The sequence below is a fragment of the Leuresthes tenuis genome, unplaced genomic scaffold (assembly GCF_036924035.1).
Source record: "Leuresthes tenuis unplaced genomic scaffold, fLeuTen1.0.hap1 SCAF_5, whole genome shotgun sequence".
NCBI classification, from domain to species: Eukaryota; Metazoa; Chordata; class Actinopteri; order Atheriniformes; family Atherinopsidae; genus Leuresthes; species Leuresthes tenuis.
In genome coordinates, this window is record NW_027325359.1 from 25,284,258 (window position 1) to 25,355,850 (window position 71,593).

The 71,593-nt window shown below is 45.5% G+C and overlaps 10 non-coding genes across 10 annotated transcripts; all 10 read right to left on the reverse strand.

The window, feature by feature from the left end:
- Nucleotides 1-5,021: 5,021 nt before the first annotated feature.
- On the reverse strand, nt 5,022-5,135 carry LOC140308319 (U5 spliceosomal RNA). Its single transcript, XR_011916277.1, has one exon. It is a non-coding gene; the product is annotated as a U5 spliceosomal RNA (small nuclear RNA).
- Nucleotides 5,136-5,546: 411 nt separating this feature from the next.
- On the reverse strand, nt 5,547-5,737 carry LOC140307930 (U2 spliceosomal RNA). The gene has a single exon (XR_011915950.1). It is a non-coding gene; the product is annotated as a U2 spliceosomal RNA (small nuclear RNA).
- Nucleotides 5,738-6,045: 308 nt separating this feature from the next.
- On the reverse strand, nt 6,046-6,159 carry LOC140308205 (U5 spliceosomal RNA). Its single transcript, XR_011916172.1, has one exon. It is a non-coding gene; the product is annotated as a U5 spliceosomal RNA (small nuclear RNA).
- A 411-nt stretch (nt 6,160-6,570) lies between these two features.
- LOC140307931 (U2 spliceosomal RNA) lies at nt 6,571-6,761 on the reverse strand. Its single transcript, XR_011915951.1, has one exon. It is a non-coding gene; the product is annotated as a U2 spliceosomal RNA (small nuclear RNA).
- Nucleotides 6,762-7,069: 308 nt separating this feature from the next.
- LOC140308206 (U5 spliceosomal RNA) lies at nt 7,070-7,183 on the reverse strand. The gene has a single exon (XR_011916174.1). It is a non-coding gene; the product is annotated as a U5 spliceosomal RNA (small nuclear RNA).
- A 411-nt stretch (nt 7,184-7,594) lies between these two features.
- LOC140308068 (U2 spliceosomal RNA) lies at nt 7,595-7,785 on the reverse strand. The gene has a single exon (XR_011916054.1). It is a non-coding gene; the product is annotated as a U2 spliceosomal RNA (small nuclear RNA).
- Nucleotides 7,786-8,070: 285 nt separating this feature from the next.
- On the reverse strand, nt 8,071-8,184 carry LOC140308207 (U5 spliceosomal RNA). Its single transcript, XR_011916175.1, has one exon. It is a non-coding gene; the product is annotated as a U5 spliceosomal RNA (small nuclear RNA).
- A 25,238-nt stretch (nt 8,185-33,422) lies between these two features.
- On the reverse strand, nt 33,423-33,536 carry LOC140308320 (U5 spliceosomal RNA). Its single transcript, XR_011916278.1, has one exon. It is a non-coding gene; the product is annotated as a U5 spliceosomal RNA (small nuclear RNA).
- A 411-nt stretch (nt 33,537-33,947) lies between these two features.
- On the reverse strand, nt 33,948-34,138 carry LOC140308080 (U2 spliceosomal RNA). Its single transcript, XR_011916058.1, has one exon. It is a non-coding gene; the product is annotated as a U2 spliceosomal RNA (small nuclear RNA).
- Nucleotides 34,139-34,423: 285 nt separating this feature from the next.
- On the reverse strand, nt 34,424-34,537 carry LOC140308208 (U5 spliceosomal RNA). The gene has a single exon (XR_011916176.1). It is a non-coding gene; the product is annotated as a U5 spliceosomal RNA (small nuclear RNA).
- Nucleotides 34,538-71,593: the final 37,056 nt, after the last annotated feature.

The window sequence follows — 71,593 nt, forward strand, 5'->3', positions numbered from 1 at the left end:
TTGATGGTGTATAGTCGGGCATTCTCACCCTTTCTCATCAGCTTTTTGCAAATCATGATCTGACATCCACACCTACTTGCAGTCGAAGAGTTCTGCTCCCGCTTTTGATTATGTTTGGTTGGATATTCGAACCTTTTCTTAACTGCTTTTTACAAACTTTGGTTGGACGTTCACACCTTCTTGTAGCCGAACACATCCACAGCTGCTTTTGATGATGTATGGTTGGGCATTCGCACCTTTTTTTTACCCATTTTTCAGGAATTATGGGTGGATATTCACACCTTCTTGCAGCGGAACACCTCCTCTCCCACTTATGATCATGTGTGGTTTGATTTTAGAAATTTTTACTTTCATGTTTTCTAGCAATTATTGATGGACATTCAGACCTGCTTGCAGATGAACACCTCCGCTCCCGCTTTTGATCATACATTGTCGGACATTCATACCTTGTCTTACCAGATTTTTACAAACTTTAGTCGAACATTCACACCTTCTTGCAGCTGAACACCTCCGCTCCCGCTTTTGATGGTGTAAAGTCGGGCTTTCGAGCCTTTTCTTACCCGGTTTTTAGAAATTATGGTTGGATATTCAGACCTTGCAGCCGAACACCTCCGCTCCCACTTTTGATCATACATTGTCGGGCATTCGCACCTTGTCTTACCCGCTTTTTACAAACTATAGTCAGACATTCACACGTTGCAGCTGAACCACCTCCGCTCCCTGTTTTGATCATGTATGGAGTGGCAATACTACCTTTTCTTACCCGTTTGTGAGTAATTATGGCTGGACATTCACACCTACTTGCAGTCGAACAGCTCTGCTCCTGCTTTTGATTTTGTTTGGTTGGATATTCGAACCTTTTCTTAACTGCTTTTTACAAACTTTGGTCGGACGTTCACACCTTCTTGCAACCGAACACCTCCGCTTCCGCTTTTGATGGTATATATTCGGGAATTCGAACCTTTTCTTACCCGTTTTTTACAAACCATGGTCGGACTTTCACACCTTCTTGTAGCCGAACAACTCCACTCCCGCTATTGATTGTGTACAGTCGTGTAGTTTAACCTTTTCTTACCCGCTTTTTAACAACTATGGTCGGACATTCACACCGTCTACAGCGGAACACCTCCGCTTCCGCTTTTGATGGTGTATAGTCGGGCATTCGAACCTTTTCTTACCCGCTTTTTACAAACTATGGTCGGACATTCAAACCTTCTTGTAGCCGAAAAGCTCCGCTCCCTCTTTTGATCATACATTGTCGGGCATTTGCACCTTTTCTTACCCGCTTTTTACAAACCATGGTCGGACTGTCACACCTTCTTGTAGCCGAACACATCTGCTCCCGCTATTGATTGTGTACAGTCGGGTTTTTTAACCTTTTCTTACCCGCTTTTTACCAACTCTGGTCGGACATTCACACCTTCTTACAGCGGAACACCTCCGCTCCCTCTTTTGATGGTGTATGTTCGGGCATTCGAACCTTTTCTTACCCGCTTTTTACAAATTATGCTCGGACATTCAAACCTTTTTATAGCCGAACACATCCACTCCTGCTTTTGATGATGAGTGGTTGGGCATTCGAACCTACTTCTTGCCCGCTTTTCATTAATTATGGGTGGACATTCACACCTTGTCGCAGCCAAACACCTCCGCTCCCTGTTTTGATGGTGTATGGTTGGACATTCGCACCTTTTCTCACCCGCTTTTTGCAAACTATGGTCAGCAATTCACAGCTTCCTCTCCACCATACTTGTATGGTGGGATATTCACACCCACTTGCATCCGAAGACCTCCGCCCCCACTTTTGTTGATATTTAGTCGGTCATTCGCACCTTACCCGCTTTTGGCAAACTATGGCCTTCTTGCAGCCAAACACCTCTGATCTCACTTTTGATGATGTAAGGTTGGGCATTCAGACCTTGCTTCACCTGCTTTTCACCAAATATAGTCGGACATTCACACCTTCTTGCAGCCGAACACTTCCGCTCCACCTTTTAGTGTTCTATCACACCTTTTTTTCACCGCATTTTATAGATTATGGTTGGAAATTCTCAACCAATCTATCCGAAGACCTCTCCTCCCGCTTTTGTTAATATATTTGAACTTTAGTCAGACATTCACACCTTCTTGCAGCTGAACCACCTCCGCTCCCTGTTTTGATCATGTATGGTCTGGCAATACTACTTTTTTTTACCCGTTTGTGAGTAATTATGGCTGGACATTCACACCTACTTTCAGCAGAACACCACCTCTCTCGCTTTTGATGATGTATGGACCGGCATTCTTACCTTTTCTAACACATTTTTCAGCAATTATGGTCGGAGATTCACACCTACTCACAGACAAACAACTCCGCTCCCGCATTTGATGGTGTATAGTCGGGCATTCTCACCCTTTCTCATCAGCTTTTTGCAAATTATGATCTGACATTAACACCTGCTTTTGATGATGTATGGTTGGGTATTCGCACCTTTTTTTTACCCATTTTTAAGGAATTATGGGTGGACATTCACACCTTCTTGCAGCTGAACACCTCCTCTCCCACTTATGATCATGTGCGGTTTGATTTTCGAAATTTTTACTTTAATTTTTTCTAGCAATTATTGATGGACATTCAGACCTTCTTGCAGCTGAACATCTCCGCTCCCGCTTTTGATCATACATTGTCGGACATTCATACCTTGTCTTACCAGATTTTTACAAACTTTAGTCGAACATTCACACCTTCTTGCAGCTGAACACCTCCGCTCCCACTTTTGATGGTGTAAAGTCGGGCTTTTGAGCCTTTTCTTACCCGGTTTTTAGAAATTATGGTTAGACATTCAGACCTTGCAGCCGAACACCTCCGCTCCCTCTTTTGATTATACATTGTCGGGCATTCGCACCTTGTCTTACCCGCTTTTTACAAACTATAGTCAGACATTCACACGTTGCAGCTGAACACCTCCGCTCCCGCTTTTGATGGTGTAAAGTCGGGCTTTTGAGCCTTTTCTTACCCGGTTTTTAGAAATTATGGTTGGACATTCAGACCTTGCAGCCGAACACCTCCGCTCCCTCTTTTGATTATACATTGTCGGGCATTCGCACCTTGTCTTACCCGCTTTTTACAAACTATAGTCAGACATTCACACGTTGCAGCTGAACCACCTCCGCTCCCTGTTTTGATCATGTATGGTCTGGCAATACTACCTTTTCTTACCCGTTTGTGAGTAATTATGGCTGGACATTCACACCTACTTTCAGCAGAACACCACCTCTCTCGCTTTTGATGATGTATGGACCGGCATTCTTACCTTTTCTAACACATTTTTCAGCAATTATGGTCGCAGATTCACACCTACTCACAGACAAACAACTCCGCTACCGCATTTGATGGTGTATAGTCGGGCATTCTCACCCTTTCTCATCAGCTTTTTGCAAATCATGATCTGACATTCACACCTACTTGCAGTCGAAAAGCTCTGCTCCCGCTTTTGATTATGTTTGGTTGGATATTCGAACCTTTTCTTAACTGCTTTTTACAAACTTTGTTCGGAGGTTCACGTCTTCTTGAAGCCGAAAACCTCCGCTCCCTCTTTTGATCATACATTGTTGGGCATTCGCACCTTGTCTTACGCGCTTTTTACAAACTTTAGTCAGAAATTCACACCTTGCAGCTGAACCACCTCCGCTCCCTTTTGATCATGTATTGTCTGGCAATACTACCATTTCTTACCCGTTTGTGAGTAATCTTCTAAAAGGTCATACCTGTCATTTTTTCCATTGAAACCATAAATATTTAAGAGGTTAAAGTCTTGCCCCATAAAATTCAAGTGTGCTAAAAGTGCCCGTCCGTCTCGCACCAGAACATGCGGATTTTTAATTAGAATGGCCACACCATCATTTTTAATTTGATTTGAGCCACTCCATATCGATAAATTGGGCCACATTTCCTCCCATTGTCTATGGTTTTTCAAAAAAGGTAGTCCACATTCTTGTATTAAAAACACATCTGATTTTATGGAGTCTAAGAAGGATATAATACTCTGGGCTCTTGTCTTTGATTTCACACTTCTCACATTTAGTGTTGAGAAGGTGAGAACCATTAAAAGGATAAAGGAAAGTAGGTATGTCATTTTCGTTTTTCTAAGTTATCAAAACAAATTACACACTCAGGTTAATTCTTGGGAAACTAGCTCTCCTTTTCGGACTCTCGTGTTGGCCTCTGATGCAATGTTGCATTTAACTTTGAGTCCCTGGGGGTTGATTGCAGAGCTAAAGGGAATCAGAGGACAACTCAGATGCCGTCCTCCTCGGCTGTTGACCTTCGGGGAGGTGAGTACCTTCACTAGACTCACCTGTCTGCTCTTCCTCCTCATTTAGCTTAGCTCCACCCTCTGCCTGTGAATTCTCACAGACTTCAGCACTGAGTGGTGAGGCCTCTACAGGCCCCTCTCCTTTTTGCTCCTCACTTCCAATCCAAGCTTTTAGCGGGAAGTTTGAATTTATTGGGTCAACCTCTTCACTTTGTTCACCAACTGCCACCTCTGGTCCTTCTCTTTGTTGGCTTGACTGTGGCTTTACCGTCTTTAATTTGTTGGCAAAAGATTTAGGGCAATCTCAGAAGAGGTGATTTAATTCTCCACAGAGATTACATTTCCTGCCATTTGGACACTCTCCAAAAGTGTCCCCAATTTCTCTGCACTTCCCACATATCACCTTGGTACAAGCCTCAACCAGGTGCCCATGCTCACCACACTTGCGGCAGAGCTTGGGCTGCCCCTGGTACTGGATGTAACCTCGGTTTTCGAGGTGGCCAGAGTGTCACTTTGCATCTCCGCCCACCCGCTGCACTGAGCACTCTTCAGCCCTTTTAAATGGTATAACTTTGCACTCCCGCACGCTCCAGCGAGCACCATTCAAGCAACAACTTTGCACTCCAGCTTCAAACATCGGCACAGTCGCAACAAGTAAGGCAACTCTACTCAGAGAAGTCACTCTGCACAGTAACAAGATTTCTTTTGCACAGACAGAAAGGGCTTCACCCGCAAAGGTAAAGCCTGCCAAAAATAGCAACAACTCATTAGTGCTGCTCTCCACGGAAGTCTTTAGTAAAAGGCGAAAGACTTGTACATTATGAAGAGAAACCAGAGTACGATTATCTGTCACTGCGGGAGCAGGGCATCAGGCTAGTTGGCATAGCCACCTTCCCCATGGTGAGCTTTGCTTGGTTGAGACGCTTGCTCCCCCTCCTTGCTCCTCGGCTGACCAAGTAGGAAAAATCGGGCCCTATTCGATGGCTGCCTTGTCTTTTACTCTGTGCAAAAGACAAGGCAGCCACAAACACCACGGGAACACCGTATTGAGGCTTTGTTCTGACCGCTCATTCAGTGTCGCGTTTCTTTCAAGCAATTCTCCCGGTTAGCCCGCACTCGGCTCGCCCCCAGAGCTGTGTTAAAGTCTACTTCGCATTCACTCTCTTTTCTCAGCAGACTAAAAGAAAGTTTCATCTTGGGCTCCCTAAAACTTCCATCCTGCACCACTGTTTGCTTTTTCACAAGAGCAGAGAAGAGCGCACCGTTCCCAGCGGCACTGCAGTACCGGGTCGATGCTTGGAGTGAACGGAGCAAGCTCCTTTTTCAACTCCTATTGCTAAAAATCCATTTAATATGTAGTCCTCGTACAAAGGCCATATCAGATATTAAACTGATAAGAACAGGTACTACACTTGATCTTAGCCAAAAGGCCGAGAAGCGATAACTGTCCACTGGTTCACGTCCGAGGGCCCTTCCTGGCACAATGCGCACTTGTAGCGGTGTTCTTTTTATGGCCAGAGGTGGCCAGAGTGTCACTTTGCACCTCCGCCCACCCGCTGCACTGAGCACTCTTCAGCCCTTTTAAATGGTATAACTTTGCACTCCCGCACGCTCCAGCAAGCACCATCCAAGCAACAACGTTGCACTCCAGCTTCAAACATCGGCACAGTCGCAACAAGTAAGGCGACTCTACTCAGAGAAGTCACTCTGCACAGTAACAAGATTTCTTTTGCACAGACGGAAAGGGCTTCACCCGCAAAGGTAAAGCCTGCCAAAAATAGAAACAACTCATTAGTGCTGCTTTCCACGGAAGTCTTTAGTAAAAGGCGAAAGACTTGTACGTTATGAAGAGAAACCAGAGTACGATTATCCGTCACTGCGGGAGCAGGGCATCAGGCTAGTTGGCATAGCCACCTTCCCCATGGTGAGCTTTGCTTGGTTGAGACGCTTGCTCCCCCTCCTTGCTCCTCAGCTGACCAAGTAGGAAAAATCGGGCCCTATTCGATGGCTGCCTTGTCTTTTACTCTGTGCAAAAGACAAGGCAGCCACAAACACCACGGGAACACCGTATTGAGGCTTTGTTCTGACCGCTCATTCAGTGTCGCGTTTCTTTCAAGTAATTCTCCCGGTTAGCCCGCACTCGGCTCGCCCCCAGAGCTGTGTTAAAGTCTACTTCGCATTCACTCTCTTTTCTCAGCAGACTAAAAGAAAGTTTCATCTTGGGCTCCCTGAAACTTCCATCCTGCACCACTGTTTGCTTTTTCACAAGAGCAGAGAAGAGCGCACCGTTCCCAGCGGCACTGCAGTACCGGGTCGATGCTTGGAGTGAACGGAGCAAGCTCCTTTTTCAACTCCTATTGCTAAAAATCCATTTAATATGTAGTCCTCGTACAAAGGCCATATCAGATATTAAACTGATAAGAACAGGTACTACACTTGATCTTAGCCAAAAGGCCGAGAAGCGATAACTGTCCACTGGTTCACGTCCGAGGGCCCTTCCTGGCACAATGCGCACTTGTAGCGGTGTTCTTTTTATGGCCATAGGTGGCCAGAGTGTCACTTTGCACCTCCGCCCACCCGCTGCACTGAGCACTCTTCAGCCCTTTTAAATGGTATAACTTTGCACTCCCGCACGCTCCAGCAAGCACCATCCAAGCAACAACGTTGCACTCCAGCTTCAAACATCGGCACAGTCGCAACAAGTAAGGCGACTCTACTCAGAGAAGTCACTCTGCACAGTAACAAGATTTCTTTTGCACAGACGGAAAGGGCTTCACCCGCAAAGGTAAAGCCTGCCAAAAATAGAAACAACTCATTAGTGCTGCTTTCCACGGAAGTCTTTAGTAAAAGGCGAAAGACTTGTACGTTATGAAGAGAAACCAGAGTACGATTATCCGTCACTGCGGGAGCAGGGCATCAGGCTAGTTGGCATAGCCACCTTCCCCATGGTGAGCTTTGCTTGGTTGAGACGCTTGCTCCCCCTCCATGATCCTCGACTGACCAAGTAGGAAAAATCGGGCCCTATTCGATGGCTGCCTTGTCTTTTACTCTGTGCAAAAGACAAGGCAGCCACAAACACCACGGGAACACTGTATTGAGGCTTTGTTCTGACCGCTCATTCAGTGTCGCGTTTCTTTCAAGTAATTCTCCCGGTTAGCCCGCACTCGGCTTGCCCCCAGAGCTGTGTTAAAGTCTACTTCGCATTCACTCTCTTTTCTCAGCAGACTAAAAGAAAGTTTCATCTTGGGCTCCCTGAAACTTCCATCCTGCACCACTGTTTGCTTTTTCACAAGAGCAGAGAAGAGCGCACCGTTCCCAGCGGCACTGCAGTACCGGGTCGATGCTTGGAGTGAACGGAGCAAGCTCCTTTTTCAACTCCTATTGCTAAAAATCAATTTAATATGTAGTCCTCGTACAAAGGCCATATCAGATATTAAACTGATAAGAACAGGTACTACACTTGATCTTAGCCAAAAGGCCGAGAAGCGATATCTGTCCACTGGTTCACGTCCAAGGGCCCTTCCTGGCACAATGCGCACTTGTAGCGGTGTTCTTTTTATGGCCATAGGTGGCCAGAGTGTCACTTTGCACCTCCGCCCACCCGCTGCACTGAGCACTCTTCAGCCCTTTTAAATGGTATAACTTTGCACTCCCGCACGCTCCAGCAAGCACCATCCAAGCAACATCGGCACAGTTGCAACAAGTAAGGCGACTCTACTCAGAGAAGTCACTCTGCACAGTAACAAGATTTCTTTTGCACAGACGGAAAGGGCTTCACCCGCAAAGGTAAAGCCTGCCAAAAATAGAAACAACTCATTAGTGCTGCTTTCCACGGAAGTCTTTAGTAAAAGGCGAAAGACTTGTACGTTATGAAGAGAAACCAGAGTACGATTATCCATCACTGCGGGAGCAGGGCATCAGGCTAGTTGGCATAGCCACCTTCCCCATGGTGAGCTTTGCTTGGTTGAGACGCTTGCTCCCCCCCTTGCTCCTCGGCTGACCAAGTAGGAACAATCGGGCCCTATTCGATGGCTGCCTTGTCTTTTACTCTGTGCAAAAGACAAGGCAGCAACAAAAACACCACGGGAAAACCGTATTGAGGCTTTGTTCTGACCGCTCATTCGGTGTCGCGTTTCTTTCAAGCAATTCTCCCGGTTAGCCCACACTCGGCTCGCTCCTAGAGCCGTGTTAAAGTCTACTTCTCATTCATTCTTGTTTCTCAGCAGACTCTTGGGATTTTATCTATAAAATGAATTCCTTCACTCAAACTATGTTAAAACTGCTTTGTCCTTCATATTTACCATGTCTAGAAAGATTTAAACAAGAAAAACAACGTTGTACTTTGCAGTAAAAGACAGAGCAAATCTAAAGTTTCATGAATCCGAGAATAAGCTTACTTTCATGAGTTCTTCACGATTTGGGATTTTGCTATAAAATGAATTCCTTCACTCAAACTAAATCGCTAATCTGTTACATGTAAGGCAGATGTCAAATTCACCGAAATAGGATCTAAGGGTATTCGGCCAATCGAGCTGTAGCAGCTTCGGTAAAAGAGTATAAGTTGAAGAGTTTGTGAATAAAGGTGTGCGCACACATAGTGAGCTGTAGGAAAATAGGCAGGGAGCAATGCCGGCTGGGGTATATGTTCTTGTATGTTGTCTGACTGTTTGATTTGAATGTGTTGTGTAAGTGTCCCGTTGAATGTTACATGTTTGGGCTTTGACACGCTTCACTGTGGTTGTTAACTGTGTGGTGTGTCCTGAAATGTTATATGTTTGGGCTGTGTGACATGCTTAATGCTTGTCAGTAGCTACCCACTTATTCATATATAGCAACTGACAACATAAGAAGTCCGGACATACTTTGATAGTAGTTGTAGAAGTATCCTTATTGATAATAGATAAACTAATTCATAGTGATAGAACAGTAGATGAACAGGTGCCTGCACATGTCTCACGAAAATAAAATGGGTGTATGATTGCTGACGGCAGAGCAATACTGCCAAACTTATGAGTTCTTGTGGCAAACTTGATTCAGTGTCTTGACGTGTATACGCTGTTTCGCTGACTTGATTGTCACAAGAAACAAAGTGTGTTTGATAAGATCCGACCATTTTATTACGGGAGGATCAGTATCAGTATTCGGCTGCAAGTAGGTGTGAATGTCCAACCATAATTTGTAAAAAGCGGGTAAGAAAAGGTTCTCATGCCCGACTATACATTAACAAAAGCGGGAGGAGAGGTCTTCGGATGAGAGTGGGTGAGAATTTCCAACCATAATCTATAAAATGCGGTGAAGAAAAAGGTGTGAATGCTACATAGAACACTCAAAAGTGGAGCGGAAGTGTTCGGCTGCAAGAAGGTGTGAATGTCCGACTATATTTGGTGAAAAGTAGGTGAAGCAAGGTCTGAATGCCCAACCTTACATCATCAAAAGCGAGATCAGGTGTTTGGCTGCAAGAAGGCCATAGTTTGCCAAAAGCGGGTAAGGTGCGAATGACCGACTAAATATCAACAAAAGTGGGGGCGGAGGTCTTCGGATGCAAGTGGGTGTGAATATCCCACCATACAAGTATGGTGGAGAGGAAGCTGTGAATGGCCGACCATAGTAAAAAGCGGGTGAGAAAAGGTGCGAATGTCCACCATTATACACCATCAAAACAGGGAGCGGAGGTGTTTGGCTGCGACAAGGTGTGAATGTCCACCCATAATTAATGAAAAGCGGGCAACAAGTAGGTTTGAATGCCCAACCATACATCATCAAAATAAGGAGCGGAGGTGTTCCGTTGTAAGAAGTTATGAATGTCCGACCATAGTTGGTAAAAAGCGGGTAAGAAAAGGTTAAAATACCCGACTGTACACAATCAATAGCGGGAGCGGAGTTGTTCGGCTACTAAAAGGTGTGAAAGTCCGACCAAGTTTTGTAAAAAGCGGGTAAGAAAAGGTTCGAATGCCCGACAATTTATGATCAAAAGAGGGAGCGGAGTTGTTCAGCTGCAAGAAGGTCTGAATGTCCATCAATAATTGCTAGAAAAAATTAAAGTAAAAATTTTGAAAATCAAACCGCACATGATCATAAGTGGGAGAGGAGGTGTTCAGCTGCAAGAAGGTGTGAATGTCCACCCATAATTACTGAAAAATGGGTAAAAAAAAGGTGCGAATACCCAACCATACATCATCAAAAGCAGCTGTGGATGTGTTCGGCTACAAGAGGGTTTGAACGTCCAACCAAAGTTTGTAAAAAGCAGTTAAGAAAAGTTTCGAATATCCAACCAAACATAATCAAAAGCGGGAGCAGAACTGTTCGACTGCAAGTAAGTGTGAATGTCAGATCATAATTTGCAAAACAACAACTATACACCATCAAATGCGGGAGCGGAGTTGTTCGTCTGTTAGTAGGTGTGAATCTCCGACCATAATTGCTGAAAAATGTGTTAGAAAAGGTAAGAATGCCGGTCCATACATCATCAAAAGCGAGAGAGGTGGTGTTCTGCTGAAAGTAGGTGTGAATGTCCAGCCATAATTACTCACAAACGGGTAAGAAAAAGTAGTATTGCCAGACCATACATGATCAAAACAGGGAGCGGAGGTGGTTCAGCTGCAAGAAGGTGTGAATGTCCGACTAAAGTTCAAATATATTCACAAAAGCGGGAGGAGAGGTCTTCGGATGAGAGTGGTTGAGAATTTCCAACCATAATCCATAAAATGCGGTGAAAAAAAGGTGTGATAGAACACTAAAAGGTGGAGCAGACGTGTTCCGCTGTAAGAAGGTGTGAATGTCCGACCATAGTTTGTAAAAAGCGGGTAAGAAAAGGTTAAAATACCCGACTGTACACCACCAATAGCGGGAGCAGGGTTGTTCGGGTACAAGAAGGTGTGAAAGTCCACCCATGGTTTGTAAAAAGCGGGTAACAAAAGGTTCGAATGCCCGAATATATACTATCAAAAGCGGAAGCGGAGGTGTTCGGCTGCAAGAAGGTGTGAACGTCCGACCAAAGTTTGTAAAAAGCAGTTAAGAAAAGGTTCGAATATCCAACCAAACAAAATCAAAAGCGGGAGCAGAGCTGTTCGACTGCAAGTAGGTGTGAATGTCCAGCCATAATTACTCACAACCGGGTAAGAAAAGGTAGTATTGCCAGACCATACATAATCAAAACAGGGAGCAGAGGTGGTTCAGCTGCAACGTGTGAATGTCTGACTATAGTTTGCAAAAAGCGGGTAAGACAAGGTGCGAATAACCGACAATGTATGATCAAAAGAGGGAGTGGAGGTGTTCGGCTGCAAGGTCTGAATGTCCAACCATAATTTCTAAAAACCAGGTAAGAAAAGGCTCGAAAGCCCGACTATACACCATCAAAAGCGGAAGCGGAGGTGTTCGGCTTCAAGAAGACGTGTACCTCCGAACAAAGTTTGTAAAAAGCAGTTAAGAAAAGGTTCGAATATCCAACCAAACATAATCAAAAGCGGGAGCAGAGCTGTTCGACTGCAAGTAGGTGTGAATGTCAGATCATAATTTGCAAAAAGCTGATGAGAAAGGGTGAGAATGCCCGACTATACACCATCAAATGCGGTAGCGGAGTTGTTCGGCTTTGAGTAGGTGTGAATGTCCAGCCAAAATTACTCACAAACGGGTAAGAAAAGGTAGTATTGCCAGACCATACATGATCAAAACAGGGAGCGGAGGTGGTTCAGCTGCAAGAAGGTCTGAATGTCCGACTAAAGTTTGTAAAAAGCGCGTAAGACAAGGTGCGAATGCCAGACAATGTATGATCAAAAGAGGGAGCGGAGGTGTTAGGTTGCAAGAAGGTCTGAATGTCCAACCATAATTTGTAAAAACCGGGAAGAAAAGGCTCGAAAGCCCTACTATACACCATCAAAAGCGCGAGCAGAGGGGTTCAGCTGCAAGAAGGTCTGAATGTCCATCAACAATTTCTTTAAAACATGAAAGAAAATTTTCGAATATCAAACCGCACATGATCATAAGCGGGAGAGGATGTTTTCAGCTGCAAGACGGTGTGAATGTCCACCCATAATTCCTGAAAAATGGGTAAAAAAAGGTGCGAATGCCCAACCATACATTATCAAAAGCAGCTGTGAATATCAGATCATAATTTGCAAAAAGCTGATGAGAAAGAGTGAGAATGCCCGACTATACACCATCAAATGCGGGAACGGAGGTGTTCGGCTCTGAGTAGGTGGGAATGTCCGACCATAATTGCTGAAAAATGTGTTAGAAAAGGTAAGAATGCCGGTCCATACATCATCAAAAGCGAGAGAGGTGGTGTTCTGCTGAAAGTAGGTGTGAATGTCCAGCCATAATTACTCACAAACGGGTAAGAAAAGGTAGTATTGCCAGACCATACATAATCAAAACAGGGAGCGGAGGTGATTCAGCTGCAAGAAGGTCTGAATGTCCGAGCATAGTTTGTAAAAAGCGGGTAAGAAAAGGTTTGAATGCCCGAAAATACACCATCAAAAGAGGGAGCGGACCTTTTCCGCTGTAAGAAGGTGTGAATGTCCGACCAGAGCTGGTAAAAAGCGGGTAAGAAAAGGTTAAAAAACCCAACTGTACACAATCGATAGCGGGAGCAGATGTGTTCGGCTACAAGAAGTTGTGACAGTCCGACCATGGTTTTATAAAAAGCGGGTAAGAAAGGGTGCGAATGCCCGACAATGTATGATCAAAAGAGGCAGCGGAGGCTTTCGGCTACAAGAAGGTTTGAATGTCCGACCATAGTTTGTAAAAAGCGGGTAAGAAAAGGTTCGCATGCCCGACTATACACCATCAAAAGCGGAAGCGGAGGTGTTCCGCTGTAAGACGGTGTGAATGTCCGACCATAGTTGGTAAAAAGCGGGTAAGAAAAGGTTAAACTACCGGACTGTACACAATAAATAGCGGGAGTGGAGTTGTTCGGCTGCAAGAAGGTGTGAACGTCCGACCAAAGTTTGTAAAAAGCAGTTAAGAAAAGGTTCGAATATCCAACCAAACAAAATCAAAAGCGGGAGCAGAGCTGTTCGACTGCAAGTAGGTGTGAATGTCCAGCCATAATTACTCACAACCGGGTAAGAAAAGGTAGTATTGCCAGACCATACATAATCAAAACAGGGAGCAGAGGTGGTTCAGCTGCAACGTGTGAATGTCTGACTATAGTTTGTAAAAAGCGGGTAAGACAAGGTGCGAATAACCGACAATGTATGATCAAAAGAGGGAGCGGAGGTGTTCGGCTGCGAGGTCTGAATGTCCAACCATAATTTCTAAAAACCAGGTAAGAAAAGGCTCGAAAGCCCGACTATACACCATCAAAAGCGGAAGCGGAGGTGTTCGGCTTCAAGAAGACGTGTACCTCCGAACAAAGTTTGTAAAAAGCAGTGAAGAAAAGGTTCGAATATCCAACCAAACATAATCAAAAGCGGGAGCAGAGCTGTTCGACTGCAAGTAGGTGTGAATGTCAGATCATAATTTGCAAAAAGCTGATGAGAAAGGGTGAGAATGCCCAACTATACACCATCAAATGCGGTAGCGGAGTTGTTCGGCTTTGAGTAGGTGTGAATGTCCAGCCAAAATTACTCACAAACGGGTAAGAAAAGGTAGTATTGCCAGACCATACATGATCAAAACAGGGAGCGGAGGTGGTTCAGCTGCAAGAAGGTCTGAATGTCCGACTAAAGTTTGTAAAAAGCGCGTAAGACAAGGTGCGAATGCCAGACAATGTATGATCAAAAGAGGGAGCGGAGGTGTTAGGTTGCAAGAAGGTCTGAATGTCCAACCATAATTTGTAAAAACCGGGAAGAAAAGGCTCGAAAGCCCTACTATACACCATCAAAAGCGCGAGCAGAGGGGTTCAGCTGCAAGAAGGTCTGAATGTCCATCAATAATTTCTTTAAAACATGAAAGAAAATTTTCGAATATCAAACCGCACATGATCATAAGCGGGAGAGGATGTTTTCAGCTGCAAGACGGTGTGAATATCCACCCATAATTCCTGAAAAATGGGTAAAAAAAGGTGCGAATGCCCAACCATACATTATCAAAAGCAGCTGTGAATATCAGATCATAATTTGCAAAAAGCTGATGAGAAAGAGTGAGAATGCCCGACTATACACCATCAAATGCGGGAGCGGAGGTGTTCGGCTCTGAGTAGGTGGGAATGTCCGACCATAATTGCTGAAAAATGTGTTAGAAAAGGTAAGAATGCCGGTCCATACATCATCAAAAGCGAGAGAGGTGGTGTTCTGCTGAAAGTAGGTGTGAATGTCCAGCCATAATTACTCACAAACGGGTAAGAAAAGGTAGTATTGCCAGACCATACATGATCAAAACAGGGAGAGGAGGTGGTTCAGCTGCAAGAAGGTGTGAATGTCCGACTAAAGTTCAAATATATTAACAAAAGCGGGAGGAGAGGTCTTCGGATGACAATGGTTGAGAATTTCCAACCATAATCTATAAAATGCGGTGAAAAAAAGGTGTGATAGAACACTAAAAGGTGGAGCGGAAGTGTTCGGCTGCAAGAAGGTGTGAATGTCCGACTATATTTGGTGAAAAGCAGGTGAAGCAAGGTCTGATTGTCCAACCTTACATCATCAAAAACGAGATCAGTGGTGTTTGGCTGCAAGAAGGCCATAGTTTGCCAAAAGCGGGTAAGGTGCGAATGACCGACTAAATATCAACAAAAGTGGGGGCGGAGGTCTTCGGATGCAAGTGGGTGTGAATCTTCCACCATACAAGTATGGTGGAGAGGAAGCTGTGAATCGCTGACCATAGTTTGCAAAAAGCGGTTGAGAAAAGGTGCGAATGTCCAACCGTACATGATCAAAACAGGGAGCGGAGGTGTTTGGCTGCGACAAGGTGTGAATGTCCACCCATAATTAATGAAAAGCGGGCAAGAAGTAGGTTCGAATGCCCAACCACACATCATCAAAAGCAGGAGTGGATGTGTTCGGCTACAAGAAGGTTTGAATGTCCGAGCATAGTTTGTAAAAAGCGGGTAAGAAAAGGTTCGAATGCCCAAACATACACCATCAAAAGAGGGAGCGGACGTGTTCCGCTTTAAGAAGGTGTGAATGTCCGACCAGAGTTGGTAAGAAGCGGGTAAGAAAACGTTAAAAAACCTGACTGTACACAATCAATAGTGGGAGCGGATGTGTTCAGCTACAAGAAGGTGTGACAGTCCGACCATGGTTTGTAAAAAGCGGGTAAGAAAAGTTGCAAATGCCCGACAATGTATGATCAAAAGAGGGAGCGGAGCTTTTCGGCTACAAGAAGGATTGAATGTCCGACCATAGTTTGTAAAAAGCGGGTAAGAAAATGTTCGAATGCCCGACTATACACCATCAAAAGCGGAAGCGGAGGTGTTCCGCTGTAGGACGGTGTGAATGTCCAACCATAGTTGGTAAAAAGCGGGTAAGAAAAGGTTAAACTACCCGACTGTACACAATCAATAGCGTGAGTGGAGTTGTTCGGCTACAAGAAGGTGTGAAAGTTCGACCATGGTTTGTAAAAAGCGGGTAAGAAAAGGTTCGAATTCCCGAATATATACCATCAAAAGCGGAAGCGGAGGTGTTCGGTTGCAAGAAGGTTTGAACGTCCGACCAAAGTTTGTAAAAAGCAGTTAAGAAAAGCGTCGAATATCCAACCAAACAAAATCAAAAGCGGGAGCAGAGCTGTTCGACTGCAAGTAGGTGTGAATGTCCAGCCATAATTACTCACAAACGGGTAAGAAAAGCTAGTATTGCCAGACCATACATGATCAAAACAGGGAGCGGAGGTGGTTCAGCTGCAACGTGTGAATGTCTGACTATAGTTTGTAACAAGCGGGTAAGACAAGGTGCGAATGCCCAACAATGTATGATCAAAAGAGGGAGCGGAGGTGTTCGGCTACAAGAAGGTGTGAAAGTCCGACTATGGTTTGTAAAAAGCAGGTAAGAAAAGGTTCGAATGCCCGAACATACACCATCAAAAGAGGGAGCGGACGTGTTCCGCTGTAAGAAGGTGTGAATGTCCGACCATAGTTGGTAAAAAGCGGGTAAGAAAAGGTTAAAATACCCGACTGTACACAATCAATAGCGGGAGCAGAGTTGTTCGGCTACAAGAAGGTGTGAAAGTCCACCCATGGTATGTAAAAAGCGGGTAAGAAAAGGTTCGAATGCCCAAATATGTACCATCAAAAGCGGAAGCAGAGGTGTTCGACTGCAAGTAGGTGTGAATATCAGATCATATGCAAAAAGTTGATGAGAAAGGGTGAGAATGCCTGACTAAACACCATCAAATGCGGGAGCGGAAGTGTTTGGCTGTGAGTAGGTGTGAATGTCCGACCATAATTGCTGAAAAATGTGTTAGAAAAGGTAAGAATGCTGGACCATACATCATCAAAAGCGGGAGAGGTGGTGTTCGGCTGCAAGAAGGTGTGAAAGTCCGACCATGGTTTGTAAAAAGCGGGTAAGAAAAGGTTTGAATGCCCGAATATACACCATCAAAAGTGGAAGCGGAATTGTTCGGCTGCAAGAAGGTGTGAACGTCCGACCAGTTTGTAAAAAGCAGTGAAAAGCGAGAAAAAGCTTTTCGTTAGTTTTGCATGATTTGGGATTTTGCTTATAAAATGCATTCCTTCACTCAAACTATGTTAAAACTGATTTGTCCTTCATATTTACCTTGTCTAGAAAGATTTAAACAAAAAAAAACCCCAACGTACTTTGCAGTAAAAGAAAGAGCAAATCTAAGATCTAAAAGTTTCAGGAATCCGAGTATAAGCTTGCTTTCATGAGTTCTTCACGATTTCGGATTTTGCTACAAAATGAATTGCTTTGCTCAAACCAAGTTAAACCTGCTTTGTCCTTCCATATTTATCAATGTCGAGATAGATTTAAACAAAACAAAGAAAACACGTTGTACTTTGCAATATAACAAATAGCAACACTGAAGGATCAGGAATCCGAGAATAAGCTTTTCATGTGTTGTGCATGTTTTGAGATTTTGTTTTAAAATGAATTCCTTCACTCAAACTATGTTAAAACTGCTTTGACATTGATAAATATGAAGACAAAGCAATTTTAACTTGGTTTGAGCAAAGCAATTCATTTTATAGGAAAATCCGAAATCATGCAGAACGTATGAAAATAAGCTTATTCTCGGATTCCTGTTCCTTCAGTGTTGCTCTTTCTTCTACTGCAATATACAATGTTGTTCTTTGTTGAAGTCGATCTAGACATTGATAAATATGAAGTTAAAAGCAGTTTTAACATAGTTTGAGTGAAGGAATTCATTTTATAGCAAAATCCCAAATCATGCAGAACGTATGAAAAGAAGCTTATTCTCGGATTCCTGTTCCTTCAGTGTCTCTCTTTCTTCTACTGCAATATACAATATTGTTCTTTGTTGAAGTCGATCTAGACATTGATAAATATGAAGGACAAAGAAGTTTTCACTTGGTTTGAGTGAAGGAATTCATTTTATACATAAAATCCCAAATCATGCAGAACGTATGAAAGTAAGCTTATTCTCGGATTCCTGTTCCTTCAGTGTTGCTCTTTCTACTCCTGCAATATACAATGTTGTTCTTTGTTGAAGTCGATCTAGACATTGATAAATATGAAGGTAAAAGCAGTTTTAACATAGTTTGAGTGAAGGAATTCATTTTATAGCAAAATCCCAAATCATGCAGAACGTATGAAAATAAGCTTATTCTCGGATTCCTGATCCTTCAGTGTCTCTCTTTCTTCTACTGCAAAATCTAATGTTGTTCTTTGTTGAAGTCGATCTAGACATTGATAAATATGAAGGTAAAAGCCGTTTTACCATAGTTTGATTGAAGGAATGCATTTTATAAGCAAAATCCCAAATCATGCAGAACTCATGAAAAGCTTTTTCTCGGATTTCTGAACCTTTCTTTCTTTTACTGCAAAATACTACGTTGTTTTTTGTTCAAATCTATCTAGACATTTATAAATACCAGCCGAACATCTCTGCTGCCGCTTTTGATAATTTATGGTTTGGTATTCTTACCTTTTCTTACCCGTTTGTGAGTAATTATGGCTGGATATTCACACCTTCTTGCAGCCGAACACCACCTCTCCCGCTTTTGATGATGTATGGGCTGGCATTCTTACCTTTTCTAACACATTTTTCAGCAACTAGGGTGGGACATTCACACCTACTCACAGACAAACACCTCCGCTCTCGCATTTGATGGTGTATAGTAGGGCATTCTCACCCTTTCTCATCAGCTTTTTGCAAATTATGATCTGACATTCACACCTACTGCTTTTTACAAACTATGGTCAGACATTCACACCGTCTTACAGTGCAACACCTCCGCTCCCGCTTTTGATGGTGTATAGTCGGGCATTCAAACCTTTCTTACCCGCTTTTTACAAACTTTGGTCGGACATTCAGACCTTCTTGTAGCCGAAAACCTCCGCTCCCTCTTTTGATCATACATTGTCGGGCATTCGCACCTTTTCTTACCCGCTTTTTACAAACCATGGTGAGACTTTCACACCTTCTTGTAGCCGAACACATCCGCTCCCGCTATTGATTGTGTACAGTCGGATATTTGAACCTTTTCTTACCTTCTTTTTACCAACTATGGTTGGGCATTCACACCTACTTACAGCGGAACACGTCCGGTCTGTCTTTTGATGGTGTATGTTCGGGCATTCGAAGCTTTTCTTACCCGCTTTTTACAAACTATGCTCGGACATTCAAACCTTCTTGTTGCCGAACACATCCACTCCTGCTTTTGATGATGTATGGTTGGGCATTGGAACCTACTTGTTGCCCGCTATTCATTAATTATGGGTGGACATTAAAACCTTGTCGCAGCCAAACACGTCCGCTCCCTGTTTTGATCATGTATGGTTGGACATTCGCACCTTTTCTCACCCGCTTTTTGCAAACAATGGTCAGCAATTCATAGCTTCCTCTCCACCATACTTGTATGGTGGAATATTCACACCCACTTGCATCCGAAGACCTCCGCCCCCACTTTTGTTGATATTTAGTCGGTCATTCGCACCTTACCCGCTTTTGGCAAACTATGGCCTTCTTGCAGCCAAACACCTCTGATCTCGCTTTTGATGATGTAAGGTTGGGCATTCAGACCTTGCTTCACATGCTTTTCACCAAATATAGTCGGACATTCACACCTTCTTGCAGCCGAACACTTCCGCTCCACCTTTTAGTGTTCTATAACACCTTTTTTTCACCGCATTTTATAGATTATGGTTGGAAATTCTCAAACACTCTCATCCGAAGACTTCTCCTCTCGCTTTTGTTAATATATTTGAACTTTAGTCGGACATTCACACCTTCTTGCAGCTGAACCACCTCCGCTCCCTGTTTTGATCATGTATGGTCTGGCAATACTACCTTTTCTTACCCGTTTGTGAGTAATTATGGCTGGACATTCACACCTACTTTCAGCAGAACACCACTTCTCTCGCTTTTGATGATGTATGGACCGGCATTCTTACCTTTTCTAACACATTTTTCAGCAATTATGGTCGGAGATTCACACCTACTCACAGACGAACAACTCCGCTCCCGCATTTGATGGTGTATAGTTGGGCATTCTCACCCTTTCTCATCAGCTTTTTGCAAATTATGATCTGACATCCCTCCCTCCTGAGCTGTCACCTTATCGTGGTGGGGGAGTTTGCGTGCCCCAATGAGTCCGGGAGCTATGTTGCTCGGGGCTTTAAGCCCCTGGTAGGGTCACCCAAGGCAAGCAGATCCTAGATGAGGGACCAGACAAAGAACAGCTCAAAAGACCCCTTATGATGAACAAAAAATTTGGACCTCGTGATCCCTTGCCCGGATATGGGACACCGGGGCCTCCCCCCGGAGCCAGGCCCGGGGGTGGGGCCCGGCAGCGGGCGCCTGGTAGCCGGGTCTGTGCCCATGGGGCTCGGTCGGGCATAGCCCGAAATGATGACGTGGGTCCCCCTTCCGACGGGCTCACCACCCGTGGGAGGGGCCAAGGGGGTCGGGTGCGATGTGAGCTGGGTAGCGGCCGAAGGCAGAGGCCTTGGCGGTCTGATCCTCGGCTACTGAAGCTAGCTCTTGGGACGTGGAATGTCACCTCTCTGTTGGGGAAGGAGCCGGAGCTGGTGCGCGAGGCTGAGCGGTTCCGGCTAGATATAGTCGGACTCACCTCGACGCACGGCTTGGGCTCTGGAACCAGTCCTCTTGAGAGGGGTTGGACTCTCTTCCACTCTGGAGTTGCCCGTGGTGAGAGGCGCAGAGCAGGTGTGGGCATACTTATTGCCCCCCGGCTGTGTGCCAGTACATTGGGGTTTACCCCAGTGAACGAGAGGGTAGCCTCCCTCCGCCTTCGGGTGGGGGGACGAGTCCTGACTGTTGTTTGTGCCTATGCGCCAAACAGCAGTTCAGAGTACCCACCCTTTTTGGAGTCTCTGGGGGAGGCACTGGAGAATGCTCCTACCGGAGACTCCCTCGTTCTGCTGGGGGACTTCAATGCTCACGTGGGCAATGACAGTGAGACCTGGAGGGGTGTGATTGGGAGGAACGGCCCCCCCGATCTGAACCAGAGTGGTGTTATGTTGTTGGACTTCTGTGCTGGTCATGGACTGTCCATAACGAACACCATGTTCAGACATAAGGGTGTCCATATGTGCACTTGGCACCAGGACACCCTTGGCCGCAGTTCGATGATCGACTTTGTGGTTGTATCATCGGACTTGCGGCCGTATGTCCTGGACACTCGGGTGAAGAGAGGGGCGGAGCTGTCAACTGATCACCACCTGGTGGTGAGTTGGCTCCGCTGGTGGGGGAGGATGCCGATCAGACCTGGCAGGCCCAAACGTATTGTGAGGGTCTGCTGGGAGCGTTTGTCAGAATCCCCCGTCAGAAGGAGCTTTAACTCCCACCTCCGGCAGAGCTTCAACCATATCCCGGGGGAGGTGGGGGACATTGAGTCCGAATGGGCCATGTTCCGTGACTCCATTGCCGAGGCAGCTGATCGGAGTTGTGGCCGTAAGGTGGTCGGTGCCTGTCGTGGCGGCAACCCTCGAACCTGCTGGTGGACACCAGTGGTGAGGGAAGCCGTCAAGCTGAAGAAGGAGTCCTATCGGGCCTTTTTGGCCAGTGGGACCCTGGAAGCAGCTGATAGGTACCGACAGGCCAGACGGGCTGCGGCTTCTGCGGTTGCTGAGAAAAAAACTCGGGCCTGGGAGGAGTTCGGTGAGACCATGGAGAACGATTTCCGGACGGCCTCGAAGAGATTCTGGTCCACCATCCGGCGTCTCAGGGGGGGGAAGCGGCTCACAGTCAACACTGTTTACAGTGGGGACGGGGCTTTGCTGACCTCAACTAGGGATGTTGTGAGTCGGTGGGGGGAGTACTTCGAGGAACTCCTCAATCCTACCAACACGTGCTCGGAAGAGGCAGAGTCGGAGAGCTCGGAGACGGGGCCTCCCATTTCTGGGGCTGAGGTTGCCGAGGTGGTCAAAAAGCTCCTCGGTGGCAAGGCCCCGGGGGTGGATGAGGTCCGTCCTGAGTTTCTCAAGGCTCTGGATGTTGTAGGGCTGTCTTGGCTGACACGCCTCTGCAGCATCGCGTGGACATCGGGGACAGTGCCTCTGGACTGGCAGATTGGGGTGGTGGTCCCCCTCTTTAAAAAGGGGGACCGGAGGGTGTGTTCCAACTATAGGGGTATCACACTCCTCAGCCTCCCTGGTAAGGTCTATTCGGGGGTATTGGAGAGGAAGATCCGTCGGATAATCGAGCCTCGGATTCAGGAGATGCAGTGTGGCTTTCGTCCTGGCCGTGGAACAGTGGACCAGCTCTATACCCTCGGCAGGATCCTGGAGGGTGCATGGGAGTTCGCCCAACCAGTCTACATGTGTTTTGTGGACTTGGAGAAAGCGTTCGACCGTGTCCCTCGTGGAGTCCTGTGGGGGGTGCTCCGGGAATATGGAGTGCCGGACCCCTTGATAGGGTCCGTTCGGTCTCTGTATGACCGGTGCCAGAGTTTGGTCCGCATTGCCGGCAGTAAGTCGGATACGTTTCCGGTGAGAGTTGGACTCCGTCAGGGCTGCCCTTTGTCACCGATTCTGTTCCTAACTTTTATGGACAGAATTTCTAGGCGCAGCCAGGGCGTTGAGGGTGTCCGATTTGGCGACCTCAGAATCGGGTCTCTGCTTTTTGCAGATGATGTGGTTCTGTTAGCGTCGTCAGGCCGTGACCTTCAGCTCTCACTGGAGCGATTCGCAGCCGAGTGTGAAGCGGCTGGGATGAGAATCAGCACCTCCAAATCCGAGACTATGGTTCTCAGCCGGAAAAGGGTGGAATGCTCTCTCCGGGTCGGGAATGAGATCCTTCCCCAAGTGGAGGAGTTCAAGTATCTCGGGGTCTTGTTCACGAGTGAGGGACGAATGGAGCGGGAGATTGACGGGCGGATCGGTGCGGCGTCTGCAGTGTTGCGGGCTCTGCACCGACCCGTCGTTGTGAAGAGGGAGCTGAGCCAGAAGGCGAAGCTCTCTACTTACTGGTCAATCTACATTCCCATCCTCACCTATGGTCACGAGTTGTGGGTAGTGACCGAAAGAACAAGATCGCGAATACAAGCGGCCGAAATGGGTTTCCTCCGCAGGGTGTCTGGGCTCTCCCTTAGAGATAGGGTGAGAAGCTCAGTCATCCGGGAGGGGCTCGGAGTAGAACCGCTGCTCCTCCGCATTGAGAGGAGTCAGATGAGGTGGCTCGGGCATCTGGTTAGGATGCCCCCTGGGCGCCTCCCTGGGGAGGTGTTCCGGGCACGTCCCACTGGGAGGAGACCCCGGGGAAGACCCAGGACACGCTGGAGAGACTATGTCTCTCGGCTGGCCTGGGAACGCCTCGGGGTCCCCCCGGAAGAGCTGGAGGAAGTGGCCGGGGACAGAGACGTCTGGGTTTCTCTGCTCAAGCTGCTGCCCCCGCGACCCGACCCCCGGATAAGCGGCAGATGATGGATGGATGGATGGATCTGACATCCACACCTACTTGCAGTCGAACAGTTCTGCTCCCGCTTTTGATTATGTTTGGTTGGATATTCGAACCTTTTCTTAACTGCTTTTTACAAACTTTGGTTGGACGTTCACACCTTCTTGTAGCCGAACACATCTACAGCTGCTTTTGATGATGTATGGTTGGGCATTCGCACCATTTTTTTCCCCTTTTTTCAGGAATTATGGGTGGATATTCACATCTTCTTGCAGCGGAACACCTCCTCTCCCACTTATGATCATGTGCGGTTTGATTTTCGAAATTTTTACTTTCATGTTTTCTAGCAATTATTGATGGACATTCAGACCTTCTTGCAGCTGAACACCTCCGCTCCCGCTTTTGATCATACATTGTTGGGCATTCGCACCTTGTCTTACCAGATTTTTACAAACTTTAGTCGAACATTCACACCTTCTTGCAGCTGAACACCTCCGCTCCCGCTTTTGATGGTGTAAAGTCGGGCTTTCGAGCCTTTTCTTACCCGGTTTTTAGAAATTATGGCTGGACATTCAGACCTTGCAGCCAAACACCTCCGCTCCCTCTTTTGATCATACATGGCAAATGGATTTAATTTTAACAAGTCAGGGGTGAAACTGTTCACCTCCAACATATTTTATTTCCTACGTCATCCATCTGTGCTCGGGGCCAAGGCTGAGATAAACAAGGAGTTATCTCATAGAGAGGAACAAACAAATCCCAGCAGAAACCTTGAGGAGGAACTCCATCTGCCCCCACCCAAGAGGAACTTTGGAAAGGAGAGACATCAGAGGCAAGAAGAGAGGTCTTTATTTGCCCCAAACCCTCTCAACAGCACTAATGACCAGGACCAGGGACCAGGACCAGGACCTTCCCCAGCCCCCCAAACCCCTGACAGGTCATTGTGCTCCTCACCCTCCCTTTCTCCCTCCTCCTCCCCTCACCTGAAATTCACTGAGGAGATGATGGAACGGGTCAATGCTGGGCTTAGATCTACCCCCCAGCCCAATCCCTTTTTATCCCCCATAAACCCCCCACCAAAGCGGCCAAAGGTTCCCCGCCGAGCCCCGCCCCTACTAGAGCAGCCGAAGCGACGGAGCCCAGCCCCACCCCCTTCTGTCCCTTCACGCTGCCACCATGTACTGTCTCCGCAGTCTGATGTGTGATGTGTGAGGGGTCCAGGCTGTGTGAATTCTGACAGTCGTGACTTTTCCCAGGACAAGCTGGGACCCTGTTTATTAGAAGATCTTAACATTTCTGTACTTTTAGGTGACAGAAGGAGAAATGTGACCCAGTCAAAACACAGAGAGTTGCACTCAAAAAGATCTTTAAATAAAGTAAACATACCTTGTGTGCCACAGACTGCACCCAAACACGAGGGGGCAAATAATACCTCTAAAACACTTAAGTTGGCTTTATTAAATGTTAGGTCTTTAGCTGGGAAAACATTCTTAATTGATGATTTTATCACTGAGCACACCCTGGATTTTATGTTTTTAACTGAAACTTGGTTGGAACAAAATAACAGTGCTGCTGTTCTTATTGAGTCAACCCCTCCTGGTTACAGTTTTATCAGCGAGGCCAGAGTGAGCAGGAGAGGAGGAGGGGTCGCAGTCTTATTCAATGAATCCTTTCAATGTAAGCAGTTATCTCCTGGAAGTTTTCAGTCCTTTGAATATATGGCTATACAGGTGAAGGCCTCACCCAGTGTCCTGTTTCTGAATATTTACAGGCCCCCTAAATACTGTTCAGATTTTTCTGAAGACCTCAGTGAACTGCTGTCTATGATCTGTGTTGATTTTGACTGTATAATTATTGTTGGTGATTTTAACATCCATATGGACAATCCTCAGGACAGAGGGACTAAAGACCTGAGTAACACTCTGGACAACTTTGGGCTGACTCAGCATATAACAGAGCATACGCACAATAGGGGGCACACTCTAGACTTAGTGATCTCCAAGGGTCTAAGCATTTCAAAGATTACTGTGTCTGATGTGGGCCTGTCTGACCATTCCTGTGTTTTCTTTGAGAGTACGATTTCAGTGCACACAAATGTCTCAACAGCAGTGATCTCAAAACTGAAAACAGTAGTAAGATCTTTAACCAGGTTTTCTCCTTAGCACCTGCCCTGTCTGGGGGTTCAGTCAGTGAGCTCGTCAGTAGCTTTAATACTAAAATGTTAAATGTTATGGATACTATTGCTCCCATTAAGGTGAAGGTTATCTCTGGAAGGAAGAAGTCTCCATGGCGAAATTCCACACTGGTGAAAAATGGGAAAAGAGTGTGTCGGAAAGCTGAGCGCCGATGGAGAAAAACAAATCTCCAGGTTCATTATGACATCTATAAAGAGAAACTTCACTCTTATAATTTACAACTGAGGAATGCAAGGAAATCCTACTTCCCTGACATCATCACCAAAAACAGTCATAATGCTCGGGCCTTATTTGCTACAGTTGACAGGCTAACAAACCCTCCTGTGTCAGTGGCAAATGAACTCCATTCCACCATGGCCTGCAATGACTTTGCCAAATTCTTCATAGACAAAGTCCAAAATATTAGACAAGCAGTTGGTACATCAGCAGCAGGTTCAGCATATGTACTGTGTCCACCGAAAACCGGTTTAAACACCATGACACTATTTCAACCCATTAACAGTAAAGACCTGGAGGACATCTTACGTCACCTGAAGTCCTCCTCTTGCTGTTTAGACATCCTACCAACAGGTTTTTTCAAAGGGGTCTCAAAGACTTTGGAGTCAGACCTGTTACTGATTGTGAACCTGTCCTTAACGTCAGGTGTGTTTCCAGAGCCACTAAAAACAGCTGTAATTAAACCTCTGCTGAAAAAGGACAATCTTGATAAGACGCAAATGAACAACTACAGGCCCATCTCAAATCTCCCATTTTTAAGTAAGATCATTGAAAAAGCGGTTTTTCAACAGCTTAATTACTTTTTAACACAAAATAACTGCTATGATACCTTCCAGTCAGGCTTTAGACAGCACCACAGCACTGAGACTGCTCTGACCAAAGTGTTTAATGACATATGTCTGAATACAGACAGTGGAAAAATGTCAGTCTTAGTTTTACTGGATCTCAGTGCTGCCTTTGATACAGTTGACCACAATATATTACTCAAACAACTGGAGAACTGGGCTGGTCTTTCCGGAACTGTACTAAACTGGTTCAAAACATACTTAGAGAACAGGAAGTACTTTGTGTCAATAGGTAACTTTACATCTGAGCAGACAAGAATCACAAGTTCCCCAAGGTTCCATCCTGGGACCTCTTCTGTTTAACATCTACATGCTCCCACTGGCACAGATTATAAAAAACAACCAAATAAACTACCATAGCTATGCAGATGACACACAGATGTATATAACAATGTCACCAGGAGACAGAGGGCCTGTACAGGCCCTTGGAAAATGCATTGAGGAGATTAATGACTGGATGTGCCACAACTTCCTCCAGCTAAACAAAAACAAAACTGAGGTAATTGTCTTTGGAGCCAAAGATAAACGATTGAAAGTCACCACAGAGCTTCAATCTATAAATCTAAAAACGACCAACCAGGCCAGAAATCTGGGTGTAGTGATGGACTCAGACCTAAATTTGGACAAACACATTAAGGCATTAACAAAGTCAGCCTACTATCACCTTAAGAATATATCAAGGCTAAAAGATCTGATGTCTCAGCAGGACCTGGAAAAACTAGTCCATGCATTCATCTTTAGTAGGCTTGATTATTGTAATAGCATCTTTACAGGTCTGCCTAAAAAGTCAGTTAGACAACTGCAGCTCATCCAGAACTCAGCTGCTCGAGTCCTCACTAAGACCAAAAAAGTGGAGCACATCACAGTCCAGCTCTCAAGTCTTTACACTGGCTGCCTGTCCATCAGAGGATAGACTTTAAAGTTCTGATGCTGGTCTATAAAGCTCTGAATGGTCAAGGACCAAAATACATCAGTGACCTCCTGACCCACTATGAACCTTCCAGACCCCTCAGGTCATCTGGATCCGGTATTTTATCAGTTCCCAGAGTCAAAACCAGACATGGAGAAGCTGCATTCAGCTTCTATGCTCCACATGTCTGGAACAAAGTCCCAGAAAGCCTCAGATCAGCTGAAACACTCAGTGTATTTAAGTCCAGGTTGAAGACACATCTATTTTCAGCTGCATTTGAATAAGCTTGAGTTTCAAAACGGAATCATGTTTTAACTATTGATTTTATCTTTCATATATATAATTTTTTCTGATTTTATCTATTGTTCTTATTTCCTTCTTTTGTTTAAATTTTAAATCATGCTTTTTATTTCTTCTGTTTTAATGTCTCTGTGAAGCACTTTGAATCACCTTGTTGTTGAATTGTGCTATACAAATATACTTGCCTTGTCTTGCCTTGCCTTACATTGTCGGGCATTCGCACCTTGTCTTACCCGCTTTTTACAAACTATAGTCAGACATCCACACCTTCTTGCAGCTGAACCACCTCCGCTTACTGTTTTGATCATGTATGGTCTGGCAATACTACCTTTTCTTACCCGTTTGTGAGTAATTATGGCTGGACATTCACACCTACTTTCAGCAGAACACCACCTCTCTCGCTTTTGATGATGTATGGACCGGCATTCTTACCTTTTCTAACACATTTTTCAGCAATTATGTTCGGAGATTCACACCTACTCACAGACGAACAACTCCGCTCCCGCATTTGATGGTGTATAGTCGGGCATTCTCACCCTTTCTCATCAGCTTTTTGCAAATTATGATCTGACATCCACACCTACTTGCAGTCGAACAGTTCTGCTCCCGCTTTTGATTATGTTTGGTTGGATATTCGAACCTTTTCTTAACTGCTTTTTACAAACTTTGGTTGGACGTTCACACCTTCTTGTAGCCGAACACATCCACAGCTGCTTTTGATGATGTATGGTTGGGCATTCGCACCTTTTTTTTACCCATTTTTCAGGAATTATGGGTGGATATTCACACCTTCTTGCAGCTGAACACCTCCTCTCCCACTTATGATCATGTGCGGTTTGATTTTAGAAATTTTTACTTTCATGTTTTCTAGCAATTATTGATGGACATTCACACCTTCTTGCAGCTGAACACCTCCTCTCCCACTTATGATCATGCGCGGTTTGATATTAGAAATTTTTACTTTCATGTTTTCTAGCAATTATTGATGGACATTCAGACCTTCTTTGCAGCTGAACACCTCCGCTCCCGCTTTTGATCATACATTGTCGGGCATTCATAACTTGTCTTACCAGATTTTTACAAACTTTAGTCGAACATTCACACCTTCTTGCAGCTGAACACCTCCGCTCCCGCTTTTGATGGTGTAAAGTCGGGCTTTCGAGCCTTTTCTTACCCGGTTTTTAGAAATTATGGTTGGATATTCAGACCTTGCAGCCGAACACCTCCGCTCCCTCTTTTGATCATACATTGTCGGGCATTCGCACCTTGTCTTACCCGCTTTTTACAAACTATAGTCAGACATTCACACGTTGCAGCTGAACCACCTCCGCTCCCTGTTTTGATCATGTATGGAGTGGCAATACTACCTTTTCTTACCCATTTGTGAGTAATTATGGCTGGACATTCACACCTACTTGCAGTCGAACAGCTCTGCTCCTGCTTTTGATTTTGTTTGGTTGGATATTCGAACCTTTTCTTAACTGCTTTTTACAAACTTTGGTCGGACGTTCACACCTTCTTGCAACCGAACACCTCCGCTTCCGCTTTTGATGGTATATATTCGGGAATTCGAACATTATCTTACCCGTTTTTTACAAACCATGGTCGGACTTTCACACCTTCTTGTAGCCGAACAACTCCACTCCCGCTATTGATTGTGTACAGTCGTGTAGTTTAACCTTTTCTTACCCGCTTTTTACCAACTATGGTCGGACATTCACACCGTCTACAGCGGAACACCTCCGCTTCCGCTTTTGATGGTGTATAGTCGGGCATTCGAACCTTTTCTTACCCGCTTTTTACAAACTATGGTCGGACATTCAAACCTTCTTGTAGCCGAAAAGCTCCGCTCCCTCTTTTGATCATACATTGTCGGGCATTTGCACCTTTTCTTACCCGCTTTTTACAAACCATGGTCGGACTGTCACACCTTCTTGTAGCCGAACAGATCTGCTCCCGCTATTGATTGTGTACAGTCGGGTTTTTTTAACCTTTTCTTACCCGCTTTTTACCAACTCTGGTCGGACATTCACACCTTCTTACAGCGGAACACCTCCGCTCCCTCTTTTGATGGTGTATGTTCGGGCATTCGAACCTTTTCTTACCCGCTTTTTACAAACTATGCTCGGACATTCACACCTTCTTGTAGCCGAACAACTCCACTCCCGCTATTGATTGTGTACAGTCGTGTAGTTTAACCTTTTCTTACCCGCTTTTTACAAATTATGCTCGGACATTCAAACCTTTTTATAGCCGAACACATCCACTCCTGCTTTTGATGATGAGTGGTTGGGCATTCGAACCTACTTCTTGCCCGCTTTTCATTAATTATGGGTGGACATTCACACCTTGTCGCAGCCAAACACCTCCGCTCACTGTTTTGATGGTGTATGGTTGGACATTCGCACCTTTTCTCACCCGCTTTTTGCAAACTATGGTCAGCAATTCACAGCTTCCTCTCCACCATACTTGTATGGTGGGATATTCACACCCACTTGCATCCGAAGACCTCCGCCCCCACTTTTGTTGATATTTAGTCGGTCATTCGCACCTTACCCGCTTTTGGCAAACTATGGCCTTCTTTCAGCCAAACACCTCTGATCTCACTTTTGATGATGTAAGGTTGGGCATTCAGACCTTGCTTCACCTGCTTTTCACCAAATATAGTCGGACATTCACACCTTCTTGCAGCGGAACACTTCCGCTCCACCTTTTAGTGTTCTATCACACCTTTTTTTCACCGCATTTTATAGATTATGGTTGGAAATTCTCAACCAATCTATCCGAAGACCTCTCCTCCCGCTTTTGTTAATATATTTGAACTTTAGTCAGACATTCACACCTTCTTGCAGCTGAACCACCTCCGCTCCCTGTTTTGATCATGTATGGTCTGGCAATACTACTTTTTTTTACCCGTTTGTGAGTAATTATGGCTGGACATTCACACCTACTTTCAGCAGAACACCACCTCTCTCGCTTTTGATGATGTATGGACCGGCATTCTTACCTTTTCTAACACATTTTTCAGCAATTATGGTCGGAGATTCACACCTACTCACAGACAAACAACTCCGCTCCCGCATTTGATGGTGTATAGTCGGGCATTCTCACCCTTTCTCATCAGCTTTTTGCAAATTATGATCTGACATTAACACCTGCTTTTGATGATGTATGGTTGGGTATTCGCACCTTTTTTTTACCCATTTTTAAGGAATTATGGGTGGACATTCACACCTTCTTGCAGCTGAACACCTCCTCTCCCACTTATGATCATGTGCGGTTTGATTTTCGAAATTTTTACTTTAATTTTTTCTAGCAATTATTGATGGACATTCAGACCTTCTTGCAGCTGAACATCTCCGCTCCCGCTTTTGATCATACATTGTCGGACATTCATACCTTGTCTTACCAGATTTTTACAAACTTTAGTCGAACATTCACACCTTCTTGCAGCTGAACACCTCAGCTCCCACTTTTGATGGTGTAAAGTCGGGCTTTTGAGCCTTTTCTTACCCGGTTTTTAGAAATTATGGTTGGACATTCAGACCTTGCAGCCGAACACCTCCGCTCCCTCTTTTGATTATACATTGTCGGGCATTCGCACCTTGTCTTACCCGCTTTTTACAAACTATAGTCAGACATTCACACGTTGCAGCTGAACACCTCCGCTCCCGCTTTTGATGGTGTAAAGTCGGGCTTTTGAGCCTTTTCTTACCCGGTTTTTAGAAATTATGGTTGGACATTCAGACCTTGCAGCCGAACACCTCCGCTCCCTCTTTTGATTATACATTGTCGGGCATTCGCACCTTGTCTTACCCGCTTTTTACAAACTATAGTCAGACATTCACACGTTGCAGCTGAACCACCTCCGCTCCCTGTTTTGATCATGTATGGTCTGGCAATACTACCTTTTCTTACCCGTTTGTGAGTAATTATGGCTGGACATTCACACCTACTTTCAGCAGAACACCACCTCTCTCGCTTTTGATGATGTATGGACCGGCATTCTTACCTTTTCTAACACATTTTTCAGCAATTATGGTCGCAGATTCACACCTACTCACAGACAAACAACTCCGCTACCGCATTTGATGGTGTATAGTCGGGCATTCTCACCCTTTCTCATCAGCTTTTTGCAAATCATGATCTGACATTCACACCTACTTGCAGTCGAAAAGCTCTGCTCCCGCTTTTGATTATGTTTGGTTGGATATTCGAACCTTTTCTTAACTGCTTTTTACAAACTTTGTTCGGAGGTTCACGTCTTCTTGAAGCCGAACACCTCCACTTCCGCTTTTGATGGTGTACAGTCGGGCATTTTAACCTTTTCTTACCCGCTTCTTACCAACTATGGTCGGACATTCACACCTTCTTGCAGCTGAACACCTCCGCTCCCGCTTTTGATGGTGTATAGTCGGGCTTTCGAGCCTTTTCTTCCCCGGTTTTTACAAATTATGGTTGGACATTCAGACCTTGCAGCCGAAAACCTCCGCTCCCTCTTTTGATCATACATTGTTGGACATTCGCACCTTGTCTTACGCGCTTTTTACAAACTTTAGTCAGAAATTCACACCTTGCAGCTGAACCACCTCCGCTCCCTGTTTTGATCATGTATTGTCTGGCAATACTACCATTTCTTACCCGTTTGTGAGTAATCTTCTAAAAGGTCATACCTGTCATTTTTTCCATTGAAACCATAAATATTTAAGAGGTTAAAGTCTTGCCCCATAAAATTCAAGTGTGCTAAAAGTGCCCGTCCGTCTCGCACCAGAACATGCGGATTTTTAATTAGAATGGCCACACCATCATTTTTAATTTGATTTGAGCCACTCCATATCGATAAATTGGGCCACATTTCCTCCCATTGTCTATGGTTTTTCAAAAAAGGTAGTCCACATTCTTGTATTAAAAACACATCTGATTTTATGGAGTCTAAGAAGGATATAATACTCTGGGCTCTTGTCTTTGATTTCACACTTCTCACATTTAGTGTTGAGAAGGTGAGAACCATTAAAAGGATAAAGGAAAGTAGGTATGTCATTTTCGTTTTTCTAAGTTATCAAAACAAATTACACACTCAGGTTATTTCTTGGGAAACTAGCTCTCCTTTTCGGACTCTCGTGTTGGCCTCTGATGCAATGTTGCATTTAACTTTGAGTCCCTGGGGGTTGATTGCAGAGCTAAAGGGAATCAGAGGACAACTCAGATGCCGTCCTCCTCGGCTGTTGACCTTCGGGGAGGTGAGTACCTTCACTAGACTCACCTGTCTGCTCTTCCTCCTCATTTAGCTTAGCTCCACCCTCTGCCTGTGAATTCTCACAGACTTCAGCACTGAGTGGTGAGGCCTCTACAGGCCCCTCTCCTTTTTGCTCCTCACTTCCAATCCAAGCTTTTAGCGGGAAGTTTGAATTTATTGGGTCAACCTCTTCACTTTGTTCACCAACTGCCACCTCTGGTCCTTCTCTTTGTTGGCTTGACTGTGGCTTTACCGTCTTTAATTTGTTGGCAAAAGATTTAGGGCAATCTCAGAAGAGGTGATTTAATTCTCCACAGAGATTACATTTCCTGCCATTTGGACACTCTCCAAATGTGTCCCCAATTTCTCTGCACTTCCAACATATCACCTTGGTACAAGCCTCAACCAGGTGCCCATGCTCACCACACTTGCGGCAGAGCTTGGGCTGCCCCTGGTACTGGATGTAACCTCGGTTTTCGAGGTGGCCAGAGTGTCACTTTGCATCTCCGCCCACCCGCTGCACTGAGCACTCTTCAGCCCTTTTAAATGGTATAACTTTGCACTCCCGCACGCTCCAGCGAGCACCATTCAAGCAACAACTTTGCACTCCAGCTTCAAACATCGGCACAGTCGCAACAAGTAAGGCAACTCTACTCAGAGAAGTCACTCTGCACAGTAACAAGATTTCTTTTGCACAGACAGAAAGGGCTTCACCCGCAAAGGTAAAGCCTGCCAAAAATAGCAACAACTCATTAGTGCTGCTCTCCACGGAAGTCTTTAGTAAAAGGCGAAAGACTTGTACATTATGAAGAGAAACCAGAGTACGATTATCTGTCACTGCGGGAGCAGGGCATCAGGCTAGTTGGCATAGCCACCTTCCCCATGGTGAGCTTTGCTTGGTTGAGACGCTTGCTCCCCCTCCTTGCTCCTCGGCTGACCAAGTAGGAAAAATCGGGCCCTATTCGATGGCTGCCTTGTCTTTTACTCTGTGCAAAAGACAAGGCAGCCACAAACACCACGGGAACACCGTATTGAGGCTTTGTTCTGACCGCTCATTCAGTGTCGCGTTTCTTTCAAGCAATTCTCCCGGTTAGCCCGCACTCGGCTCGCCCCCAGAGCTGTGTTAAAGTCTACTTCGCATTCACTCTCTTTTCTCAGCAGACTAAAAGAAAGTTTCATCTTGGGCTCCCTGAAACTTCCATCCTGCACCACTGTTTGCTTTTTCACAAGAGCAGAGAAGAGCGCACCGTTCCCAGCGGCACTGCAGTACCGGGTCGATGCTTGGAGTGAACGGAGCAAGCTCCTTTTTCAACTCCTATTGCTAAAAATCAATTTAATATGTAGTCCTCGTACAAAGGCCATATCAGATATTAAACTGATAAGAACAGGTACTACACTTGATCTTAGCCAAAAGGCCGAGAAGCGATATCTGTCCACTGGTTCACGTCCAAGGGCCCTTCCTGGCACAATGCGCACTTGTAGCGGTGTTCTTTTTATGGCCATAGGTGGCCAGAGTGTCACTTTGCACCTCCGCCCACCCGCTGCACTGAGCACTCTTCAGCCCTTTTAAATGGTATAACTTTGCACTCCCGCACGCTCCAGCAAGCACCATCCAAGCAACATCGGCACAGTTGCAACAAGTAAGGCGACTCTACTCAGAGAAGTCACTCTGCACAGTAACAAGATTTCTTTTGCACAGACGGAAAGGGCTTCACCCGCAAAGGTAAAGCCTGCCAAAAATAGAAACAACTCATTAGTGCTGCTTTCCACGGAAGTCTTTAGTAAAAGGCGAAAGACTTGTACGTTATGAAGAGAAACCAGAGTACGATTATCCATCACTGCGGGAGCAGGGCATCAGGCTAGTTGGCATAGCCACCTTCCCCATGGTGAGCTTTGCTTGGTTGAGACGCTTGCTCCCCCCCTTGCTCCTCGGCTGACCAAGTAGGAACAATCGGGCCCTATTCGATGGCTGCCTTGTCTTTTACTCTGTGCAAAAGACAAGGCAGCAACAAAAACACCACGGGAAAACCGTATTGAGGCTTTGTTCTGACCGCTCATTCGGTGTCGCGTTTCTTTCAAGCAATTCTCCCGGTTAGCCCACACTCGGCTCGCTCCTAGAGCCGTGTTAAAGTCTACTTCGCATTCATTCTTGTTTCTCAGCAGACTCTTGGGATTTTATCTATAAAATGAATTCCTTCACTCAAACTATGTTAAAACTGCTTTGTCCTTCATATTTACCATGTCTAGAAAGATTTAAACAAAAAAAACAACGTTGTACTTTGCAGTAAAAGACAGAGCAAATCTAAAGTTTCATGAATCCGAGAATAAGCTTACTTTCATGAGTTCTTCACGATTTGGGATTTTGCTATAAAATGAATTCCTTCACTCAAACTAAATCGCTAATCTGTTACATGTAAGGCAGATGTCAAATTCACCGAAATAGGATCTAAGGGTATTCGGCCAATCGAGCTGTAGCAGCTTCGGTAAAAGAGTATAAGTTGAAGAGTTTGTGAATAAAGGTGTGCGCACACATAGTGAGCTGTAGGAAAATAGGCAGGGAGCAATGCCGGCTGGGGTATATGTTCTTGTATGTTGTCTGACTGTTTGATTTGAATGTGTTGTGTAAGTGTCCCGTTGAATGTTACATGTTTGGGCTTTGACACGCTTCACTGTGGTTGTTAACTGTGTGGTGTGTCCTGAAATGTTATATGTTTGGGCTGTGTGACATGCTTAATGCTTGTCAGTAGCTACCCACTTATTCATATATAGCAACTGACAACATAAGAAGTCCGGACATACTTTGATAGTAGTTGTAGAAGTATCCTTATTGATAATAGATAAACTAATTCATAGTGATAGAACAGTAGATGAACAGGTGCCTGCACATGTCTCACGAAAATAAAATGGGTGTATGATTGCTGACGGCAGAGCAATACTGCCAAACTTATGAGTTCTTGTGGCAAACTTGATTCAGTGTCTTGACGTGTATACGCTGTTTCGCTGACTTGATTGTCACAAGAAACAAAGTGTGTTTGATAAGATCCGACCATTTTATTACGGGAGGATCAGTATCAGTATTCGGCTGCAAGTAGGTGTGAATGTCCAACCATAATTTGTAAAAAGCGGGTAAGAAAAGGTTCTCATGCCCGACTATACATTAACAAAAGCGGGAGGAGAGGTCTTCGGATGAGAGTGGGTGAGAATTTCCAACCATAATCTATAAAATGCGGTGAAGAAAAAGGTGTGAATGCTACATAGAACACTCAAAAGTGGAGCGGAAGTGTTCGGCTGCAAGAAGGTGTGAATGTCCGACTATATTTGGTGAAAAGTAGGTGAAGCAAGGTCTGAATGCCCAACCTTACATCATCAAAAGCGAGATCAGGTGTTTGGCTGCAAGAAGGCCATAGTTTGCCAAAAGCGGGTAAGGTGCGAATGACCGACTAAATATCAACAAAAGTGGGGGCGGAGGTCTTCGGATGCAAGTGGGTGTGAATATCCCACCATACAAGTATGGTGGAGAGGAAGCTGTGAATGGCCGACCATAGTAAAAAGCGGGTGAGAAAAGGTGCGAATGTCCACCATTATACACCATCAAAACAGGGAGCGGAGGTGTTTGGCTGCGACAAGGTGTGAATGTCCACCCATAATTAATGAAAAGCGGGCAACAAGTAGGTTTGAATGCCCAACCATACATCATCAAAATAAGGAGCGGAGGTGTTTCGTTGTAAGAAGTTATGAATGTCCGACCATAGTTGGTAAAAAGCGGGTAAGAAAAGGTTAAAATACCCGACTGTACACAATCAATAGCGGGAGCGGAGTTGTTCGGCTACTAAAAGGTGTGAAAGTCCGACCAAGTTTTGTAAAAAGCGGGTAAGAAAAGGTTCGAATGCCCGACAATTTATGATCAAAAGAGGGAGCGGAGTTGTTCAGCTGCAAGAAGGTCTGAATGTCCATCAATAATTGCTAGAAAAAATTAAAGTAAAAATTTTGAAAATCAAACCGCACATGATCATAAGTGGGAGAGGAGGTGTTCAGCTGCAAGAAGGTGTGAATGTCCACCCATAATTACTGAAAAATGGGTAAAAAAAAGGTGCGAATACCCAACCATACATCATCAAAAGCAGCTGTGGATGTGTTCGGCTACAAGAGGGTTTGAACGTCCAACCAAAGTTTGTAAAAAGCAGTTAAGAAAAGTTTCGAATATCCAACCAAACATAATCAAAAGCGGGAGCAGAACTGTTCGACTGCAAGTAAGTGTGAATGTCAGATCATAATTTGCAAAACAACAACTATACAACATCAAATGCGGGAGCGGAGTTGTTCGTCTGTTAGTAGGTGTGAATCTCCGACCATAATTGCTGAAAAATGTGTTAGAAAAGGTAAGAATGCCGGTCCATACATCATCAAAAGCGAGAGAGGTGGTGTTCTGCTGAAAGTAGGTGTGAATGTCCAGCCATAATTACTCACAAACAGGTAAGAAAATGTAGTATTGCCAGATCATACATGATCAAAACAGGGAGCGGAGGTGGTTCAGCTGCAAGAAGGTGTGAATGTCCGACTAAAGTTCAAATATATTCACAAAAGCGGGAGGAGAGGTCTTCGGATGAGAGTGGTTGAGAATTTCCAACCATAATCCATAAAATGCGGTGAAAAAAAGGTGTGATAGAACACTAAAAGGTGGAGCAGACGTGTTCCGCTGTAAGAAGGTGTGAATGTCCGACCATAGTTTGTAAAAAGCGGGTAAGAAAAGGTTAAAATACCCGACTGTACACCACCAATAGCGGGAGCAGGGTTGTTCGGGTACAAGAAGGTGTGAAAGTCCACCCATGGTTTGTAAAAAGCGGGTAACAAAAGGTTCGAATGCCCGAATATATACTATCAAAAGCGGAAGCGGAGGTGTTCGGCTGCAAGAAGGTGTGAACGTCCGACCAAAGTTTGTAAAAAGCAGTTAAGAAAAGGTTTGAATATCCAACCAAACAAAATCAAAAGCGGGAGCAGAGCTGTTCGACTGCAAGTAGGTGTGAATGTCCAGCCATAATTACTCACAACCGGGTAAGAAAAGGTAGTATTGCCAGACCATACATAATCAAAACAGGGAGCAGAGGTGGTTCAGCTGCAACGTGTGAATGTCTGACTATAGTTTGCAAAAAGCGGGTAAGACAAGGTGCGAATAACCGACAATGTATGATCAAAAGAGGGAGCGGAGGTGTTCGGCTGCAAGGTCTGAATGTCCAACCATAATTTCTAAAAACCAGGTAAGAAAAGGCTCGAAAGCCCGACTATACACCATCAAAAGCGGAAGCGGAGGTGTTCGGCTTCAAGAAGACGTGTACCTCCGAACAAAGTTTGTAAAAAGCAGTTAAGAAAAGGTTCGAATATCCAACCAAACATAATCAAAAGCGGGAGCAGAGCTGTTCGACTGCAAGTAGGTGTGAATGTCAGATCATAATTTGCAAAAAGCTGATGAGAAAGGGTGAGAATGCCCGACTATACACCATCAAATGCGATAGCGGAGTTGTTCGGCTTTGAGTAGGTGTGAATGTCCAGCCAAAATTACTCACAAACGGGTAAGAAAAGGTAGTATTGCCAGACCATACATGATCAAAACAGGGAGCGGAGGTGGTTCAGCTGCAAGAAGGTCTGAATGTCCGACTAAAGTTTGTAAAAAGCGCGTAAGACAAGGTGCGAATGCCAGACAATGTATGATCAAAAGAGGGAGCGGAGGTGTTAGGTTGCAAGAAGGTCTGAATGTCCAACCATAATTTGTAAAAACCGGGAAGAAAAGGCTCGAAAGCCCTACTATACACCATCAAAAGCGCGAGCAGAGGGGTTCAGCTGCAAGAAGGTCTGAATGTCCATCAATAATTTCTTTAAAACATGAAAGAAAATTTTCGAATATCAAACCGCACATGATCATAAGCGGGAGAGGATGTTTTCAGCTGCAAGACGGTGTGAATGTCCACCCATGGTTTGTAAAAAGCGGGTAACAAAAGGTTCGAATGCCCGAATATATACTATCAAAAGCGGAAGCGGAGGTGTTCGGCTGCAAGAAGGTGTGAACGTCCGACCAAAGTTTGTAAAAAGCAGTTAAGAAAAGGTTTGAATATCCAACCAAACAAAATCAAAAGCGGGAGCAGAGCTGTTCGACTGCAAGTAGGTGTGAATGTCCAGCCATAATTACTCACAACCGGGTAAGAAAAGGTAGTATTGCCAGACCATACATAATCAAAACAGGGAGCAGAGGTGGTTCAGCTGCAACGTGTGAATGTCTGACTATAGTTTGCAAAAAGCGGGTAAGACAAGGTGCGAATAACCGACAATGTATGATCAAAAGAGGGAGCGGAGGTGTTCGGCTGCAAGGTCTGAATGTCCAACCATAATTTCTAAAAACCAGGTAAGAAAAGGCTCGAAAGCCCGACTATACACCATCAAAAGCGGAAGCGGAGGTGTTCGGCTTCAAGAAGACGTGTACCTCCGAACAAAGTTTGTAAAAAGCAGTTAAGAAAAGGTTCGAATATCCAACCAAACATAATCAAAAGCGGGAGCAGAGCTGTTCGACTGCAAGTAGGTGTGAATGTCAGATCATAATTTGCAAAAAGCTGATGAGAAAGGGTGAGAATGCCCGACTATACACCATCAAATGCGATAGCGGAGTTGTTCGGCTTTGAGTAGGTGTGAATGTCCAGCCAAAATTACTCACAAACGGGTAAGAAAAGGTAGTATTGCCAGACCATACATGATCAAAACAGGGAGCGGAGGTGGTTCAGCTGCAAGAAGGTCTGAATGTCCGACTAAAGTTTGTAAAAAGCGCGTAAGACAAGGTGCGAATGCCAGACAATGTATGATCAAAAGAGGGAGCGGAGGTGTTAGGTTGCAAGAAGGTCTGAATGTCCAACCATAATTTGTAAAAACCGGGAAGAAAAGGCTCGAAAGCCCTACTATACACCATCAAAAGCGCGAGCAGAGGGGTTCAGCTGCAAGAAGGTCTGAATGTCCATCAATAATTTCTTTAAAACATGAAAGAAAATTTTCGAATATCAAACCGCACATGATCATAAGCGGGAGAGGATGTTTTCAGCTGCAAGACGGTGTGAATGTCCACCCATGGTTTGTAAAAAGCGGGTAACAAAAGGTTCGAATGCCCGAATATATACTATCAAAAGCGGAAGCGGAGGTGTTCGGCTGCAAGAAGGTGTGAACGTCCGACCAAAGTTTGTAAAAAGCAGTTAAGAAAAGGTTTGAATATCCAACCAAACAAAATCAAAAGCGGGAGCAGAGCTGTTCGACTGCAAGTAGGTGTGAATGTCCAGCCATAATTACTCACAACCGGGTAAGAAAAGGTAGTATTGCCAGACCATACATAATCAAAACAGGGAGCAGAGGTGGTTCAGCTGCAACGTGTGAATGTCTGACTATAGTTTGCAAAAAGCGGGTAAGACAAGGTGCGAATAACCGACAATGTATGATCAAAAGAGGGAGCGGAGGTGTTCGGCTGCAAGGTCTGAATGTCCAACCATAATTTCTAAAAACCAGGTAAGAAAAGGCTCGAAAGCCCGACTATACACCATCAAAAGCGGAAGCGGAGGTGTTCGGCTTCAAGAAGACGTGTACCTCCGAACAAAGTTTGTAAAAAGCAGTTAAGAAAAGGTTCGAATATCCAACCAAACATAATCAAAAGCGGGAGCAGAGCTGTTCGACTGCAAGTAGGTGTGAATGTCAGATCATAATTTGCAAAAAGCTGATGAGAAAGGGTGAGAATGCCCGACTATACACCATCAAATGCGATAGCGGAGTTGTTCGGCTTTGAGTAGGTGTGAATGTCCAGCCAAAATTACTCACAAACGGGTAAGAAAAGGTAGTATTGCCAGACCATACATGATCAAAACAGGGAGCGGAGGTGGTTCAGCTGCAAGAAGGTCTGAATGTCCGACTAAAGTTTGTAAAAAGCGCGTAAGACAAGGTGCGAATGCCAGACAATGTATGATCAAAAGAGGGAGCGGAGGTGTTAGGTTGCAAGAAGGTCTGAATGTCCAACCATAATTTGTAAAAACCGGGAAGAAAAGGCTCGAAAGCCCTACTATACACCATCAAAAGCGCGAGCAGAGGGGTTCAGCTGCAAGAAGGTCTGAATGTCCATCAATAATTTCTTTAAAACATGAAAGAAAATTTTCGAATATCAAACCGCACATGATCATAAGCGGGAGAGGATGTTTTCAGCTGCAAGACGGTGTGAATGTCCACCCATAATTCCTGAAAAATGGGTAAAAAAAGGTGCGAATGCCCAACCATACATTATCAAAAGCAGCTGTGAATATCAGATCATAATTTGCAAAAAGCTGATGAGAAAGAGTGAGAATGCCCGACTATACACCATCAAATGCGGGAGCGGAAGTGTTTGGCTGTGAGTAGGTGTGAATGTCCGACCATAATTGCTGAAAAATGTGTTAGAAAAGGTAAGAATGCTGGACCATACATCATCAAAAGCGGGAGAGGTGGTGTTCGGCTGCAAGAAGGTGTGAAAGTCCGACCATGGTTTGTAAAAAGCGGGTAAGAAAAGGTTTGAATGCCCGAATATACACCATCAAAAGTGGAAGCGGAATTGTTCGGCTGCAAGAAGGTGTGAACGTCCGACCAGTTTGTAAAAAGCAGTGAAAAGCGAGAAAAAGCTTTTCGTTAGTTTTGCATGATTTGGGATTTTGCTTATAAAATGCATTCCTTCACTCAAACTATGTTAAAACTGATTTGTCCTTCATATTTACCTTGTCTAGAAAGATTTAAACAAAAAAAAACCCCAACGTACTTTGCAGTAAAAGAAAGAGCAAATCTAAGATCTAAAAGTTTCAGGAATCCGAGTATAAGCTTGCTTTCATGAGTTCTTCACGATTTCGGATTTTGCTACAAAATGAATTGCTTTGCTCAAACCAAGTTAAACCTGCTTTGTCCTTCCATATTTATCAATGTCGAGATAGATTTAAACAAAACAAAGAAAACACGTTGTACTTTGCAATATAACAAATAGCAACACTGAAGGATCAGGAATCCGAGAATAAGCTTTTCATGTGTTGTGCATGTTTTGAGATTTTGTTTTAAAATGAATTCCTTCACTCAAACTATGTTAAAACTGCTTTGACATTGATAAATATGAAGACAAAGCAATTTTAACTTGGTTTGAGCAAAGCAATTCATTTTATAGGAAAATCCGAAATCATGCAGAACGTATGAAAATAAGCTTATTCTCGGATTCCTGTTCCTTCAGTGTTGCTCTTTCTTCTACTGCAATATACAATGTTGTTCTTTGTTGAAGTCGATCTAGACATTGATAAATATGAAGTTAAAAGCAGTTTTAACATAGTTTGAGTGAAGGAATTCATTTTATAGCAAAATCCCAAATCATGCAGAACGTATGAAAAGAAGCTTATTCTCGGATTCCTGTTCCTTCAGTGTCTCTCTTTCTTCTACTGCAATATACAATGTTGTTCTTTGTTGAAGTCGATCTAGACATTGATAAATATGAAGGACAAAGAAGTTTTCACTTGGTTTGAGTGAAGGAATTCATTTTATACATAAAATCCCAAATCATGCAGAACGTATGAAAGTAAGCTTATTCTCGGATTCCTGTTCCTTCAGTGTTGCTCTTTCTACTCCTGCAATATACAATGTTGTTCTTTGTTGAAGTCGATCTAGACATTGATAAATATGAAGGTAAAAGCAGTTTTAACATAGTTTGAGTGAAGGAATTCATTTTATAGCAAAATCCCAAATCATGCAGAACGTATGAAAATAAGCTTATTCTCGGATTCCTGATCCTTCAGTGTCTCTCTTTCTTCTACTGCAAAATCTAATGTTGTTCTTTGTTGAAGTCGATCTAGACATTGATAAATATGAAGGTAAAAGCCGTTTTACCATAGTTTGATTGAAGGAATGTATTTTATAAGCAAAATCCCAAATCATGCAGAACTCATGAAAAGCTTTTTCTCGGATTTCTGAACCTTTCTTTCTTTTACTGCAAAATACTACGTTGTTTTTTGTTCAAATCTATCTAGACATTTATAAATACCAGCCGAACATCTCTGCTGCCGCTTTTGATAATTTATGGTTTGGTATTCTTACCTTTTCTTACCCGTTTGTGAGTAATTATGGCTGGATATTCACACCTTCTTGCAGCCGAACACCACCTCTCCCGCTTTTGATGATGTATGGGCTGGCATTCTTACCTTTTCTAACACATTTTTCAGCAACTAGGGTGGGACATTCACACCTACTCACAGACAAACACCTCCGCTCTCGCATTTGATGGTGTATAGTAGGGCATTCTCACCCTTTCTCATCAGCTTTTTGCAAATTATGATCTGACATTCACACCTACTGCTTTTTACAAACTATGGTCAGACATTCACACCGTCTTACAGTGCAACACCTCCGCTCCCGCTTTTGATGGTGTATAGTCGGGCATTCAAACCTTTCTTACCCGCTTTTTACAAACTTTGGTCGGACATTCAGACCTTCTTGTAGCCGAAAACCTCCGCTCCCTCTATTGATCATACATTGTCGGGCATTCGCACCTTTTCTTACCCGCTTTTTACAAACCATGGTGAGACTTTCACACCTTCTTGTAGCCGAACACATCCGCTCCCGCTATTGATTGTGTACAGTCGGATATTTGAACCTTTTCTTACCTTCTTTTTACCAACTATGGTTGGGCATTCACACCTACTTACAGCGGAACACGTCCGGTCTGTCTTTTGATGGTGTATGTTCGGGCATTCGAAGCTTTTCTTACCCGCTTTTTACAAACTATGCTCGGACATTCAAACCTTCTTGTTGCCGAACACATCCACTCCTGCTTTTGATGATGTATGGTTGGGCATTGGAACCTACTTGTTGCCCGCTATTCATTAATTATGGGTGGACATTAAAACCTTGTCGCAGCCAAACACGTCCGCTCCCTGTTTTGATCATGTATGGTTGGACATTCGCACCTTTTCTCACCCGCTTTTTGCAAACAATGGTCAGCAATTCATAGCTTCCTCTCCACCATACTTGTATGGTGGAATATTCACACCCACTTGCATCCGAAGACCTCCGCCCCCACTTTTGTTGATATTTAGTCGGTCATTCGCACCTTACCCGCTTTTGGCAAACTATGGCCTTCTTGCAGCCAAACACCTCTGATCTCGCTTTTGATGATGTAAGGTTGGGCATTCAGACCTTGCTTCACATGCTTTTCACCAAATATAGTCGGACATTCACACCTTCTTGCAGCCGAACACTTCCGCTCCACCTTTTAGTGTTCTATAACACCTTTTTTTCACCGCATTTTATAGATTATGGTTGGAAATTCTCAAACACTCTCATCCGAAGACTTCTCCTCTCGCTTTTGTTAATATATTTGAACTTTAGTCGGACATTCACACCTTCTTGCAGCTGAACCACCTCCGCTCCCTGTTTTGATCATGTATGGTCTGGTAATACTACCTTTTCTTACCCGTTTGTGAGTAATTATGGCTGGACATTCACACCTACTTTCAGCAGAACACCACTTCTCTCGCTTTTGATGATGTATGGACCGGCATTCTTACCTTTTCTAACACATTTTTCAGCAATTATGGTCGGAGATTCACACCTACTCACAGACGAACAACTCCGCTCCCGCATTTGATGGTGTATAGTTGGGCATTCTCACCCTTTCTCATCAGCTTTTTGCAAATTATGATCTGACATCCCTCCCTCCTGAGCTGTCACCTTATCGTGGTGGGGGAGTTTGCGTGCCCCAATGAGTCCGGGAGCTATGTTGCTCGGGGCTTTAAGCCCCTGGTAGGGTCACCCAAGGCAAGCAGATCCTAGATGAGGGACCAGACAAAGAACAGCTCAAAAGACCCCTTATGATGAACAAAAAATTTGGACCTCGTGATCCCTTGCCCGGATATGGGACACCGGGGCCTCCCCCCGGAGCCAGGCCCGGGGGTGGGGCCCGGCAGCGGGCGCCTGGTGGCCGGGTCTGTGCCCATGGGGCTCGGTCGGGCATAGCCCGAAATGATGACGTGGGTCCCCCTTCCGACGGGCTCACCACCCGTGGGAGGGGCCAAGGGGGTCGGGTGCGATGTGAGCTGGGTAGCGGCCGAAGGCAGAGGCCTTGGCGGTCTGATCCTCGGCTACTGAAGCTAGCTCTTGGGACGTGGAATGTCACCTCTCTGTTGGGGAAGGAGCCGGAGCTGGTGCGCGAGGCTGAGCGGTTCCGGCTAGATATAGTCGGACTCACCTCGACGCACGGCTTGGGCTCTGGAACCAGTCCTCTTGAGAGGGGTTGGACTCTCTTCCACTCTGGAGTTGCCCGTGGTGAGAGGCGCAGAGCAGGTGTGGGCATACTTATTGCCCCCCGGCTGTGTGCCAGTACATTGGGGTTTACCCCAGTGAACGAGAGGGTAGCCTCCCTCCGCCTTCGGGTGGGGGGACGAGTCCTGACTGTTGTTTGTGCCTATGCGCCAAACAGCAGTTCAGAGTACCCACCCTTTTTGGAGTCTCTGGGGGAGGCACTGGAGAATGCTCCTACCGGAGACTCCCTCGTTCTGCTGGGGGACTTCAATGCTCACGTGGGCAATGACAGTGAGACCTGGAGGGGTGTGATTGGGAGGAACGGCCCCCCCGATCTGAACCAGAGTGGTGTTATGTTGTTGGACTTCTGTGCTGGTCATGGACTGTCCATAACGAACACCATGTTCAGACATAAGGGTGTCCATATGTGCACTTGGCACCAGGACACCCTTGGCCACAGTTCGATGATCGACTTTGTGGTTGTATCATCGGACTTGCGGCCGTATGTCCTGGACACTCGGGTGAAGAGAGGGGCGGAGCTGTCAACTGATCACCACCTGGTGGTGAGTTGGCTCCGCTGGTGGGGGAGGATGCCGATCAGACCTGGCAGGCCCAAACGTATTGTGAGGGTCTGCTGGGAGCGTTTGTCAGAATCCCCCGTCAGAAGGAGCTTTAACTCCCACCTCCGGCAGAGCTTCAACCATATCCCGGGGGAGGTGGGGGACATTGAGTCCGAATGGGCCATGTTCCGTGACTCCATTGCCGAGGCAGCTGATCGGAGTTGTGGCCGTAAGGTGGTCGGTGCCTGTCGTGGCGGCAACCCTCGAACCTGCTGGTGGACACCAGTGGTGAGGGAAGCCGTCAAGCTGAAGAAGGAGTCCTATCGGGCCTTTTTGGCCAGTGGGACCCTGGAAGCAGCTGATAGGTACCGACAGGCCAGACGGGCTGCGGCTTCGGCGGTTGCTCCTCAGCCTCCCTGGTAAGGTCTATTCGGGGGTATTGGAGAGGAAGATCCGTCGGATAATCGAGCCTCGGATTCAGGAGATGCAGTGTGGCTTTCGTCCTGGCCGTGGAACAGTGGACCAGCTCTATACCCTCGGCAGGATCCTGGAGGGTGCATGGGAGTTCGCCCAACCAGTCTACATGTGTTTTGTGGACTTGGAGAAAGCGTTCGACCGTGTCCCTCGTGGAGTCCTGTGGGGGGTGCTCCGGCAATATGGAGTGCCGGACCCCTTGATAGGGTCCGTTCGGTCTCTGTATGACCGGTGCCAGAGTTTGGTCCGCATTGCCGGCAGTAAGTCGGATACGTTTCCGGTGAGAGTTGGACTCCGTCAGGGCTGCCCTTTGTCACCGATTCTGTTCCTAACTTTTATGGACAGAATTTCTAGGCGCAGCCAGGGCGTTGAGGGTGTCCGATTTGGCGACCACAGAATCGGGTCTCTGCTTTTTGCAGATGATGTGGTTCTGTTAGCGTCGTCAGGCCGTGACCTTCAGCTCTCACTGGAGCGATTCGCAGCCGAGTGTGAAGCGGCTGGGATGAGAATCAGCACCTCCAAATCCGAGACTATGGTTCTCAGCCGGAAAAGGGTGGAATGCTCTCTCCGGGTCGGGAATGAGATCCTTCCCCAAGTGGAGGAGTTCAAGTATCTCGGGGTCTTGTTCACGAGTGAGGGACGAATGGAGCGGGAGATTGACGGGCGGATCGGTGCGGCGTCTGCAGTGTTGCGGGCTCTGCACCGACCCGTCGTTGTGAAGAGGGAGCTGAGCCAGAAGGCGAAGCTCTCTACTTACTGGTCAATCTACGTTCCCATCCTCACCTATGGTCACGAGTTGTGGGTAGTGACCGAAAGAACAAGATCGCGAATACAAGCGGCCGAAATGGGTTTCCTCCGCAGGGTGTCTGGGCTCTCCCTTAGAGATAGGGTGAGAAGCTCAGTCATCCGGGAGGGGCTCGGAGTAGAACCGCTGCTCCTCCGCATTGAGAGGAGTCAGATGAGGTGGCTCGGGCATCTGGTTAGGATGCCCCCTGGGCGCCTCCCTGGGGAGGTGTTCCGGGCACGTCCCACTGGGAGGAGACCCCGGGGAAGACCCAGGACACGCTGGAGAGACTATGTCTCTCGGCTGGCCTGGGAACGCCTCGGGGTCCCCCCGGAAGAGCTGGAGGAAGTGGCCGGGGACAGAGACGTCTGGGTTTCTCTGCTCAAGCTGCTGCCCCCGCGACCCGACCCCCGGATAAGCGGCAGATGATGGATGGATGGATGGATCTGACATCCACACCTACTTGCAGTCGAACAGTTCTGCTCCCGCTTTTGATTATGTTTGGTTGGATATTCGAACCTTTTCTTAACTGCTTTTTACAAACTTTGGTTGGACGTTCACACCTTCTTGTAGCCGAACACATCTACAGCTGCTTTTGATGATGTATGGTTGGGCATTCGCACCATTTTTTTCCCCTTTTTTCAGGAATTATGGGTGGATATTCACATCTTCTTGCAGCGGAACACCTCCTCTCCCACTTATGATCATGTGCGGTTTGATTTTCGAAATTTTTACTTTCATGTTTTCTAGCAATTATTGATGGACATTCAGACCTTCTTGCAGCTGAACACCTCCGCTCCCGCTTTTGATCATACATTGTTGGGCATTCGCACCTTGTCTTACCAGATTTTTACAAACTTTAGTCGAACATTCACACCTTCTTGCAGCTGAACACCTCCGCTCCCGCTTTTGATGGTGTAAAGTCGGGCTTTCGAGCCTTTTCTTACCCGGTTTTTAGAAATTATGGCTGGACATTCAGACCTTGCAGCCAAACACCTCCGCTCCCTCTTTTGATCATACATGGCAAATGGATTTAATTTTAACAAGTCAGGGGTGAAACTGTTCACCTCCAACATATTTTATTTCCTACGTCATCCATCTGTGCTCGGGGCCAAGGCTGAGATAAACAAGGAGTTATCTCATAGAGAGGAACAAACAAATCCCAGCAGAAACCTTGAGGAGGAACTCCATCTGCCCCCACCCAAGAGGAACTTTGGAAAGGAGAGACATCAGAGGCAAGAAGAGAGGTCTTTATTTGCCCCAAACCCTCTCAACAGCACTAATGACCAGGACCAGGGACCAGGACCAGGACCTTCCCCAGCCCCCCAAACCCCTGACAGGTCATTGTGCTCCTCACCCTCCCTTTCTCCCTCCTCCTCCCCTCACCTGAAATTCACTGAGGAGATGATGGAACGGGTCAATGCTGGGCTTAGATCTACCCCCCAGCCCAATCCCTTTTTATCCCCCATAAACCCCCCACCAAAGCGGCCAAAGGTTCCCCGCCGAGCCCCGCCCCTACTAGAGCAGCCGAAGCGACGGAGCCCAGCCCCACCCCCTTCTGTCCCTTCACGCTGCCACCATGTACTGTCTCCGCAGTCTGATGTGTGATGTGTGAGGGGTCCAGGCTGTGTGAATTCTGACAGTCGTGACTTTTCCCAGGACAAGCTGGGACCCTGTTTATTAGAAGATCTTAAAATTTCTGTACTTTTAGGTGACAGAAGGAGAAATGTGACCCAGTCAAAACACAGAGAGTTGCACTCAAAAAGATCTTTAAATAAAGTAAACATACCTTGTGTGCCACAGACTGCACCCAAACACGAGGGGGCAAATAATACCTCTAAAACACTTAAGTTGGCTTTATTAAATGTTAGGTCTTTAGCTGGGAAAACATTCTTAATTGATGATTTTATCACTGAGCACACCCTGGATTTTATGTTTTTAACTGAAACTTGGTTGGAACAAAATAACAGTGCTGCTGTTCTTATTGAGTCAACCCCTCCTGGTTACAGTTTTATCAGCGAGGCCAGAGTGAGCAGGAGAGGAGGAGGGGTCGCAGTCTTATTCAATGAATCCTTTCAATGTAAGCAGTTATCTCCTGGAAGTTTTCAGTCCTTTGAATATATGGCTATACAGGTGAAGGCCTCACCCAGTGTCCTGTTTCTGAATATTTACAGGCCCCCTAAATACTGTTCAGATTTTTCTGAAGACCTCAGTGAACTGCTGTCTATGATCTGTGTTGATTTTGACTGTATAATTATTGTTGGTGATTTTAACATCCATATGGACAATCCTCAGGACAGAGGGACTAAAGACCTGAGTAACACTCTGGACAACTTTGGGCTGACTCAGCATATAACAGAGCATACGCACAATAGGGGGCACACTCTAGACTTAGTGATCTCCAAGGGTCTAAGCATTTCAAAGATTACTGTGTCTGATGTGGGCCTGTCTGACCATTCCTGTGTTTTCTTTGAGAGTACGATTTCAGTGCACACAAATGTCTCAACAGCAGTGATCTCAAAACTGAAAACAGTAGTAAGATCTTTAACCAGGTTTTCTCCTTAGCACCTGCCCTGTCTGGGGGTTCAGTCAGTGAGCTCGTCAGTAGCTTTAATACTAAAATGTTAAATGTTATGGATACTATAGCTCCCATTAAGGTGAAGGTTATCTCTGGAAGGAAGAAGTCTCCATGGCGAAATTCCACACTGGTGAAAAATGGGAAAAGAGTGTGTCGGAAAGCTGAGCGCCGATGGAGAAAAACAAATCTCCAGGTTCATTATGACATCTATAAAGAGAAACTTCACTCTTATAATTTACAACTGAGGAATGCAAGGAAATCCTACTTCCCTGACATCATCACCAAAAACAGTCATAATGCTCGGGCCTTATTTGCTACAGTTGACAGGCTAACAAACCCTCCTGTGTCAGTGGCAAATGAACTCCATTCCACCATGGCCTGCAATGACTTTGCCAAATTCTTCATAGACAAAGTCCAAAATATTAGACAAGCAGTTGGTACATCAGCAGCAGGTTCAGCATATGTACTGTGTCCACCGAAAACCGGTTTAAACACCATGACACTATTTCAACCCATTAACAGTAAAGACCTGGAGGACATCTTACGTCACCTGAAGTCCTCCTCTTGCTGTTTAGACATCCTACCAACAGGTTTTTTCAAAGGGGTCTCAAAGACTTTGGAGTCAGACCTGTTACTGATTGTGAACCTGTCCTTAACGTCAGGTGTGTTTCCAGAGCCACTAAAAACAGCTGTAATTAAACCTCTGCTGAAAAAGGACAATCTTGATAAGACGCAAATGAACAACTACAGGCCCATCTCAAATCTCCCATTTTTAAGTAAGATCATTGAAAAAGCGGTTTTTCAACAGCTTAATTACTTTTTAACACAAAATAACTGCTATGATACCTTCCAGTCAGGCTTTAGACAGCACCACAGCACTGAGACTGCTCTGACCAAAGTGTTTAATGACATATGTCTGAATACAGACAGTGGAAAAATGTCAGTCTTAGTTTTACTGGATCTCAGTGCTGCCTTTGATACAGTTGACCACAATATATTACTCAAACAACTGGAGAACTGGGCTGGTCTTTCCGGAACTGTACTAAACTGGTTCAAAACATACTTAGAGAACAGGAAGTACTTTGTGTCAATAGGTAACTTTACATCTGAGCAGACAAGAATCACAAGTTCCCCAAGGTTCCATCCTGGGACCTCTTCTGTTTAACATCTACATGCTCCCACTGGCACAGATTATAAAAAACAACCAAATAAACTACCATAGCTATGCAGATGACACACAGATGTATATAACAATGTCACCAGGAGACAGAGGGCCTGTACAGGCCCTTGGAAAATGCATTGAGGAGATTAATGACTGGATGTGCCACAACTTCCTCCAGCTAAACAAAAACAAAACTGAGGTAATTGTCTTTGGAGCCAAAGATAAACGATTGAAAGTCACCACAGAGCTTCAATCTATAAATCTAAAAACGACCAACCAGGCCAGAAATCTGGGTGTAGTGATGGACTCAGACCTAAATTTGGACAAACACATTAAGGCATTAACAAAGTCAGCCTACTATCACCTTAAGAATATATCAAGGCTAAAAGATCTGATGTCTCAGCAGGACCTGGAAAAACTAGTCCATGCATTCATCTTTAGTAGGCTTGATTATTGTAATAGCATCTTTACAGGTCTGCCTAAAAAGTCAGTTAGACAACTGCAGCTCATCCAGAACTCAGCTGCTCGAGTCCTCACTAAGACCAAAAAAGTGGAGCACATCACAGTCCAGCTCTCAAGTCTTTACACTGGCTGCCTGTCCATCAGAGGATAGACTTTAAAGTTCTGATGCTGGTCTATAAAGCTCTGAATGGTCAAGGACCAAAATACATCAGTGACCTCCTGACCCACTATGAACCTTCCAGACCCCTCAGGTCATCTGGATCCGGTATTTTATCAGTTCCCAGAGTCAAAACCAGACATGGAGAAGCTGCATTCAGCTTCTATGCTCCACATGTCTGGAACAAAGTCCCAGAAAGCCTCAGATCAGCTGAAACACTCAGTGTATTTAAGTCCAGGTTGAAGACACATCTATTTTCAGCTGCATTTGAATAAGCTTGAGTTTCAAAACGGAATCATGTTTTAACTATTGATTTTATCTTTCATATATATAATTTTTTCTGATTTTATCTATTGTTCTTATTTCCTTCTTTTGTTTAAATTTTAAATCATGCTTTTTATTTCTTCTGTTTTAATGTCTCTGTGAAGCACTTTGAATCACCTTGTTGTTGAATTGTGCTATACAAATATACTTGCCTTGTCTTGCCTTGCCTTACATTGTCGGGCATTCGCACCTTGTCTTACCCGCTTTTTACAAACTATAGTCAGACATCCACACCTTCTTGCAGCTGAACCACCTCCGCTTACTGTTTTGATCATGTATGGTCTGGCAATACTACCTTTTCTTACCCGTTTGTGAGTAATTATGGCTGGACATTCACACCTACTTTCAGCAGAACACCACCTCTCTCGCTTTTGATGATGTATGGACCGGCATTCTTACCTTTTCTAACACATTTTTCAGCAATTATGTTCGGAGATTCACACCTACTCACAGACGAACAACTCCGCTCCCGCATTTGATGGTGTATAGTCGGGCATTCTCACCCTTTCTCATCAGCTTTTTGCAAATTATGATCTGACATCCACACCTACTTGCAGTCGAACAGTTCTGCTCCCGCTTTTGATTATGTTTGGTTGGATATTCGAACCTTTTCTTAACTGCTTTTTACAAACTTTGGTTGGACGTTCACACCTTCTTGTAGCCGAACACATCCACAGCTGCTTTTGATGATGTATGGTTGGGCATTCGCACCTTTTTTTTACCCATTTTTCAGGAATTATGGGTGGATATTCACACCTTCTTGCAGCTGAACACCTCCTCTCCCACTTATGATCATGTGCGGTTTGATTTTAGAAATTTTTACTTTCATGTTTTCTAGCAATTATTGATGGACATTCACACCTTCTTGCAGCTGAACACCTCCTCTCCCACTTATGATCATGCGCGGTTTGATATTAGAAATTTTTACTTTCATGTTTTCTAGCAATTATTGATGGACATTCAGACCTTCTTTGCAGCTGAACACCTCCGCTCCCGCTTTTATCATACATTGTCGGGCATTCATAACTTGTCTTACCAGATTTTTACAAACTTTAGTCGAACATTCACACCTTCTTGCAGCTGAACACCTCCGCTCCCGCTTTTGATGGTGTAAAGTCGGGCTTTCGAGCCTTTTCTTACCCGGTTTTTAGAAATTATGGTTGGATATTCAGACCTTGCAGCCGAACACCTCCGCTCCCTCTTTTGATCATACATTGTCGGGCATTCGCACCTTGTCTTACCCGCTTTTTACAAACTATAGTCAGACATTCACACGTTGCAGCTGAACCACCTCCGCTCCCTGTTTTGATCATGTATGGAGTGGCAATACTACCTTTTCTTACCCATTTGTGAGTAATTATGGCTGGACATTCACACCTACTTGCAGTCGAACAGCTCTGCTCCTGCTTTTGATTTTGTTTGGTTGGATATTCGAACCTTTTCTTAACTGCTTTTTACAAACTTTGGTCGGACGTTCACACCTTCTTGCAACCGAACACCTCCGCTTCCGCTTTTGATGGTATATATTCGGGAATTCGAACATTATCTTACCCGTTTTTTACAAACCATGGTCGGACTTTCACACCTTCTTGTAGCCGAACAACTCCACTCCCGCTATTGATTGTGTACAGTCGTGTAGTTTAACCTTTTCTTACCCGCTTTTTACCAACTATGGTCGGACATTCACACCGTCTACAGCGGAACACCTCCGCTTCCGCTTTTGATGGTGTATAGTCGGGCATTCGAACCTTTTCTTACCCGCTTTTTACAAACTATGGTCGGACATTCAAACCTTCTTGTAGCCGAAAAGCTCCGCTCCCTCTTTTGATCATACATTGTCGGGCATTTGCACCTTTTCTTACCCGCTTTTTACAAACCATGGTCGGACTGTCACACCTTCTTGTAGCCGAACACATCTGCTCCCGCTATTGATTGTGTACAGTCGGGTTTTTTTAACCTTTTCTTACCCGCTTTTTACCAACTCTGGTCGGACATTCACACCTTCTTACAGCGGAACACCTCCGCTCCCTCTTTTGATGGTGTATGTTCGGGCATTCGAACCTTTTCTTACCCGCTTTTTACAAACTATGCTCGGACATTCAAACCTTCTTATAGCCGAACACATCCACTCCTGCTTTTGATGATGTGTGGTTGGGCATTCGAACCCACTTCTTGCCCGCTTTTCATTAATTATGGGTGGACATTCACACCTTGTCGCAGCCAAACACCTCCGCTCCCTGTTTTGATCACATATGGTTGGACATTCGCACCTTTTCTCACCCGCTTTTTGCAAACTATGGTCAGCAATTCACAGCTTCCTCTCCACCATACTTGTATGGTGGGATATTCACACCCACTTGCATCCGAAGACCTCCGCCCCCACTTTTGTTGATATTTAGTCGGTCATTCGCACCTTACCCGCTTTTGGCAAACTATGGCCTTCTTGCAGCCAAAGACCTCTGATCTCGCTTTTGATGATGTAAGGTTGGGCATTCAGACCTTGCTTCCCCTGCTTTTCACCAAATATAGTCGGACATTCACACCTTCTTGCAGCCGAACACTTCCGCTCCACCTTTTAGTGTTCTATCACACCTTTTTTTCACCGCATTTTATAGCTTATGGTTGGAAATTCTCAAACACTCTCATCCGAAGACCTCTCCTCCCGCTTTTGTTAATATATTTGAACTTTAGTCGGACATTCACACCTTCTTGCAGCTGAACCACCTCCGCTCCCTGTTTTGATCATGTATGGTCTGGCAATACTACTTTTTCTTACCCGTTTGTGAGTAATTATGGCTGGACATTCACACCTACTTTCAGCAGAACACCACCTCTCTCGCTTTTGATGATGTATGGACCGGCATTCTTACCTTTTCTAACACATTTTTCAGCAATTATGGTCGGAGATTCACACCTACTCACAGACAAACAACTCCGCTCCCGCATTTGATGGTGTATAGTCGGGCATTCTCACCCTTTCTCATCAGCTTTTTGCAAATTATGATCTGACATTAACACCTGCTTTTGATGATGTATGGTTGGGTATTCGCACCTTTTTTTTACCCATTTTTCAGCAATTATGGGTGGACATTCACACCTTCTTGCAGCTGAACACCTCCTCTCCCACTTATGATCATGTGCGCTTTGATTTTCGAAATTTTTACTTTATTTTTTTCTAGCAATTATTGATGGACATTCAGACCTTCTTGCAGCTGAACACCTCCGCTCCCGCTTTTGATCATACATTGTCGGGCATTCGCACCTTGTCTTACCAGATTTTTACAAACTTTAGTCGAACATTCACACCTTCTTGCAGCTGAACACCTCCGCTCCCTCTTTTGATTATACATTGTCGGGCATTCGCACCTTGTCTTACCCGCTTTTTACAAACTATAGTCAGACATTCACACGTTGCAGCTGAACCACCTCCGCTCCCTGTTTTGATCATGTATGGTCTGGCAATACTACCTTTTCTTACCCGATTGTGAGTAATTATGGCTGGACATTCACACCTACTTTCAGCAGAACACCACCTCTCTCGCTTTTGATGATGTATGGACCGGCATTCTTACCTTTTCTAACACATTTTTCAGCAATTATGGTCGCAGATTCACACCTACTCACAGACAAACAACTCCGCTCCCGCATTTGATGGTGTATAGTCGGGCATTCTCACCCTTTCTCATCAGCTTTTTGCAAATCATGATCTGACATCCACACCTACTTGCAGTCGAAGAGTTCTGCTCCCGCTTTTGATTATGTTTGGTTGGATATTCGAACCTTTTCTTAACTGCTTTTTACAAACTTTGGTTGGACGTTCACACCTTCTTGTAGCCGAACACATCCACAGCTGCTTTTGATGATGTATGGTTGGGCATTCGCACCTTTTTTTTACCCATTTTTCAGGAATTATGGGTGGATATTCACACCTTCTTGCAGCTGAACACCTCCTCTCCCACTTATGATCATGTGTGGTTTGATTTTAGAAATTTTTACTTTCATGTTTTCTAGCAATTATTGATGGACATTCAGACCTGCTTGCAGATGAACACCTCCGCTCCCGCTTTTGATCATACATTGTCGGACATTCATACCTTGTCTTACCAGATTTTTACAAACTTTAGTCGAACATTCACACCTTCTTGCAGCTGAACACCTCCGCTCCCGCTTTTGATGGTGTAAAGTCGGGCTTTCGAGCCTTTTCTTACCCGGTTTTTAGAAATTATGGTTGGATATTCAGACCTTGCAGCCGAACACCTCCGCTCCCACTTTTGATCATACATTGTCGGGCATTCGCACCTTGTCTTACCCGCTTTTTACAAACTATAGTCAGACATTCACACGTTGCAGCTGAACCACCTCCGCTCCCTGTTTTGATCATGTATGGAGTGGCAATACTACCTTTTCTTACCCGATTGTGAGTAATTATGGCTGGACATTCACACCTACTTTCAGCAGAACACCACCTCTCTCGCTTTTGATGGTATATATTCGGGAATTCGAACATTATCTTACCCGTTTTTTACAAACCATGGTCGGACTTTCACACCTTCTTGTAGCCGAACAACTCCACTCCCGCTATTGATTGTGTACAGTCGTGTAGTTTAACCTTTTCTTACCCGCTTTTTACCAACTATGGTCGGACATTCACACCGTCTACAGCGGAACACCTCCGCTTCCGCTTTTGATGGTGTATAGTCGGGCATTCGAACCTTTTCTTACCCGCTTTTTACAAACTATGGTCGGACATTCAAACCTTCTTGTAGCCGAAAAGCTCCGCTCCCTCTTTTGATCATACATTGTCGGGCATTTGCACCTTTTCTTACCCGCTTTTTACAAACCATGGTCGGACTGTCACACCTTCTTGTAGCCGAACACATCTGCTCCCGCTATTGATTGTGTACAGTCGGGTTTTTTTAACCTTTTCTTACCCGCTTTTTACCAACTCTGGTCGGACATTCACACCTTCTTACAGCGGAACACCTCCGCTCCCTCTTTTGATGGTGTATGTTCGGGCATTCGAACCTTTTCTTACCCGCTTTTTACAAACTATGCTCGGACATTCAAACCTTGAAGTCTAAATAATATATATAAAAATAATCAAAAGAGGGAGCGGAGGTGTTCGGCTGCAAGGTCTGAATGTCCAACCATAATTTCTAAAAACCGGGTAAGAAAAGGCTCAAAAGCCCGACTTTACACCATCAAAAGCGGGAGCGGAGGTGTTCAGCTGCAACGTGTGAATGTCTGACTATAGTTTGTAAAAAGCGGGTAAGACAAGGTGCGAATGCCCGACAATGTATAATCAAAAGAGGGAGCGGAGGTGTTCGGCTGCAAGGTCTGAATGTCCAACCATAATTTCTAAAAACCGGGTAAGAAAAGGCTCAAAAGCCCGACTTTACACCATCAAAAGTGGGAGCTGAGGTGTTCAGCTGCAAGAAGGTGTGAATGTTCGACTAAAGTTTGTAAAAATCTGGTAAGACAAGGTATGAATGTCCGACAATGTATGATCAAAAGCGGGAGCGGAGATGTTCAGCTGCAAGAAGGTCTGAATGTCCATCAATAATTGCTAGAAAAAATTATAGTAAAAATTTCGAAAATCAAACCGCACATGATCATAAGTGGGAGAGGAGGTGTTCAGCTGCAAGAAGGTGTGAATGTCCACCCATAATTACTGAAAAATGGGTAAAAAAAAGGTGCGAATACCCAACCATACATCATCAAAAGCAGCTGTGGATGTGTTCGGCTACAAGAGGGTTTGAACGTCCAACCAAAGTTTGTAAAAAGCAGTTAAGAAAAGTTTCGAATATCCAACCAAACATAATCAAAAGCGGGAGCAGAACTGTTCGACTGCAAGTAAGTGTGAATGTCAGATCATAATTTGCAAAACAACAACTATACACCATCAAATGCGGGAGCGGAGTTGTTCGTCTGTTAGTAGGTGTGAATCTCCGACCATAATTGCTGAAAAATGTGTTAGAAAAGGTAAGAATGCCGGTCCATACATCATCAAAAGCGAGAGAGGTGGTGTTCTGCTGAAAGTAGGTGTGAATGTCCAGCCATAATTACTCACAAACAGGTAAGAAAATGTAGTATTGCCAGATCATACATGATCAAAACAGGGAGCGGAGGTGGTTCAGCTGCAAGAAGGTGTGAATGTCCGACTAAAGTTCAAATATATTCACAAAAGCGGGAGGAGAGGTCTTCGGATGAGAGTGGTTGAGAATTTCCAACCATAATCCATAAAATGCGGTGAAAAAAAGGTGTGATAGAACACTAAAAGGTGGAGCAGACGTGTTCCGCTGTAAGAAGGTGTGAATGTCCGACCATAGTTTGTAAAAAGCGGGTAAGAAAAGGTTAAAATACCCGACTGTACACCACCAATAGCGGGAGCAGGGTTGTTCGGGTACAAGAAGGTGTGAAAGTCCACCCATGGTTTGTAAAAAGCGGGTAACAAAAGGTTCGAATGCCCGAATATATACTATCAAAAGCGGAAGCGGAGGTGTTCGGCTGCAAGAAGGTGTGAACGTCCGACCAAAGTTTGTAAAAAGCAGTTAAGAAAAGGTTTGAATATCCAACCAAACAAAATCAAAAGCGGGAGCAGAGCTGTTCGACTGCAAGTAGGTGTGAATGTCCAGCCATAATTACTCACAACCGGGTAAGAAAAGGTAGTATTGCCAGACCATACATAATCAAAACAGGGAGCAGAGGTGGTTCAGCTGCAACGTGTGAATGTCTGACTATAGTTTGCAAAAAGCGGGTAAGACAAGGTGCGAATAACCGACAATGTATGATCAAAAGAGGGAGCGGAGGTGTTCGGCTGCAAGGTCTGAATGTCCAACCATAATTTCTAAAAACCAGGTAAGAAAAGGCTCGAAAGCCCGACTATACACCATCAAAAGCGGAAGCGGAGGTGTTCGGCTTCAAGAAGACGTGTACCTCCGAACAAAGTTTGTAAAAAGCAGTTAAGAAAAGGTTCGAATATCCAACCAAACATAATCAAAAGCGGGAGCAGAGCTGTTCGACTGCAAGTAGGTGTGAATGTCAGATCATAATTTGCAAAAAGCTGATGAGAAAGGGTGAGAATGCCCGACTATACACCATCAAATGCGGTAGCGGAGTTGTTCGGCTTTGAGTAGGTGTGAATGTCCAGCCAAAATTACTCACAAACGGGTAAGAAAAGGTAGTATTGCCAGACCATACATGATCAAAACAGGGAGCGGAGGTGGTTCAGCTGCAAGAAGGTCTGAATGTCCGACTAAAGTTTGTAAAAAGCGCGTAAGACAAGGTGCGAATGCCAGACAATGTATGATCAAAAGAGGGAGCGGAGGTGTTAGGTTGCAAGAAGGTCTGAATGTCCAACCATAATTTGTAAAAACCGGGAAGAAAAGGCTCGAAAGCCCTACTATACACCATCAAAAGCGCGAGCAGAGGGGTTCAGCTGCAAGAAGGTCTGAATGTCCATCAATAATTTCTTTAAAACATGAAAGAAAATTTTCGATTATCAAACCGCACATGATCATAAGCGGGAGAGGATGTTTTCAGCTGCAAGACGGTGTGAATGTCCACCCATAATTCCTGAAAAATGGGTAAAAAAAGGTGCGAATGCCCAACCATACATTATCAAAAGCAGCTGTGAATATCAGATCATAATTTGCAAAAAGCTGATGAGAAAGAGTGAGAATGCCCGACTATACACCATCAAATGCGGGAACGGAGGTGTTCGGCTCTGAGTAGGTGGGAATGTCCGACCATAATTGCTGAAAAATGTGTTAGAAAAGGTAAGAATGCCGGTCCATACATCATCAAAAGCGAGAGAGGTGGTGTTCTGCTGAAAGTAGGTGTGAATGTCCAGCCATAATTACTCACAAACGGGTAAGAAAAGGTAGTATTGCCAGACCATACATAATCAAAACAGGGAGCGGAGGTGATTCAGCTGCAAGAAGGTCTGAATGTCCGAGCATAGTTTGTAAAAAGCGCGTAAGACAAGGTGCGAATGCCAGACAATGTATGATCAAAAGAGGGAGCGGAGGTGTTAGGTTGCAAGAAGGTCTGAATGTCCAACCATAATTTGTAAAAACCGGGAAGAAAAGGCTCGAAAGCCCTACTATACACCATCAAAAGCGCGAGCAGAGGGGTTCAGCTGCAAGAAGGTCTGAATGTCCATCAATAATTTCTTTAAAACATGAAAGAAAATTTTCGAATATCAAACCGCACATGATCATAAGCGGGAGAGGATGTTTTCAGCTGCAAGACGGTGTGAATGTCCACCCATAATTCCTGAAAAATGGGTAAAAAAAGGTGCGAATGCCCAACCATACATTATCAAAAGCAGCTGTGAATATCAGATCATAATTTGCAAAAAGCTGATGAGAAAGAGTGAGAATGCCCGACTATACACCATCAAATGCGGGAACGGAGGTGTTCGGCTCTGAGTAGGTGGGAATGTCCGACCATAATTGCTGAAAAATGTGTTAGAAAAGGTAAGAATGCCGGTCCATACATCATCAAAAGCGAGAGAGGTGGTGTTCTGCTGAAAGTAGGTGTGAATGTCCAGCCATAATTACTCACAAACGGGTAAGAAAAGGTAGTATTGCCAGACCATACATAATCAAAACAGGGAGCGGAGGTGATTCAGCTGCAAGAAGGTCTGAATGTCCGAGCATAGTTTGTAAAAAGCGGGTAAGAAAAGGTTCGAATGCCCGAACATACACCATCAAAAGAGGGAGCGGACGTGTTCCGCTGTAAGAAGGTGTGAATGTCCGACCAGAGCTGGTAAAAAGCGGGTAAGAAAAGGTTAAAAAACCCAACTGTACACAATCGATAGCGGGAGCAGATGTGTTCGGCTACAAGAAGTTGTGACAGTCCGACCATGGTTTTATAAAAAGCGGGTAAGAAAGGGTGCGAATGCCCGACAATGTATGATCAAAAGAGGCAGCGGAGGCTTTCGGCTACAAGAAGGTTTGAATGTCCGACCATAGTTTGTAAAAAGCGGGTAAGAAAAGGTTCGCATGCCCGACTATACACCATCAAAAGCGGAAGCGGAGGTGTTCCGCTGTAAGACGGTGTGAATGTCCGACCTTAGTTTGGTAAAAAGCGGGTAAGAAAAGGTTAAACTACCCGACTGTACACAATAAATAGCGGGAGTGGAGTTGTTCGGCTGCAAGAAGGTGTGAACGTCCGACCAAAGTTTGTAAAAAGCAGTTAAGAAAAGGTTCGAATATCCAACCAAACAAAATCAAAAGCGGGAGCAGAGCTGTTCGACTGCAAGTAGGTGTGAATGTCCAGCCATAATTACTCACAACCGGGTAAGAAAAGGTAGTATTGCCAGACCATACATAATCAAAACAGGGAGCAGAGGTGGTTCAGCTGCAACGTGTGAATGTCTGACTATAGTTTGTAAAAAGCGGGTAAGACAAGGTGCGAATAACCGACAATGTATGATCAAAAGAGGGAGCGGAGGTGTTCGGCTGCGAGGTCTGAATGTCCAACCATAATTTCTAAAAACCAGGTAAGAAAAGGCTCGAAAGCCCGACTATACACCATCAAAAGCGGAAGCGGAGGTGTTCGGCTTCAAGAAGACGTGTACCTCCGAACAAAGTTTGTAAAAAGCAGTGAAGAAAAGGTTCGAATATCCAACCAAACATAATCAAAAGCGGGAGCAGAGCTGTTCGACTGCAAGTAGGTGTGAATGTCAGATCATAATTTGCAAAAAGCTGATGAGAAAGGGTGAGAATGCCCGACTATACACCATCAAGTGCGGTAGCGGAGTTGTTCGGCTTTGAGTAGGTGTGAATGTCCAGCCAAAATTACTCACAAACGGGTAAGAAAAGGTAGTATTGCCAGACCATACATGATCAAAACAGGGAGCGGAGGTGGTTCAGCTGCAAGAAGGTCTGAATGTCCGACTAAAGTTTGTAAAAAGCGCGTAAGACAAGGTGCGAATGCCAGACAATGTATGATCAAAAGAGGGAGCGGAGGTGTTAGGTTGCAAGAAGGTCTGAATGTCCAACCATAATTTGTAAAAACCGGGAAGAAAAGGCTCGAAAGCCCTACTATACACCATCAAAAGCGCGAGCAGAGGGGTTCAGCTGCAAGAAGGTCTGAATGTCCATCAATAATTTCTTTAAAACATGAAAGAAAATTTTCGAATATCAAACCGCACATGATCATAAGCGGGAGAGGATGTTTTCAGCTGCAAGACGGTGTGAATGTCCACCCATAATTCCTGAAAAATGGGTAAAAAAAGGTGCGAATGCCCAACCATACATTATCAAAAGCAGCTGTGAATATCAGATCATAATTTGCAAAAAGCTGATGAGAAAGAGTGAGAATGCCCGACTATACACCATCAAATGCGGGAACGGAGGTGTTCGGCTCTGAGTAGGTGGGAATGTCCGACCATAATTGCTGAAAAATGTGTTAGAAAAGGTAAGAATGCCGGTCCATACATCATCAAAAGCGAGAGAGGTGGTGTTCTGCTGAAAGTAGGTGTGAATGTCCAGCCATAATTACTCACAAACGGGTAAGAAAAGGTAGTATTGCCAGACCATACATAATCAAAACAGGGAGCGGAGGTGATTCAGCTGCAAGAAGGTCTGAATGTCCGAGCATAGTTTGTAAAAAGCGGGTAAGAAAAGGTTTGAATGCCCGAAAATACACCATCAAAAGAGGGAGCGGACGTGTTCCGCTGTAAGAAGGTGTGAATGTCCGACCAGAGCTGGTAAAAAGCGGGTAAGAAAAGGTTAAAAAACCCAACTGTACACAATCGATAGCGGGAGCAGATGTGTTCGGCTACAAGAAGTTGTGACAGTCCGACCATGGTTTTATAAAAAGCGGGTAAGAAAGGGTGCGAATGTCCGACAATGTATGATCAAAAGAGGCAGCGGAGGCTTTCGGCTACAAGAAGGTTTGAATGTCCGACCATAGTTTGTAAAAAGCGGGTAAGAAAAGGTTGGCATGCCCGACTATACACCATCAAAAGCGGAAGCGGAGGTGTTCCGCTGTAAGACGGTGTGAATGTCCGACCATAATTACTCACAAACGGGTAAGAAAAGCTAGTATTGCCAGACCATACATGATCAAAACAGGGAGCGGAGGTGGTTCAGCTGCAACGTGTGAATGTCTGACTATAGTTTGTAACAAGCGGGTAAGACAAGGTGCGAATGCCCAACAATGTATGATCAAAAGAGGGAGCGGAGGTGTTCGGCTACAAGAAGGTGTGAAAGTCCGACCATGGTTTGTAAAAAGCAGGTAAGAAAAGGTTCGAATGCCCGAACATACACCATCAAAAGAGGGAGCGGACGTGTTCCGCTGTAAGAAGGTGTGAATGTCCGACCATAGTTGGTAAAAAGCGGGTAAGAAAAGGTTAAAATACCCGACTGTACACAATCAATAGCGGGAGCAGAGTTGTTCGGCTACAAGAAGGTGTGAAAGTCCACCCATGGTATGTAAAAAGCGGGTAACAAAAGGTTCGAATGCCCAAATATGTACCATCAAAAGCGGAAGCAGAGGTGTTCGACTGCAAGTAGGTGTGAATATCAGATCATATGCAAAAAGTTGATGAGAAAGGGTGAGAATGCCTGACTAAACACCATCAAATGCGGGAGCGGAAGTGTTTGGCTGTGAGTAGGTGTGAATGTCCGACCATAATTGCTGAAAAATGTGTTAGAAAAGGTAAGAATGCTGGACCATACATCATCAAAAGCGGGAGAGGTGGTGTTCGGCTGCAAGAAGGTGTGAAAGTCCGACCATGGTTTGTAAAAAGCGGGTAAGAAAAGGTTTGAATGCCCGAATATACACCATCAAAAGTGGAAGCGGAATTGTTCGGCTGCAAGAAGGTGTGAACGTCCGACCAGTTTGTAAAAAGCAGTGAAAAGCGAGAAAAAGCTTTTCGTTAGTTTTGCATGATTTGGGATTTTGCTTATAAAATGCATTCCTTCACTCAAACTATGTTAAAACTGATTTGTCCTTCATATTTACCTTGTCTAGAAAGATTTAAACAAAAAAAACCCCCAACGTACTTTGCAGTAAAAGAAAGAGCAAATCTAAGATCTAAAAGTTTCAGGAATCCGAGTATAAGCTTGCTTTCATGAGTTCTTCACGATTTCGGATTTTGCTACAAAATGAATTGCTTTGCTCAAACCAAGTTAAACCTGCTTTGTCCTTCCATATTTATCAATGTCGAGATAGATTTAAACAAAACAAAGAAAACACGTTGTACTTTGCAATATAACAAATAGCAACACTGAAGGATCAGGAATCCGAGAATAAGCTTTTCATGTGTTGTGCATGTTTTGAGATTTTGTTTTAAAATGAATTCCTTCACTCAAACTATGTTAAAACTGCTTTGACATTGATAAATATGAAGACAAAGCAATTTTAACTTGGTTTGAGCAAAGCAATTCATTTTATAGGAAAATCCGAAATCATGCAGAACGTATGAAAATAAGCTTATTCTCGGATTCCTGTTCCTTCAGTGTTGCTCTTTCTTCTACTGCAATATACAATGTTGTTCTTTGTTGAAGTCGATCTAGACATTGATAAATATGAAGTTAAAAGCAGTTTTAACATAGTTTGAGTGAAGGAATTCATTTTATAGCAAAATCCCAAATCATGCAGAACGTATGAAAAGAAGCTTATTCTCGGATTCCTGTTCCTTCAGTGTCTCTCTTTCTTCTACTGCAATATACAATGTTGTTCTTTGTTGAAGTCGATCTAGACATTGATAAATATGAAGGACAAAGAAGTTTTCACTTGGTTTGAGTGAAGGAATTCATTTTATACATAAAATCCCAAATCATGCAGAACGTATGAAAGTAAGCTTATTCTCGGATTCCTGTTCCTTCAGTGTCTCTCTTTCTTCTACTGCAAAATCTAATGTTGTTCTTTGTTGAAGTCGATCTAGACATTGATAAATATGAAGGTAAAAGCCGTTTTACCATAGTTTGATTGAAGGAATGCATTTTATAAGCAAAATCCCAAATCATGCAGAACTCATGAAAAGCTTTTTCTCGGATTTCTGAACCTTTCTTTCTTTTACTGCAAAATACTACGTTGTTTTTTGTTCAAATCTATCTAGACATTTATAAATACCAGCCGAACATCTCTGCTGCCGCTTTTGATAATTTATGGTTTGGTATTCTTACCTTTTCTTACCCGTTTGTGAGTAATTATGGCTGGATATTCACACCTTCTTGCAGCCGAACACCACCTCTCCCGCTTTTGATGATGTATGGGCTGGCATTCTTACCTTTTCTAACACATTTTTCAGCAACTAGGGTGGGACATTCACACCTACTCACAGACAAACACCTCCGCTCTCGCATTTGATGGTGTATAGTAGGGCATTCTCACCCTTTCTCATCAGCTTTTTGCAAATTATGATCTGACATTCACACCTACTGCTTTTTACAAACTATGGTCAGACATTCACACCGTCTTACAGTGCAACACCTCCGCTCCCGCTTTTGATGGTGTATAGTCGGGCATTCAAACCTTTCTTACCCGCTTTTTACAAACTTTGGTCGGACATTCAGACCTTCTTGTAGCCGAAAACCTACGCTCCCTCTTTTGATCATACATTGTCGGGCATTCGCACCTTTTCTTACCCGCTTTTTACAAACCATGGTGAGACTTTCACACCTTCTTGTAGCCGAACACATCCGCTCCCGCTATTGATTGTGTACAGTCGGATATTTGAACCTTTTCTTACCTTCTTTTTACCAACTATGGTTGGGCATTCACACCTACTTACAGCGGAACACGTCCGGTCTGTCTTTTGATGGTGTATGTTCGGGCATTCGAAGCTTTTCTTACCCGCTTTTTAAAAACTATGCTCGGACATTCAAACCTTCTTGTAGCCGAACACATCCACTCCTGCTTTTGATGATGTATGGTTGGGCATTGGAACCTACTTGTTGCCCGCTATTCATTAATTATGGGTGGACATTAAAACCTTGTCGCAGCCAAACACGTCCGCTCCCTGTTTTGATCATGTATGGTTGGACATTCGCACCTTTTCTCACCCGCTTTTTGCAAACAATGGTCAGCAATTCATAGCTTCCTCTCCACCATACTTGTATGGTGGAATATTCACACCCACTTGCATCCGAAGACCTCCGCCCCCACTTTTGTTGATATTTAGTCGGTCATTCGCACCTTACCCGCTTTTGGCAAACTATGGCCTTCTTGCAGCCAAACACCTCTGATCTCGCTTTTGATGATGTAAGGTTGGGCATTCAGACCTTGCTTCACATGTTTTTCACCAAATATAGTCGGACATTCACACCTTCTTGCAGCCGAACACTTCCGCTCCACCTTTTAGTGTTCTATAACACCTTTTTTTCACCGCATTTTATAGATTATGGTTGGAAATTCTCAAACACTCTCATCCGAAGACTTCTCCTCTCGCTTTTGTTAATATATTTGAACTTTAGTCGGACATTCACACCTTCTTGCAGCTGAACCACCTCCGCTCCCTGTTTTGATCATGTATGGTCTGGCAATACTACCTTTTCTTACCCGTTTGTGAGTAATTATGGCTGGACATTCACACCTACTTTCAGCAGAACACCACTTCTCTCGCTTTTGATGATGTATGGACCGGCATTCTTACCTTTTCTAACACATTTTTCAGCAATTATGGTCGGAGATTCACACCTACTCACAGACGAACAACTCCGCTCCCGCATTTGATGGTGTATAGTTGGGCATTCTCACCCTTTCTCATCAGCTTTTTGCAAATTATGATCTGACATCCCTCCCTCCTGAGCTGTCACCTTATCGTGGTGGGGGAGTTTGCGTGCCCCAATGAGTCCGGGAGCTATGTTGCTCGGGGCTTTAAGCCCCTGGTAGGGTCACCCAAGGCAAGCAGATCCTAGATGAGGGACCAGACAAAGAACAGCTCAAAAGACCCCTTATGATGAACAAAAAATTTGGACCTCGTGATCCCTTGCCTGGATATGGGACACCGGGGCCTCCCCCCGGAGCCAGGCCCGGGGGTGGGGCCCGGCAGCGGGCGCCTGGTGGCCGGGTCTGTGCCCATGGGGCTCGGTCGGGCATAGCCCGAAATGATGACGTGGGTCCCCCTTCTGACGGGCTCACCACCCGTGGGAGGGGCCAAGGGGGTCGGGTGCGATGTGAGCTGGGTAGCGGCCGAAGGCAGAGGCCTTGGCGGTCTGATCCTCGGCTACTGAAGCTAGCTCTTGGGACGTGGAATGTCACCTCTCTGTTGGGGAAGGAGCCGGAGCTGGTGCGCGAGGCTGAGCGGTTCCGGCTAGATATAGTCGGACTCACCTCGACGCACGGCTTGGGCTCTGGAACCAGTCCTCTTGAGAGGGGTTGGACTCTCTTCCACTCTGGAGTTGCCCGTGGTGAGAGGCGCAGAGCAGGTGTGGGCATACTTATTGCCCCCCGGCTGTGTGCCAGTACATTGGGGTTTACCCCAGTGAACGAGAGGGTAGCCTCCCTCCGCCTTCGGGTGGGGGGACGAGTCCTGACTGTTGTTTGTGCCTATGCGCCAAACAGCAGTTCAGAGTACCCACCCTTTTTGGAGTCTCTGGGGGAGGCACTGGAGAATGCTCCTACCGGAGACTCCCTCGTTCTGCTGGGGGACTTCAATGCTCACGTGGGCAATGACAGTGAGACCTGGAGGGGTGTGATTGGGAGGAACGGCCCCCCCGATCTGAACCAGAGTGGTGTTATGTTGTTGGACTTCTGTGCTGGTCATGGACTGTCCATAACGAACACCATGTTCAGACATAAGGGTGTCCATATGTGCACTTGGCACCAGGACACCCTTGGCCGCAGTTCGATGATCGACTTTGTGGTTGTATCATCGGACTTGCGGCCGTATGTCCTGGACACTCGGGTGAAGAGAGGGGCGGAGCTGTCAACTGATCACCACCTGGTGGTGAGTTGGCTCCGCTGGTGGGGGAGGATGCCGATCAGACCTGGCAGGCCCAAACGTATTGTGAGGGTCTGCTGGGAGCGTTTGTCAGAATCCCCCGTCAGAAGGAGCTTTAACTCCCACCTCCGGCAGAGCTTCAACCATATCCCGGGGGAGGTGGGGGACATTGAGTCCGAATGGGCCATGTTCCGTGACTCCATTGCCGAGGCAGCTGATCGGAGTTGTGGCCGTAAGGTGGTCGGTGCCTGTCGTGGCGGCAACCCTCGAACCTGCTGGTGGACACCAGTGGTGAGGGAAGCCGTCAAGCTGAAGAAGGAGTCCTATCGGGCCTTTTTGGCCAGTGGGACCCTGGAAGCAGCTGATAGGTACCGACAGGCCAGACGGGCTGCGGCTTCGGCGGTTGCTGAGAAAAAAACTCGGGCCTGGGAGGAGTTCGGTGAGACCATGGAGAACGATTTCCGGACGGCCTCGAAGAGATTCTGGTCCACCATCCGGCGTCTCAGGGGGGGGAAGCGGCTCACAGTCAACACTGTTTACAGTGGGGACGGGGCTTTGCTGACCTCAACTAGGGATGTTGTGAGTCGGTGGGGGGAGTACTTCGAGGAACTCCTCAATCCTACCAACACGTGCTCGGAAGAGGCAGAGTCGGAGAGCTCGGAGACGGGGCCTCCCATTTCTGGGGCTGAGGTTGCCGAGGTGGTCAAAAAGCTCCTCGGTGGCAAGGCCCCGGGGGTGGATGAGGTCCGTCCTGAGTTTCTCAAGGCTCTGGATGTTGTAGGGCTGTCTTGGCTGACACGCCTCTGCAGCATCGCATGGACATCGGGGACAGTGCCTCTGGACTGGCAGATTGGGGTGGTGGTCCCCCTCTTTAAAAAGGGGGACCGGAGGGTGTGTTCCAACTATAGGGGTTTCACACTCCTCAGCCTCCCTGGTAAGGTCTATTCGGGGGTATTGGAGAGGAGGATCCGTCGGATAATCGAGCCTCTGATTCAGGAGATGCAGTGTGGCTTTCGTCCTGGCCGTGGAACAGTGGACCAGCTCTATACCCTCGGCAGGATCCTGGAGGGTGCATGGGAGTTCGCCCAACCAGTCTACATGTGTTTTGTGGACTTGGAGAAAGCGTTCGACCGTGTCCCTCGTGGAGTCCTGTGGGGGGTGCTCCGGGAATATGGAGTGCCGGACCCCTTGATAGGGTCCGTTCGGTCTCTGTATGACCGGTGCCAGAGTTTGGTCCGCATTGCCGGCAGTAAGTCGGATACGTTTCCGGTGAGAGTTGGACTCCGTCAGGGCTGCCCTTTGTCACCGATTCTGTTCCTAACTTTTATGGACAGAATTTCTAGGCGCAGCCAGGGCGTTGAGGGTGTCCGATTTGGCGACCTCAGAATCGGGTCTCTGCTTTTTGCAGATGATGTGGTTCTGTTAGCGTCGTCAGGCCGTGACCTTCAGCTCTCACTGGAGCGATTCGCAGCCGAGTGTGAAGCGGCTGGGATGAGAATCAGCACCTCCAAATCCGAGACTATGGTTCTCAGCCGGAAAAGGGTGGAATGCTCTCTCCGGGTCGGGAATGAGATCCTTCCCCAAGTGGAGGAGTTCAAGTATCTCGGGGTCTTGTTCACGAGTGAGGGACGAATGGAGCGGGAGATTGACGGGCGGATCGGTGCGGCGTCTGCAGTGTTGTGGGCTCTGCACCGACCCGTCGTTGTGAAGAGGGAGCTGAGCCAGAAGGCGAAGCTCTCTACTTACTGGTCAATCTACGTTCCCATCCTCACCTATGGTCACGAGTTGTGGGTAGTGACCGAAAGAACAAGATCGCGAATACAAGCGGCCGAAATGGGTTTCCTCCGCAGGGTGTCTGGGCTCTCCCTTAGAGATAGGGTGAGAAGCTCAGTCATCCGGGAGGGGCTCGGAGTAGAACCGCTGCTCCTCCGCATTGAGAGGAGTCAGATGAGGTGGCTCGGGCATCTGGTTAGGATGCCCCCTGGGCGCCTCCCTGGGGAGGTGTTCCGGGCACGTCCCACTGGGAGGAGACCCCGGGGAAGACCCAGGACACGCTGGAGAGACTATGTCTCTCGGCTGGCCTGGGAACGCCTCGGGGTCCCCCCGGAAGAGCTGGAGGAAGTGGCCGGGGACAGAGACGTCTGGGTTTCTCTGCTCAAGCTGCTGCCCCCGCGACCCGACCCCCGGATAAGCGGCAGATGATGGATGGATGGATGGATCTGACATCCACACCTACTTGCAGTCGAACAGTTCTGCTCCCGCTTTTGATTATGTTTGGTTGGATATTCGAACCTTTTCTTAACTGCTTTTTACAAACTTTGGTTGGACGTTCACACCTTCTTGTAGCCGAACACATCTACAGCTGCTTTTGATGATGTATGGTTGGGCATTCGCACCATTTTTTTCCCCTTTTTTCAGGAATTATGGGTGGATATTCACATCTTCTTGCAGCGGAACACCTCCTCTCCCACTTATGATCATGTGCGGTTTGATTTTCGAAATTTTTACTTTCATGTTTTCTAGCAATTATTGATGGACATTCAGACCTTCTTGCAGCTGAACACCTCCGCTCCCGCTTTTGATCATACATTGTTGGGCATTCGCACCTTGTCTTACCAGATTTTTACAAACTTTAGTCGAACATTCACACCTTCTTGCAGCTGAACACCTCCGCTCCCGCTTTTGATGGTGTAAAGTCGGGCTTTCGAGCCTTTTCTTACCCGGTTTTTAGAAATTATGGCTGGACATTCAGACCTTGCAGCCAAACACCTCCGCTCCCTCTTTTGATCATACATGGCAAATGGATTTAATTTTAACAAGTCAGGGGTGAAACTGTTCACCTCCAACATATTTTATTTCCTACGTCATCCATCTGTGCTCGGGGCCAAGGCTGAGATAAACAAGGAGTTATCTCATAGAGAGGAACAAACAAATCCCAGCAGAAACCTTGAGGAGGAACTCCATCTGCCCCCACCCAAGAGGAACTTTGGAAGGGAGAGACATCAGAGGCAAGAAGAGAGGTCTTTATTTGCCCCAAACCCTCTCAACAGCACTAATGACCAGGACCAGGGACCAGGACCAGGACCTTCCCCAGCCCCCCAAACCCCTGACAGGTCATTGTGCTCCTCACCCTCCCTTTCTCCCTCCTCCTCCCCTCACCTGAAATTCACTGAGGAGATGATGGAACGGGTCAATGCTGGGCTTAGATCTACCCCCCAGCCCAATCCCTTTTTATCCCCCATAAACCCCCCACCAAAGCGGCCAAAGGTTCCCCGCCGAGCCCCGCCCCTACTAGAGCAGCCGAAGCGACGGAGCCCAGCCCCACCCCCTTCTGTCCCTTCACGCTGCCACCATGTACTGTCTCCGCAGTCTGATGTGTGATGTGTGAGGGGTCCAGGCTGTGTGAATTCTGACAGTCGTGACTTTTCCCAGGACAAGCTGGGACCCTGTTTATTAGAAGATCTTAAAATTTCTGTACTTTTAGGTGACAGAAGGAGAAATGTGACCCAGTCAAAACACAGAGAGTTGCACTCAAAAAGATCTTTAAATAAAGTAAACATACCTTGTGTGCCACAGACTGCACCCAAACACGAGGGGGCAAATAATACCTCTAAAACACTTAAGTTGGCTTTATTAAATGTTAGGTCTTTAGCTGGGAAAACATTCTTAATTGATGATTTTATCACTGAGCACACCCTGGATTTTATGTTTTTAACTGAAACTTGGTTGGAACAAAATAACAGTGCTGCTGTTCTTATTGAGTCAACCCCTCCTGGTTACAGTTTTATCAGCGAGGCCAGAGTGAGCAGGAGAGGAGGAGGGGTCGCAGTCTTATTCAATGAATCCTTTCAATGTAAGCAGTTATCTCCTGGAAGTTTTCAGTCCTTTGAATATATGGCTATACAGGTGAAGGCCTCACCCAGTGTCCTGTTTCTGAATATTTACAGGCCCCCTAAATACTGTTCAGATTTTTCTGAAGACCTCAGTGAACTGCTGTCTATGATCTGTGTTGATTTTGACTGTATAATTATTGTTGGTGATTTTAACATCCATATGGACAATCCTCAGGACAGAGGGACTAAAGACCTGAGTAACACTCTGGACAACTTTGGGCTGACTCAGCATATAACAGAGCCTACGCACAATAGGGGGCACACTCTAGACT